This window comes from Lactuca sativa, chromosome 7, assembly GCF_002870075.4.
Source record: "Lactuca sativa cultivar Salinas chromosome 7, Lsat_Salinas_v11, whole genome shotgun sequence".
NCBI classification, from domain to species: domain Eukaryota; kingdom Viridiplantae; phylum Streptophyta; class Magnoliopsida; order Asterales; family Asteraceae; genus Lactuca; species Lactuca sativa.
The window spans coordinates 102,025,615-102,097,703 of NC_056629.2; the positions used below are offsets into that span (position 1 = coordinate 102,025,615).

The 72,089-nt window shown below is 39.4% G+C and overlaps 2 protein-coding genes and 1 long non-coding RNA gene across 8 annotated transcripts; 1 reads left to right on the forward strand and 2 right to left on the reverse strand.

Annotated features, from left to right (window-relative positions):
• Positions 1-22,396: 22,396 nt before the first annotated feature.
• On the forward strand, positions 22,397-24,285 carry LOC111889093 (F-box/LRR-repeat protein At5g02910). Its single transcript, XM_023885238.3, has 2 exons — positions 22,397-23,934; positions 24,017-24,285. Exons 1-2 carry the CDS (start codon positions 22,420-22,422, stop codon positions 24,074-24,076), a joined length of 1,575 nt encoding a protein of 524 aa, XP_023741006.1. The 5' UTR covers positions 22,397-22,419; the 3' UTR covers positions 24,077-24,285.
• Positions 24,286-25,959: 1,674 nt separating this feature from the next.
• LOC122194987 (uncharacterized) lies at positions 25,960-29,002 on the reverse strand. Of its 6 annotated transcripts, XR_008225214.1 has the most exons (4): positions 28,347-29,002; positions 27,475-27,562; positions 27,144-27,181; positions 25,960-26,942 (listed from the first exon to the last, which is right to left on the reverse strand). XR_008225214.1 is itself a non-coding variant. In XM_042896417.2 (3 exons), the coding sequence occupies exons 1-3, from the start codon at positions 28,355-28,357 to the stop codon at positions 26,506-26,508; spliced, it is 312 nt and encodes a 103-aa protein (XP_042752351.1). In that variant the 5' UTR covers positions 28,358-29,002; the 3' UTR covers positions 26,130-26,505. The 6 variants fall into 6 exon arrangements, 1 of the variants encoding a protein (XP_042752351.1); XR_006184883.2 differs by lacking the exon at positions 27,144-27,181 and having other exon boundaries at positions 25,960-26,741; XR_008225212.1 differs by having other exon boundaries at positions 25,960-27,330.
• A 12,077-nt stretch (positions 29,003-41,079) lies between these two features.
• On the reverse strand, positions 41,080-43,356 carry LOC122195045 (uncharacterized). The gene is made up of 3 exons (XR_006184973.2): positions 42,741-43,356; positions 41,927-42,014; positions 41,080-41,263 (listed from the first exon to the last, which is right to left on the reverse strand). It is a non-coding gene; the product is annotated as an uncharacterized LOC122195045 (long non-coding RNA).
• Between the last annotated feature and the right edge of the window lie 28,733 nt (positions 43,357-72,089).

Sequence of the window (72,089 nt, forward strand, 5' to 3'; positions counted from 1 at the left end):
TTTCGATCAAATGGTTTTCAAGTCTATTTATTAGATAATCCAAAATGAAAAGGTATTCTACCTACTCCAACCCTTCCAATGTCACTTTCAAAAACTCAAAAATGGAAAGGAATTTTGCCAAATCCGGCACTCAAAAGGTCATCTCAAGAGTTTAAGAAATCACATCACAAAAGGTCTGCACGTGTCTACACACCTGCAAGACCTGCACAAAACACCTTTTCAAAACACACAAAAAAAGGTCAAATCTCACAATCCTCGGACTAGACAAAAGCATACTTTCTCTTCAAAATCTCAGACTAAGTCAAATGTTAGGGGAAATGACAAAAAGTTCACGTGTCAATGTCAGTGTCAAAAGATCTTCTCTCATGACAAATCTCATCATTCTCAAAAAACTCATAACTATTCACAATCTCACAAAACTCAAAAGAATTTAAAACACCCAAGACTAGGCTTGAAAGTTGACTTGAAACCTGTCCCTGCCACCTCGCATCATGCATCAATTAATAAATTGTATGTGAGTCCGGGCTCCAAACTCGCTTGGGTGCCCAAATTAACCACTTAATTTCTGTAGGCTTTGTGCAAGGAGGATCAAGAAGAAGAATGGTTGATCGACAGTGCCTGCTCCTTGCACATGACCGGAAGGTTAGAATACCTTCGGGTTTTCAGTCCTATATGCAATGGTTGAAATGTTACATACGGCAACAATGCGAATGACATTATACGAGGTTATGGCGTACTCACTACGGGGAATTTCTCAATCCATAAGGTTGCCTATGTAAAAAGCCTTAAACACAATCTCATCAATGTTGGCCAACTATGTAAGGCATGCCATCGAGTGGAATTTGATGATCAATTATGTTACATCATGACGAGTGATAGAAGTTCTTGCTTAATCAAGTCACGATCCGAAGGCACCATGTATCCTCTGGATGTCTCTCTCATCATTGGTAAACCACAGTTGTGCTTTCTTTAAAAAACCGTATCCGAAGTTAGCTAGTTATAGCATCGCAAGCTCGCTTATCTCAACTTCAAATACATCAACACCTTATTCACTGAAGAATTGGTCATAGGTCTACCCATTCTCAACTTCAGCAATGACACTCTATTTCCTGCTTGTGAATGTGGTAAGCAGTCAAAAGCAAGTCACCCTATGGTGATTGACTCCTCCATATCCGAACCACTCGAACTTCTCCATATTGATCTCTGCGGTCCATCAACCGTAGCCAGTCTTCATCATAAAAAATATATACTGGTTATAGTTGATGACTTCACTCACTTCACTTGGGTATTCTTCCTCAGACTCAAATCCGAAACACCGTAGATTCTAATAAATTTCATCAAATAAATAGAACTTCAGATTAAGCTTCCTGTAAGACGCATCCGTAGCGACAATGATACTGAATTCACCAATCATCCTCTCAACAACTTCTTGGTGTCAAAAGGTATTTCACATAACTTTTCTACTATGTATACACCACAACAAAATGGTGTAGTAGAGCGAAGGAATCACACCCTTGTTGAAGCAGCCAGATCCATGCTTAACTTCGCCCATCTTCCTCTTTACTTCTGGGCTGAAGCTGTAGCCACTGCATGCTTTGTTCAGAACCGAAGCATCGTATGCAAACGCCTCAACAAGACACCATATGAGGGTCTCAACAACCGAAAGCCAAATGTTCGTTTCTTTCATATCTTTGGGTGTAGATGTTTTGTGATCAACAACCAAGATCAACTTAACAAATTTGCACCGAAGTCTGATGAAGGCATCTTTCTCGGTTACACCATAAATAAGGCTGCGTATCGGGTTCTCATCTGACGTACAAGGCTAATCATTGAAAGTTTTGATGTGAAGTTCGATGACTCTTACATCCGCAACACCCCTCCATCTAATGAAACCAGTGCCATCATGGAAAGCGACATTCCTGTTTCTTCAGGACCTCTAAATCTGGTTGAAGTAAATTATGATGATCTCTTCGACCCTATTGAAACGGCAAAACTATCCAAAGTTCTGGTATCACCAACTGCTCAACAACAACACACTGATGTTTCTGGTCCATCTCTATCCGAAGTAGCATCTCTCAATACTTTCATCTCTCCTGTAGAGGGGGAAAGCTATACTCCGGTTCATACTATAACCATCGAGGTTCCAGTACTTGATGATGCTCAAGCTCCCACTCTCAGACAATCGATTCCATCAAACGTATCTTCGGATTCGGATGATGAAATCATAGAGAATCTCGACACACGAACCAACTCTGGGATCATTCCTCTCCCATCAGCAATCCAGGAGGAACCTTCTTAGGTTCTAGTAGAACACCCTTCAACAGTCCAGAGGGAACCTCTCCAAACTACTCAAGAAAATGTCATTCTCGCTCCAACAAGTCAAGATGATTTAGCAGGTTGTTCACAAATCCAGGGGGAACTTCCTTCCCCATCCGAAGCAACTTCTGATATTGAAACATTCCTTCGACCGCAGCTGTTGATCATCTGTTGCCTCGTCTACATGCATGGACGAAGGATCACCCTCCAGGCCAAATTATTGGCAACCCATCTGCAGGTATCCAAACTCGATCTGCCAAAGATTTATCTGATCATTGTCACTATGCAGCATTTATGTCCGTAGTTGAGCCTCGATCTATTAACGAAGCATTATTGGAACCTTATTGGATTTCTGCAATGCAACAAGAACTGGAAGAATTTGAAAGAAACAAAGTGTGGCAACTTGTTCCCATTCTACAAGGCCATACTATTGTTGGTACAAGATGGGTATTCAAGAACAAGCTAGATGAATCTGGTGCGGTTATCAGAAATAAGGCAAGACTAGTTGCTAAAGGCTATAGTCAGCTAGAAGGTGTTGACTACGATGAAAAATATGCTCTGGTGGCTAGAATGGAAGCAATCCGAATCTTCTTAGCATATGCTTCCCACAAAAACATCAAAGTACACCAAATGGACGTTAAGAGCACTTTTCTCAATGGGGAATTGAAAGAAGAGGTTTATCTTCAACAACCTCCCGGCTTTGAAAGTATCGAGTTCCCTGATCACTGCTACAAGCTTCAAAAAGCAGTCTACGGTCTGAAGCAAGCCCCTAGAGCTTGGTATGAGACTCTTTCTGAATTCTTAGTCTCGTCAGGCTACAAAAGAGGAGTGATTGATCCCACACTATTTAGAAAAGCAAACGGGTCTCACCTTATGCTTGTACAAATATATGTGGATGATATCATCTTCGGATCGTCTGATCAAGAAATGGTGGATGAATTTGCTAAGCTCATGACAAACAAATTTCAAATGAGCATGAATAGAGAGATTAACTTCTTTCTAGGTCTTCAAGTCAAACAAATTCAGCAAGGGATATTTATTCATCAAGAGAAATACACAACTGAACTTCTGAAGAAATACTCTATAGACAACTATTCCTCGACTAAGGTTCCTATGGCCTTCGGATATAAGATCTCTGCTGATCCTTCTAGCGAATTTGTGGATCACAAGACTTATAGAGGTATCATTGGCTCTTTAATGTATCTCACCGCAAGCCGACCGGACATTGTCTTTGCAACGGGTGTGTTTACAAGGTATCAGGCTGACCCAAAAGTGTCACACATGACCGCAACCAAACAAATTCTTCGGTACCTAAAAGGAAACAAATCTCTTGGTCTATGGTACCCCGCAGGCAATGACTTCAGTCTTCAAGTGTTTACTGATGCGGATCATGCCGGATGCAAACTTGATCGAAAAAGTACATCTAGTGGATGTCAATTTTTAGGAGGTAGACTTGTCAGCTGGTCCTCAAGAAAACAAAGCTGTGTTTCATTATCTACCATAGAAGCAGAATACGTGGCCGCAACCAGCTGTTGTTCCCAAGTCCTTTGGATGAAGACACAACTGTTAGACTACGGATACAAAATGCTGCGGATACCAATCTATTGTGACTCTAAAAGTGCCATAGCAATTTCTCATAATCCTATTCAGCACTCCAAGACTAAACATATTGAACTACAGTATCACTTCATCAAAGACCACATTCTGGAAGGTAATATTGAACTCGTCTTTGTCCCTACTCGTGAAGAGATTGCTGATGTTTTTACAAAAGCACTTGACTCTACAAAAGTCAATGTGTTCCTACAAATGTTGGGAATGATGAATCCGGACCCAAAATTCTTCTCGAATTAACAGGCACCGTAGACCTTCCTGGTCTCCACTGCGGTTCTAACTGCAAGTTATTTATAATAGATGGTTTTGGAACATTCTGTGTACCACAGTCAATGTACCGCAACCATATATTATACCTATCTTTCATGGGTCCTTCTTGTTTGTTTCTTCTCAGTGTCTCTCATTGCTGTCATCCGCAATATCAAAGAAACCATCCGCAATGATGTGTTCATCCGCAGTCACATTAATTACTTTACAGACGATTCATTCTTTTTGAAAAACAACAAAAAAACATAGTGTGCTATTTAATGATCCTTCATTAAATAAAAAATTAAATAAAAACAATCCTTTGAGAAACTGTCACATTCTTCTCTCCCAAAACCTTGTGTCAGACCTATTTTAGGTATGATGAAAAAATAAAAGATTTGCCAAATCAAATCCTCCAAAATGTCTCTTCCTATTACCCAAACCATCCCATCTGTTACAACTTCTACTTTATCCAATGGATTTTTCTCACCCCCTCCACACGTTCTCAAGACGTGATCTGACATTTCATTAAATGCAACGTTCTTGTTGGTTAATCCCAATCTTAATCTATATCCCTTTTTGTCAATATGTGGTTAAGATTAAAGATACCTTTTTCACAGATAAACCATTTTGTTACCCAATTTCACCTAGGTCAAAAACCTTAACGTTTCCCACTCCTTCAATACACTATAAAACCCTTTTCCTCTCCACAAAGAAACCTTTACACTCTCAAAACCCTCAATCTTTCTCTGAATTCTACAAGCTCTTTCAAACTCAACAATGGTGAAATCTGGTTCAGACTCTCCCACGATTGCCTCGAGCAATTTCAGAGCTGTGTTCGATGATCAACCCACTTACACTGCACCAACCAAACTGATGATCAAGTTCTTGAATAATCATCCCCCTTTTGGACCTTTTGATGCATTTACAGACGTTGTTCCACTATCGACTCTCTACATGTATGCCTTTTCTGCATATCGCCCAATCGATAATCCTCAAGAAGTTCATCTCAAACTTGTTAATGATGCTTTGGTTATCTTGACCAAAGAAAAGTTCCTTTCTGCAATCAATCTACTGATTTATCCATCTGTGAAGTTCTTTACTCCATCAATGGCAGATGTCACCAATGCACTGTACCAAATGGGCTATCAGAAGAAGATCAAGGGTATTGGTGAATTCAAGAAAAATCAATTGCCTGCGGTATGGCAGTTTGCCTGTCACTTTATCATTTGCAGTCTGTTTGGCAGAACCAGAGGCACAGACAATATGGGATTAAAGCTTCTAGAACTAGTATGGAGCATCTTCACCGGCCATGATGTGAACTACAGTCAGATTCTATGGGACGATTTTCTTCAGTACATTCCCAAGGAGAGCCCAAAGTAGAACCCATCCGAGTTTACTTTTGCTTGATTCTAGTCCTTGTGCATATCAGATCTGCATGCGGATGCCAAGATTGACATGGGTGACGACATCAATTTCTTCGTCACCAAAGACTTAAAAAGGTACAACCGTTCCTCTAATCAAACTATTTTTTGTCCCATCCGCAGACTCCCCACCCACATTCTTAATTCTCTTGGTCTCGAGACTGCTGATGTCTCAGACCACGTTGAGGCTACGAAAGCTATTGACCCATACCTTCCTACCCCGCCTCTTCCATCCGCAGACTTAAACCATGAAGGTATCGCAATCCCTTCTTCTACCACTCTTTCTAATGTCTCTCAGAGACGTAAACATAAGGTTTCTTCCCTTCATGGTCCCCGCACCACAAACAAAGCCAGCACTCCCAAGAAGGATGCCACCAAACCATCCAAACCATCAAATAAGAGAAAATCACCACCAGTTATCATAACTGCTGAACCGAGTCACCATGACTCCGGTAGTGATTCTGAAGAAGATAACCAACCCATCTCTATCCTTAAGAAAAGGAAAGTTGAACCCACTAGCCAAATGCATGACCGGACCGATACCCCAGCTTCTCCACAGGCTCTGGTAGTCCTTGGGATGCCTGCACATCCATTTTTCAACACCATCCTTTTCCTTTCAGACTCAGAAAGTGAGTCTGAATCACAATAGAGAGGAGACTCCCCTCCAGTACATTCCCAAAGGGATATTACTGGTTATCGCCCTAAAGTCTCCAGGGCTTCCCGACTGCATATTTTTTCATCTGAGGAGTTGAACTCCATCCTCTTGAACGTCACCCATACACTCCAAATACAATCCCATCCACAAGGCACTTTTTCCGCCTTTGCCAAAACTGAGCCGAGGCCAAACTTGACCACGGGTCAAGGAGACCAAGGAAGCTCAGGAAATCTTATTCTGCTTACTTTACATTCAGGTGGTTTAGGCACGATGAGCACAAATGTGCAAGGATCCGTGAACCCAAGGGACACCTTGGTGTGTTTTTCAGGAATTGACGGAGAAGACTCTAATGATTCTTGGAGCAGATATCAACCCTCAAACGAGGCTGAAGCCAAGAAGTATGCCGCTTTTCGTAGGGCATTTCAAGTTCGCAAGGATCAGCAGATCAAGCAACAACAGCTAAAACAACATGAGATTCAAGCAGTGGCAAAGTATTGGGCAGATTCCATCAATAACGCCAATACCGTAGCCAATATCCTGAAGGTTCAAGAATGGATGTCCACAATGGCAACCAAAGCTCAACAAACTCAACAAACTGCTGCTGATCAGCATGTTCATCAAGCTCCCCCTTCTCTAACTACTGCAGGTTCTCAGGATGAAGAACCTGAAATCGAAGTGAGCTCTGCTCCAATCTTTGGTTTCGATGATGATGAACCACAAGAGGTAAACAAACCCTCTCCTTCAGATGATGACTTGATGATGTTCGATGAAGACGAAAAATCCAGTGGGTCTCCTCACTCCACAACTAAGCCAAAAGAGAAGAAGAAGAAGAAGAAGCACGCTATCACAAGAAAAGAATTCCTAAGTCTTCAAGCTAAAGTAGATCAAATTTTAGCTGCGGTCAATCCAAATCAACCGCAACCAAAGGACAGCCCGGGACCGCAGTCCCTGATGGAAAGAATCGAAAGACTGGAAACACGAGAGACACTGGCTGCAGATCGCATCTCTTTAAAAGTTGAAATGGGGATCAGATCAGTTGACAACAATCGTCAAGCTGATCATAAGGATTTCATGGCTGCTGCTGAACGCCTCATCTCTGAGGTTACTGCCATCAAAACCGACCTTCAAACAGCGATTGCGGATCAAGCTTCACACTCTGAGAAGTTGATTGCTGAAACTCTTACTGCTTATGAGTCAGCAATCTCCATTCTCCAAACAACTATCACAAGAATGCAAAGCTCACTCTCCACCAACTTCCATGGTCCGGAGATCCTACAGCTCACAAAGGAGATTCACCAACTACTCTTCAATCCCTCCATCCCCAATAACTAACAACTGACCGAAGAGCTCAAAGCTCAATTTCAAACCGTATTTGACAAGGTTGATGGCCTTCGTCAATGGCTTGAGGAGACTCTGGGTCTGAACTCCTCAAGAGGGGGAAGTGAAGAAGTCCATCACTCCAACCAATTACCTTCACATCATCAAACTCCCCCAGTCTCCACTGAAAAAATTCCCACATCGCAACCATCACTGCAACAGGAAACACAACTCTCACCGCAGCCATCTCATCATAACTCCCCTCTCCATAATACTCCTGAAAAACCAGAAACTCCCCCGCACTTCAAGAATCTGGAGGAGTATATGTCATATCCAAGCTCAAACGATTCTCCTGCAACTGCTTAGAGAAAAAGAGACTGGAAGGCAGCCAAACTGGCCAAAGATGTATGGAGACTCTATGGATTCGACACAATTATGGATGAATCCTTGATTAATTCTTGGATCAATCCTCACAGAAGACTTCTTGATGATGACTATGTCCCTCATCTCACTCTGAAAATGTTTAAAAAGCATAAATGAAACCGGTCGTTTTTGGCCGAGATTTTGGGGATGTCACAATTGACACTACACCGTAGGGTGAGGGTGTCATACCACGGGGGTGTGCGCCAGGTTCTGATGGAGGAGGCGCACAATTCCCGATTCTCCATTCATCCCGGGGCGACGAAGATTTATAGAGATCTTCATCTAGACTATTGGTGGCCCTGCCTGAAGCGGGATGTAGCATGGTACGTGGGGCAGTGCTTGACTTGCAGGAAGGTCAAGGCCGAGCACCAGAGGCCACACGGCAAGATGCAGCCGTTAGATATTCCCCTATGGAAGTGGGAAGATATTACTATGGACTTTATCACCAAACTTCCCAGGACGGCACGAGGAGTGGATTCTATATGGGTCATCATGGATCGGTTGACCAAGAGTGCCCACTTCATACCGATCCAGGAGAGTATCTCAGTCGAGAAGTTGGTCGACATCTACATTCGAGAGGTGGTGGCACGACACGGAGTGCCAGTCTTCGTGATTTCAGACAGAGACGTACGGTTCACTTCCAGATTTTGGAAGAAGTTTCATGACGAGTTGGGTACTCGTCTGCATTTTAGCACCGCCTTTCACCCACAGACGGATGGCCAGAGCGAACGGACCATCCAGACTCTAGAGGATATGTTGTGGGCATGCGTGCTAGACTTCGGTGGTAGTTGGGATACTTATCATCCATTGGCTAAGTTCTCGTACAATAACAACTATCACGCGAGTATTGACCGTCCTCCCTTCGAGATGTTATACGGGAGGAGGTGCAGGACCCCGATATGTTGGGGTGAGGTTGTCCAGAGGGTCATGGGGAGCACCGAAGTGGTGCTCAAGACAACCGAGAGGATTCAGCAGGTCTGGAGCAGGCTTCAGACTGCACAGAGTCGGCAGAAAAGTTATGTCGACAAGTGTCGATCAGACCTGGAGTTCCAGGTCGGGGATATGGTTCTCCTGAAGGTGTCGTCATGGAAGGGTGTCATTCGAATCAGGAAACGGGGCAAGTTGGGCCCTAGGTACATCGGACCCTTCAGGGTTCTAGCTCGGGTGGGCAAGGTGGCGTACAAGCTGGATCTACCGGCCAAACTCAGTCAGATCCACAGCACTTTCCACGTCTCCCAGCTGTGGAAGTGCCTAGTGGACAACTCATCAGTGGTACCCTTAGAGAATATTCAGGTCGATGACAACCTGAATTACATTGAGAGGCCTGTGGCGATCCTCGACCGAAAGTCGAAGCATCTGAGGAACAAGAGGGTTGAGCTAGTGAATGTGCAACGGCAGCACCAGAAGGGCTCGGAGTGGACTTGGGAGCCGGTGGAGGAGATGATGGAGCATTACCCAGAGCTTTTCCAAGAACAAGTAGCAGACTTCGAGGACGAAGTCTAAAATAAGTAGGGGAGATTTGTAGCACCTGGTTCCTAGTATGTAATTTAATTAACTAATTTGCACTTTTGGCATGTGTAACCCCCGTAGATTAGGGCTAGTCAATTTAGAGACGATAAGCGTCAAAAATGACTTTTTGATAGAAGATTATTTAGAATGAATAATCTTAACTAAGTTCTAGTCTATGTTACAAGGATTCCGTACATATAAAGAACACCGAAATCCGAGTTATAATGAAGAAGTTATGACCTGTCAAAGTTTCGCGACAGAACCAGCACGACACAGCGCAACGTAAAAAGTGAATTTACGTTAGAGCGATATTTCATCCAAATCTGACTTCGTATGAGGAAGTTATGATTTTTCTAAGTTTCAGCTTAGCAGTATGCAGCCCGAATACTCGTTTTGAGATCGAGTCATTTTTAGCCGAAACAATCTAAACGAGAATCGAAGATCTCGTCAATGGTAGTGCAACGGTAAAAAAACAAACGAAAATGGACGTCGGATGAAAAAGTTATGAATTTATAACAGAGTTTTTCTATCCCGACCTACTAAAAATAATATAATAAAAATAAATTCAAAATTAGCCGATGGAGTCTAAATGAAAGTTGTAGAGTATAATCTCACCTACGCGGGGATATAAAGAACGTCGAAAACAGAGCTCGTATACGAAACTTATGAAATTTTGAAAATCATGGCACACATATAAAAGCTTATCCGAAGAGATCCTGGGGATCCGAGGTACGCCCAACGTATGAGACGAGTACGTGCAGCGTACTGCTGCTTTCCTCGGTCTAGAAGAGGTCACGTTCCCCCACCTGAAGTTTGCCACGTGGAAACCTTATCCGGAGTACACCTAGCGTATGGCCTCGGTACGCCCAGCGTAGTCCGAGGTCTCGCTGCTATAAAAGGGCATGCGAGGCTGCCAATTTCTTTTGCCAAAATCCTTCCTTTCTCTCCCCAATTTTCCTTGTTTGCATGCAACTTATATCCCAAAGCACCGGTATCATTACCGAGCCCCGAACATCCTGAGAAGTGTGATTCCCGAGCCGAAGCTTTGCCCCCGAGGAGCCCGGTTTTTGTAAAGATCTTCCAGATCTACCGAAGAATACTACTTCTACAAGTCGTAGTGTTGTCCGATCATCTTCTGATCAAGTGAGTGTGTAGTCAATTTCTTCTAACACATAAATATTAAGTATTTGCTACGAAATACGTGTTATGTGTATAATAATATTGTTATTTATTTGAGATGATTGTGGAATGGATGAAGTATATAAGTTTTAATGAGTTAAACTATATATGTATTTTGTATCTAAAAATATGTTGGGTAGAACATGAGTAGATGAGGCTGTTGGTAGGTGATAAAAGGTGGGTTGGACCATGAGATAAAAGGATAAAGAGATAACCTTGTTTTAGATCCGAGAGTATGGATCAGAGCAGGAGGTTAGTTTTAGATCCAAGGGTATGAATCAGATCAAGAGGTTAGTTTTAGATCCGTGAATATGGATTAGGTAATGAGGCAAATTTAAGATCCGGGAGTACGGATTATGTATTTTAGAGCTACGTGTTCTTTCGATAAGGTATCATGTGTATATTCCCTTTTAGGAACGTGATTTTAATACGAGTATTGATTATAATATGAAATATACATATGTAAGTGAAGTATTTGTCATTGTCTGAAATACGTGGTAGATATATTTGATAATATACAACGTGCGAATCAAATATGGTTCAATATGTGTTAAGATGTTTATATATGATACTATTACTTAAAACCTTGTGTTAAGTATACACTAGTTAGCGTTTCCTAAACGGAGATAGTATCAAAAAATTAATTATAAACATTATAGGTTTGCCTAGTGATGGGTTAAGACTTAAATGGGATGTTTAGTTCAATTAAGATTGGAATTTGGGTAGTCTCTTTTTAAGAGTACGTGTGGGGTGAGATTGATGATCGGTGGATTACGTCCTACGTACAGAAGTACATTTTATGTACGAAGTATTTTTCAAAGTTCTTTGTCTTGGGTGCTGCTTGTGCCAGGGCACTATTATTTTCTCGGGTTCGAGCCTTTCGCATACCAGAGTACTATAATGTGCCAGAAGTACTACCATGTACAAAGTCTTTTTGACATTTTTGTGTATCGGCTACGGGAGCGTACGGGAGTACTCTAATAGTATTTCCCCATACTTTTGTTTTGAGAGAGCTTTAGAGTCAGCGTTTCTTTTATGAAGTGATCGACCGAGCTTCATATGTCAGCGTTTTCTTTCACGAAGTAATTAAGGGATATTCGTAGACTTCCTAATAAAGTTTGTCGGTAATAGACCACTGCTAGGTATGTCTCGTGTTATAATGTTGGATAGGGTGCGTCTGGGGGTGAGATACCTCATGTATTCAGACCACAACCTAGGCATTAGTCGGTGTTTCCATTTCCGATGTCGGATAGGGTGAGTCTGGGGGTTCAGACCACAGCCTAGGCATTAGTCAGCGTTTCCATTGTCGGATAGGGTGCGTCTGGGAGCTATATACCTCACGATATTCATACCACAGCCTAGGCATTGATAACTACCCTTGACTTAGTTGTCTTGTGGTTCTTCTTTTATGAACGAAGGTTCATGGTGAAATTTATTCCATTCCCCTCAATTGATGTCTTTATTGATCCTCGTTTGCTGCCAGGGAATTTCCTAAACAGCTTCGTCAGTTTGTGGTCAGTATGTGGGGATCGACGGGATGGGATATATTGTTTTAGAAATATAATTTGTATGTGTTTGTAATATTAGTGGTTTTGCAGGATCGAGATATACTTTATTATCACATTGTTTGAACTAAGAGCTTTCATACTCTGTGTTCCTTAGGTGGTTAGGTTCACCAGGGATATTTGAACTAATTGTACATTAGATATTTGAACATAGTGTTCATCAGGGATATTTGAACTAAGGGTTCATTAAGTGTTTGTGAACTAGGTGTTCATTGGGTAATATTGGCACTAAGTGTTCATTAGGTGTTCATTAATTATTGTGAATTGCGTGTTCACCAGAGGTAATCTAAGAACCTTGGCAGCACTAGACTTTATGCCAGTTCCTTAGGACAATCCTTTGGAATGAATGGGAGAAGGGTAATCGGTTCTTAGGATAAATCTTTAAGAAATAAATGGAGATAATGGGGGTGAGTATTTGAATTGATTGTTTGATAATTGAATATAATAATCATATTATTGTGGGTTGAAAACCCTATATGCTCACCAGGCTCCCAAGCCTGACCCACTCAGTTTTCTTTGCATTACAGGTAATGGCACAAGAGTATAAGTTGGTGGACTTGACGAGAGATTTTGGATTATAGGCCAGTAGTTATGAATAACTGTTGTAAGGTCTATTTTGTTATGTTTATGCTTTTGGTCTGTATTGAACATGATATCCCGAGATTTTGTTATATAATGAAAATAAATTTCTTTAAAGAAATGCTTTGATAATTTTTATCATATTTTGTTTTGGGAACAAATTCCGCAACTGTTTTCTTTAAAAGATTACTTTGATTTTAAAAACAAAGCATAAACAAATCGGTCTTTTATGACCGTGAAATTGGGGATGTCACAGTTGGTATCAGAGCATTAGTTTAAGCGAACTAGGAATTTGTAGGAAATTTCTAGACTTAAACTTAGAATGCTAAGTAATGATTGTGAGGAGTGTGTCTAAAATATGTTAGGTAGTACACCTAAATTGACACAAGCACTAGTTTATTTTAGGAATGATGCCTAAAATGCTTTTATGTGCTAAATGTTTTGTGTGATAGCTATATTGATGCTATTATTTGTTCAGTCTATGGTCTGTTGCCGACCGGATCTGGAAACTTTATGTGTTTAGGATTCTAAGCGTATGACTACGATATTAGAACTAGCATGTAAAAGTTTCGGGATGATAAGGAGATTTATACGTTTATCATAATTAAAGCTTTCTTATCTTAAATTCTCGCTTGGTACACCGAATGTCTGCTTGGATGTACAAGAGGTCATGGTGAAGACTCGTAGAGAAATTGAGTAAGTGGAGGAAATGAAGAAGGCTTATGATAGTGGATGACACCTATCAGAAGATATCGTAAGAGTAGTATCTTGCCTTTAGAGTATGTCTTATAAAATAACAGTACGTTTAGAGGAGTACGGTACGTCTGGAGTACACCTCCGATTGGCAGGATGATGTAACGATTAGTGTAATTCTTGAAGTTGTCTCATCATCTGGTATTTCCATCACCATCCGAGTTGAAGTAGAATTGATGATTGAAGATGTGCGATGAAGAAGTCCTAGTAGAGTCTTGGGAAACTGTTTATAATTATTTGGACACATTCGTATGTGTTAAATTGTTTTGTGATTTTCTTGTATGGTGACTTGGTCGACTGCGGGACAATACTTGGGACGAGTATGAGTAGGTGTGAAAGGTAGTAGATGCATATACTACCAGAAGCACAGGACTCGCACTTGGATCAGGGAAAGTCACAAGGTTACCAAGAAGCTGGTGATTGATTTCATTTTATTCGAGTATGTCATTACCCTTGTTTCGGTAATGACTAGTGAGATGGTTGTTATTCCGACCCTAGTGGTCATATAAATTTGAGTTCGACTGCGATTAGTATGTTACGTGGTCTAGAGGGCCAAGTTAGATGTAACATCTGACTTAATTCAGAAGGTTGAAATTAATGCGATCGATAGTATCGCGCTTGTTGTTAAAGAAGTTTGCAGGTAGAAGTGCTACATGCTGAAATGTGATTATATCACATTAGAATATGAAGGAAGACATATTCCATTTTGGAATTTAACTCTAAAAGACCGAGTCTAAGCGTCACATCATGCGATGAGAGGTCAATAGAGCACGACCCATCGGTCTGTTGCAATAGATAAATGAAAGTATTTATCATAAGAAGAAGGAGGAGTCCATAATAAGGACTTATTTGGTAACTCGAAGGTTGCGATTGAAAGTACAACATGGTACGAAAAGCACAAGCAAGATTTGGGCATCGTCTGCAGTCAAGAAAGCCATAAAGTTAAATACTCTTTCGAGGAAACATAGAAGTTACGGTTATTACCTAGGATGAAGAATTAACGTGTGGAATCATTATGCCAATCCTATTTTGTTGATGATTCGGGGACGTAATCATCCTAAGGGGAGATAATTGTAACGCCCGTAGATTAGGGCTAGTCAATTTAGAGATGATAAGCGGCAAAAATGACCTTTGGATAGAAGATTATTTAGAATGAATAATCTTAACTAAGTTTTAGTCTATGTCACAAGGATTTCGTACATATAAAGAACGCCGAGATCCGAGTTATAATGAAGAAGTTATGACCTGTCGAAGTTTCACGACAGAACCAACACGACACAGCGCGACGTAAAAAGTGAATTTACGTTAGAGCGATTTTTAGCCTTAACAATCTAAACGAAATTCATAGAGTTCGTTAAACCGAGAGCGTGTATAAAAAGATCGTCCAAATCTGACTTCGTATGAGAAAGTTATGATTTTTCTAAGTTTCAGCTTAGCAGTATGCAGCCCGAATACTCGTTTTGAGATCGAGCCGTTTTTAGCCGAAACAATCTAAACGAGAATCGAAGATCTCGTCAATGGTAGTGCAACGGTAAAAAGACAGACGAAAACGGACGTCGGATGAAGAAGTTATGAATTATAACAGAGTTTTCCTGTCTCGGCCTACTAAAAATAATATAATAAAAATAAATTCAAAATTAGCCAACGGAGTCTAAATGAAAGTTGTAGAGTATAATCTCACCTACGCATGGATATAAAGAACGTCGAAAACGGAGCTCGTATGCGAAAGTTATGAATTTTTGAAAATCATGGCACGCATACCAAAGCTTATCCGAAGAAAGCCTGGGGATACGAGGTACGCCCAATGTACGAGATGGGTACGCGCAGCGCACTGCTGTTTTCCTCGGTCTAGAAGAGGGCACGTTCCCTCACCCGAAGTTTTCCACGTGGAAGCCTTATCCGGAGTACGCCCAGCGTATGGCCTCGGTACGCCCAGCGTAGTCCGAGGTCTCGCTGCTATAAAAGGGCATGCGAGGCTGCCGATTTCTTTTGCCAAAATCCTTCCTTTCTCTCCCCAATTTTCCTCGTTTTGCATGCAAGTTATATCCCAAAGCCGCGGTATCATTACCGAGCCCTGAAGCAAGTCCCGAAGCCCCGAAGATCCCGAGAAGTGTGATTCCCGAGCCGAAGCTTTGCCCACGAGGAGCCCGGTTTTTGTAAAGATCTTCCAGATCTACCGAAGAATACTACTTCTACAAGTCGTAATGTTGTCCGATAATCTTCTGATCAAGTGAGTGTGTAGTCAATTTCTTCTAACACATAAATATTAAGTATTTGCTATGAAATACGTGTTATATGTATAATAATATTGTTATTTATTTGAGATGATTGTGGAATGGATGAATTATATAAGTTTTAATGAGTTAAACTATATATGTATTTTGTATCTAAAAATATGTTGGGTAGAACATGAGTAGATGAGGCTGTTGGTAGGTGATAAAAGGTGGGTTGGACCATGAGATAAAAGGATAAAGAGATAAACATGTTTTAGATTCGAGAGTATGGATCAGAGCAGGAGGTTAGTTTTAGATCCAAGGGTATGGATCAGATCAAGAGGTTAGTTTTAGATCCGTGAATATGGATTAGCTAATGAGGCAAATTTAAGATACGGGAGTACGGATTATGTATTTTAGAGCTACGTGTTCATTCGATAAGGTATCATGTGTATAGTCCCTCTTAGGAACGTGATTTTAATACGAGTATTGATTATAATATGAAATATACATATGTAAGTGAAGTATTTGTCATTGTCCGAAATACGTGTTAGATATATTTGATAATATACAACGTGCGAATCATCTATGGTTCAATATGTGTTAAGATGTGTATATATGATACTATTACATAAAACCTTGTGTTAAGTATACACTAGTTAGCGTTTCCTAAACGGAGATAGTATTAAAAAATTGATTATAAACATTGTAGGTTTGCCTAGTGATGGGTTAAGACTTAAATGGGATGTTTAGTTCAATTAAGATTGGAATTTGGGTAGTCTCTTTTTAAGAGTACGTGTGGGGTGAGATTGATGATCGGTGGAGTACGTCCTACGTACAGAAGTACATTTTATGTACGAAGTATTTTTCAAAGCTCTGTGTCTTGGGTGCTGCTTGTGCCAGGGTACTATTATTTTCTCGGGTTCGAGCCTTTCGCATACCAGGGTACTATAATGTGCCAGAAGTACTATCATGTACAAAGTCTTTTTGACATTTTTGTGTATCGGCTACAGGAGCGTACGGGAGTACTCTAATAGTATTTCCCCATACTTTTATTTTGAGAGAGCTTTGGAGTCAGCGTTTCTTTTATGAAGTGATCGACCAAGCTTCATATGTCAGCGTTTTCTTTCACAAAGTAATTAATGGATATTCGTAGACTGCCTAATAAAGTGTGTCGGTAATAGACCACTGCTAGGTATGTCTCGTGTTATAATGTTGGATAGGGTGCGTCTGGGGGTGAGATACCTCATGTATTCAGACCACAGCCTAGGCATTAGTCGGTGTTTCCATTTTCGATGCCGGATAGGGTGAGTCTGGGGGTTCAGACTACAGCCTAGGCATTAGTCAACGTTTCCATTGTCGGATAGGGTGCATCTGGGGGCTATATACCTCACGATATTCAGACCACAGCCTAGGCATTGATAACTACCCTTGACTTAATTGTCTTGTGGTTCTTCTTTTACGAACGAAGGTTCATGGTGAAACTTATTCCATTCCCCTCAATTGATGTCTTTATTGATCCTCGTTTGTTGCCAGGGAATTTCCTAAACAGCTTCATCGGTTTGTGGTTCATATCGGTTCCGTAGGCTAGATCTCGTAAGATCATTGTATACGGTCAGTATGTGGGGATCGACGGGATGGGATATATTGTTTTAGAAATATAATTTGTATGTGTTTATTAGTGGTTTTCAAGGATCAAGATATACTTTATTATCACATTGTTTGAACTAAGAGCTTTCATACTCTGTGTTCCTTAGGTGGTTAGGTTCACCAGGGATATTTGAACTAATTGTACATTAGATATTTGAACATAGTGTTCATCAGGGATATTTGAACTAAGGGTTCATTAAGTGTTTGTGAACTAGGTGTTCATTGGGTAATATTGGCACTAAGTGTTCATTAGGTGTTCTTGAACTAGGTATTCATTAATTATTGTGAATTGCGTGTTCACCAAAGGTAATCTAAGAACCTTGGCAGCACTAGACTTTGTGCCAGTTCTTTAGGGAAATCCTTAGGAATGAATGGGAGAAGGGTAATCAATTCTTAGGATAAATCTTTAAGAAATCAAGGGAGATAATGGGGGTGGGTATTTGAATTGATTGTTTGATAATTGAATATAACAGTCATATTATTGTGGGTTGAAAACCCTATATGATCACCAGGCTCCCAAGTCTGACCCACTCAGTTTCTTTGCATTACAGGTAATGGCACAAGAGTATAAGTTGGTGGACTTGACGAGATATTTTGGATTATAGGCCAGTAGTTATGAATAACTGTTGTAAGGTCTATTTTGTTATGTTTATGCTTTTGGTCTGTATTGAACATGACATCCCGAGATTGTGTTATATAATGAAAATAAATTTCTTTAAAGAAATGCTTTGATGATTTTTATCATATTTTGTTTTGGGAACAAATTACGTAACTGTTTTCTTTAAAAGATTACTATGATTTTAAAAACAAAGCATAAACACATCAGTCTTTTTCTGGCCATAAAATTAGGGATGTCACAGCATGGGACTCGGCGAGTTGAAGGCCCAACTCGTCGAGTAGGAGCAGGATTGGACACGGGATTTAAATGATGCACTCGTCGAGTCGGCGACCAGACTCGACGAGTAGACCCTGACTGGACAAAACCCTAATATGAGGGTTTGCACCCTATATAATCACTCTAACTCAACCTCCCTTGTCCCTAACATTCCCCTAGAGCTACATAACGAAACCCTAGCCGTTTGTGTGTGTGTGTGTTAAGGCAATTTTGGTGCTTTTATTGACTTGAGAAGCTTAAAAGGAAGGAAAGGAGCTTCGAAATTCGACTTGGGGCTTGTGGATTCAGAAGTCTTATTCCATTTTCTGCATAATCAAGGTAAAATTCCTCTGCATTGGTCTTCCATTTGGTTATTCATCTTAGAATGTAGATCTTGGGTCCATTTGGGGCCTTTCAAACCATTTTCGGATTTAAGGAGGGTTATATGGAGTCTAGCTTTCGGATCTGGGTTATTGGAGGGGTCTCATGGCATAAAGGTGGCAACTTTATGGCCATGAGAGCTCCATGCATGTTGTAAAGGTCATTTCATGGATTTTTGATCCAAAGACCACATGCATGTGCATCAAGTTCAGGACTTTACGTATAAAATGGACATTAGGAGTCCAGATCTATGGTTTTGATGAGTTGAGACCCGTCTTAATCGGCTGTATAGTAATGGACATGGATGGACTCGGTGAGTCGCTCTTGGGACTCAGCGAGTCGGCATGCATTAGTCACCAAATCCTTTCTGTGAATGGACCGGACAATAAAAAGGATGTCCCATAGTCGTAAAGACGTGTTGGGAGACCTGGAGTTCATGGGACTCGACGAGTGTTAGAACAGACTCGGAGAGTCCAAGGCAATCTCCCAACATATGAAGATGAACTCGACGAGTTGTTCATACAACTCGGCGAGTCAAGGACAAGAATTGTTCATCAGATGTAGATGAACTCGACGAGTTGTTCATACAACTCGGCGAGTCGGATGAAGGATCAACGAATGTTCGTATAGAAGGAGAACTCGTCGAGTCGTTGCCTAACTCGACTAGTAAGGACGGGAATAAGGACAATCGAATAGATATGGACTCGACGAGTTGACGGCCCAACTCGGCGAGTCAGGTCAATTGGAAGTTAACTTTGATTTTGACTTGACTTGATCAGGGGTAAAATGGTCATTTTACCCAAAGGGTAGATATCAGATTATGATTAAGCTTTTTGTGGGAATTATAGTTGGAGGATTTCTGGAGCAGCAGCAACAGACAGAGGTGAGTTGCCTTCCAGTAGCGGTGGGTCTACGGCCACAATGCCGGCCCACCAGTAGGAGTCGTATGTAGATGATTGTCTTTATGATATTCATCTAGGTTTGCTACTATGTGCCATGTTATGTGCAAGTATGACATGTTGTTATATGCTAGTAGCAGTAGGGGAGGTAACCCCAAGGTTACCGGTCGATAGGGCCGAAGGGGTAGTCATACCCAGACATGCCAGATAGAATGTGATATGTTATGTGCAAGTATGATAAGTTGTTATATGCTAGTAGCAGTAGGGGAAGTAGTCCCCAAGGTTACCGGTCGATAGGGCCAAAGGGGTAGTTATACCCAGTCATGCTAGATAGAATGTGATTATGTGATACATGTTATGTAGTAGCGGTAGATGGGTGAAATAGTCCCCAGTATCCGGTTGAGAGTACCGAAGGGGAGACCAGCACCCAGATATGTTAGGCAATATCTAGTCGAGAGGACCGAAGGGGAGGCCAACTCCCAGATATGCTAGCCAGTACCTGGTCGAGAGGACCGAAGGGGTAGGTCGGGCATCCATATATGCCTGACAGTATATGTATGTTATGTGATTGTATCGTATGTGGTACAATGGGGGAACTCACTAAGCTTCGTGCTTACAGTTTACAGTTTTGTTTCAGGTACCTCTTCAGCGAAGGGGAAGGAGCCGGCACGGTAGCTGCACATGATGCACACACGTTGGATTTCCGCATTATATGATCTTCTGGGATTATACTCTGACATTGTTTCTATTTTTATAGTTTGGTTTTTCAGACATGAGATATTGGGTTACAAGTTATATGATTTCACGATGTTTTCTTACGAGTGTTTTATAAATCAATTAATTAAAATTAAAATTTTGGACTTGAAAATTTGGGTCGTTACATCATGAGTAGGGGTGCAAACGAGCCAAGCTACTCGCGAGCTACTCGAGATCGGATCGTTAAAAGCTCGACTCGAAACCGATTTTAAACGAGCCCGAGTTGAGCTCGAGCTTAATATTAAGCTTGTTTATTAAACGAGCTCGAGCTCAAGCCTATGTCACAAAGCTCGATTAGGCTTGCGAGCATAAACGAGCCTTTATATAATATTATTTATTGTTATATATATATATATATATATATATATATATATATATATATATATATATATATATATATATATATATATATAAATATATTAGGGGAATTATGAATTTCGGGTATTAGTAAACGAGCTTTTTAACGAGCTCGATCCGAGCTTAAGTTTATTTAGGCACGCCTGATAAAAATCAGTCGAGCCCGAGCCCGAACCGAGCTTGTATAACTCTTTACGAGCTCGAGCCGAGCTCAGTAAAAGAAAGCTCGAATCGAGCCGAGCTCGAGCTCGAGCCTCATATAACTTAAACGAGCCCGAGCTGAGCCTGGCCATGCTCGGGCTCGGCTCGGCTCGTTTGCACCCCTAATCATGAGCATAACCTACCATCTAGAAGTGACAGATGGAATAGGAGAACGATTCAACCATTAGGGATTTTGCCGAAAAGGCATTATATTGAATTTGGTAAAGTTTGGGATACCCAATTGCCAACTAGTTAAGTCCTTTACCGTCCGGACATTTGAAGTTGCTCCAGTCGAAAACCCTCATTTACCCATTGCACCTTTAATTAATTCTAATTAATCCCGATTAATTCAAGATTAATTCTGATTAATAATTAATCAATTATGACTATCTTTAATTAATTCATAATTAATTATTAACTATTTCTAATTAATATATTAATCACATAATATATTAATAAATCATTTATCTATCTCTTTTGGTTAATCCAAGTCATTTCTTGGTTATAAGGACAACCCAAAAATGACATAACTTTTATTCACCACCACTATATCAATTTCAAATGGACCTTAGACACTTTAGTCCAAGAGTTCGTGATTCACATATCTCTTAACTAGATTTTGTTTGTTTACTAAAAAAAGAGGCCAATTTTATTAGCTTGTGGTTCGTGAGTTACAAATATGATTTCATTAAGAGTTTTTGTAGTTCGTGCTTCACATCTTGTGTGTTGTTTTTCGACTGGTCGTGCTTCAACCGCTATCTTTGTAGTTCGTGCTTCACATCTTGTGTGTTGTTTTTCGACTGGCCGTGCTTCAACCGCTATCTTCCTTGGATGATGTCTATTTGCTCGATCTCTTTTTATATTGTTAATTTGTAATTGATGTCGATATAAATTTCGCCAAAATTTAAAAGTCAATCTAATTGCTTATATATCCATATAAAATATTAAAAGACTTTACAGAAATAAAAATAATAATATTAGACCCATAATCTTGCATCCACTCAATGTTTTAATCAATGTTCTAAATAATGTGAGGTGTGAGCTTGGTGGCGATGTCAAAGTTAATTCATGACAAGCCTTGGAGAGTCATAATATTTTTCAAAACGTGACTATTTTATATATATTAAAAATGATAAATCATATAATTATTGAATTTTATAAAATATATTAAGTTTTCAGAAGTGTTATATTAATATTTAAAATAAAAAAGTTAACAAAAACTTAATTATTTTAGAACAAATCAGAAAAAAAGGACCCGCGCTTTGAAAAAAACAGCAGGCCATAACGTGATAAGGCGCGTCTTGACACGTTATTTGGACGTCACGTTTAATAAACCCGTCTCGGACGTTTTTGTAACGGCTTGGTCACGGCTCGCTGTTCGCTATGATATGTCTTGAGGCGAGTCACCACACTTCTTAGAACCGTGATTATAATTCATATTAATGATAAATAAAATTGTTATTTGTTTTATTTAAATAATATAATAGGTTTGTATAAAAATTGATTTGAATATGAAAAGGTATACGGCGATTGAGATCTGTGCAGTTTTTGACGAAGGAAAACAGGAGGGCTTTCTGTTGAAGATGTTGAAGGAAGGACCAAATCAAGCTAAAATTCCCCGGAAACGGATTAAGTTTCAAGAAGTCATGGAGAAGGAGGAAGAGGATGGAATCAGTGCGTTGCCTGATTGCTTGATTCTTGAAATCCTCTGTCGTTTACCCTCCACAAAAGATGCCATAAGAACAGGTACACTCTCCAAACGATGGGCAAATCTTTGGACTTGGGTACCGACTCTGCTTTTTAGACATTTTGATATTCCCCTGTCTCAATGTCTAAAAAACCCTAACTCAAGGTCCAATTTCCCTCTATTGGTGGAGAAAACCCTAACTCAATGTCGCCAGTTGAAGCTCAAGAAATTCCAAATGCATACCAAATATGATATTCGTTTTGAAGCGCAGTTCAACAATTGTATTCGTCATGCTGTAAGGTGTAACGTTGAAAAGCTTAGCTTGGAGTTTCTGTATACGAGAAGGGAAGCTGAGTTTCAGTTAGATCAGTTTTTTTTCGTCAATTCTTGTTTTACAGATTTGAGATTAGTAGGCTGCACGTTGAATCCAAGTGGGGCAGTTAGTTGGAAAAATCTTAAGAGTTTGTGTATTTCCACTAAGAATTTAGATGTAGACGTTATGGTAAATATATTATCTGGGAGTCCTCTTGTGGAAACTTTGGTGTTGAAAGATTGCTATGGTGATACGGGTCTGAATATTACTTCAGATGATGAATCTGAATCTGAATCTGAAGCCCATATCATCGGCATCAATGCTCCAAATAGTTCATCACTAAGTCAATGTCGCCAACTGCAGCTCAAGAAATTCACAGTGGTTTCCGATTTTGATAATGAGTTCCAATCGCAACTTAATAGTTGGATTCGTTATGCTATAAGATGTAACGTTAAAGAGATTGTTTTAATCTTATGGAATACGGGATTCGAATCTGAGTTAACCTTAGATCAAACTCTTGTCACCAATTCATGTTTAACTGAGCTGAGATTAGATGGGTGCATGGTTAATCCAATTGGGGCGATTAGTTGGAGAAGTCTTAGGAGTTTGTATATATCCTATCGGAGTTTAGATGAAGATTTGATTGAAAATATATTATCTGGGAGTCCTGTATTGGTAACTTTGGAGTTGAATGATTGCTATGGTCATAGGCGGCTTGATATTACTTCAAAGAGTGTTAAAAACTTGGTGTTATCTGGATTCAGTGATTTTTATGATGAATCTGTGGCCAATATCATTGAAATCAATGCTCCTAATATTTTATCACTAACAATCAAACATGTACTTTTGTCGAAGCTTTTGTTGGTAAATGTGTCTTCTTTAGTCAAAGCTAACTTAAATTATGTTTTTCCAAGTCCAAGGCATCACCCGACAATGACTAAGGAAGCAGAACAAGATACGCTTAAAGGGTTTATAATGAATCTTGGCCATGTCAAGGAGCTTCAAATTGGGTATTTATGTTCCGAGGTAAAATTTGTTTTAATTTTCCATTTTGGATAAAACTTTTTCAATAATATTTAATCACTTTTGTTGTCTTCTCACTTGGTAGGTTTTTTCTTCTTTGCAAGCTGGAGGTTTCATTTTTCCATCAAATGTGAAGCGACTGTGATTAACTGATTAATGATGCCTTGAGTTCATGTTTAGGCATTTAAGTTATCGTGAATTATTTATTTATTTATTTTTTTCGTTTTGGTTTTGTAAAGTAGACTTTCTTCCATTGGGTTGTGGACTATTTCTTATGTCAGAATATTTCATTGGTTGACCGTTTCATATTATGGTGACATGGATTTTAATTGCATTAAACAAAAATTAGTTTTATTTTCTATTTTTATTTATTGAATTTTATTCTAAACCTGTGACAGATTATGATTCCTCAATATCCGATTCCTTTGACAGATTCCATTCCTTCCAAAAACAGCTACGAACCAAACACCCCCTCAGTTTCTTTAATGAAGGGTGTTGAGGTAGAAGACTACAGTAAGAAGCCCTTGGCCAAGAAATCGGAATTGAATAACACTTCTATCCAGAATAGCGATTTCGAATCCGATTCCAATGTTGTAAAAGGTGGGAATAAGACTGGTTCCAAGGTTGAAATAACTGATTTGCGGAATGGCAATGAAACTGCCCCTGGAATTACTGATTCCGATTCCAATGTAATATGTGAACCTCAACTTCAAGTCACGGAAAAGGACTCTATTTCCACTGGTACACATTCCGATTCCGTTGTTCTGCAGAATGGCAATGTGACTAATACTCTATTGGAATCAGACCTCCAATTCCTGGGAAAGGAATCTGGTTGTGTGTCAATGGCAAAAGAAAATGATGTGATGGATGGAAAGGATGCTACCAATTGGAATGTCTGATTACGTTAAGAAAATTGAGAATCATCTTACAAAGGACATCAAGCTCTCGTTCTTGACCCAGAGTGTGTATGGCAATAATTTCACACCCATTTGGATGAGCATGAAATACTCATGCATTAAATAATCAAACAATAGTTTCATATTATAATCATCGATAAGTATGCATAGTTTTAAATTGATCAGGTCAAAGAAATTTGAACATTTGTTATTAAAAATTGATTCACCCAAGACATTATCAGTGAGAAATTACAGAAACCAATAAACTCTAGCAGAATTTATGGTTCAAGGTCCAAAGAACCCCTGTTATCAAGCCAAGAACACCAATGAACTCTGAGGATTTTCATCAAACATCTTGTCTGCGTCACAATAAAATCTCCTGGTCTTGCACTATCATTGTTACAATCCATGAAATATCCATTGAATGGTTGGTTTAGTATATGAAAAAAACACCAGAACGATAAAAAAGAAAAACAAAAATGAAGTAAAACGAAAAGAACGCCATATTTGAAAGTTATTTAAAAAATTCAACATATAATCAAATTCAAAAAGATAGGTCGTGGACTGATCAAATTCAAAAGCTCAAATAAACGATATAAGAATTACGAAAGACAATAAAATAAAGATGTGAAATTCGTACTTCAGGGTTAGCAGTTTCAACATTTAAGAAGAATAATGTTAGGGTTAATAAGCATATCGAAAAACGATGAAAGGCCTCGTACAAAGTAATAAATGGAAAATCTTATAATAATGGGATATAGTCCGGAAATACTTAGGCTTCGTTTGATACGCATCTTTCCAAATTCAAACAGATCTTTCTGGCTAAATGGACTGAAAAGACTGTTTGACTTACACAAAAAAAGAATCTTTCCCGGTAAGATATGTCATTCCAGAAAGCCTCAAAATCATATCTTTCTGGCTAATGGTCTGGAAAGACAATTATCCACTAAATCCTGCCTATTTCTTTTCTTTCTTGGATTATTATTTTTTTAAATAACTTTTTTTAACTTTATTTTTTATTGAATTATTACTTTTTAATGTATTATTTTATATTAAGAAATATTATTTTAATATATAATATTTATGTATTAATAAATATTATTTTATTGGATTATTAGTTTCTTTTAAATAATTCTTTTTTTTTAAATTTCTTTTTTATGGATTAATTTTTCATTGGGTTATTATATATTCATAAATATTATTTATAATATATAATATTTATATATTAATAAATACAACTTTAATTCATTTTTATTGGTTTAATTCTTTTTTTGGACAACACCACCATCCTAATTTATTTAAAAAAAATCTCATCCATTTCATCACTATTGGACATAAACCGGGTCATTTTTCATCATTCAGCACAGTCAATCAGATGTACAATCACACAACATGGTTTTTTTCACACTTAGAAAACTTTCCCAAACAACACTTTACCAGACAACACTTTCCCAAACAGAAACTATCAAATGAGACCTTATATCCTTCCCAAATATACCAAATATACCGAACTGCCAAGTCGCCTGCCCCATATGTCTCGAAGTTGCCCACTTATATACTAAACTAGCACGAAGGCTCGAAAGGAATAGAAAGGCCGACGAAAAGTACAAAGTGACGTCGCAACAGTAGCAATTGTACATCCAAACCATGAGAATACAGCCTGTACGAGGATACGTGGCTAGCAGATCCTGACACAGCCATATGACAGTTGTGTAACGCCATACAAAGTAAAGAAAGTCCTACCTTCGAGTAAGGGTGAGCATCGGAACAGGGTATCCAGTACCAGTACCGGAATTGGAACCGCCGGTTCTAGAACCGGAACCACGTTAAGCAGTTTCGGTTTCAGTTTTTTATTTTTCGGAAGCGCTACCCGTTGGGTACCCGTCGGAACCTGTAACATCCCAAAAACACAGTCTGAAAAATTCGTTAATTTAAAAATAAAAACCATAGTCGATAAACCTCATATAAAAATCATAAGCAATGTATCTCAAAATATTATAACAACTGTAAAGTATATCAGAGTATAAACATCCCAGGTTGAACAATTGGTGTGTGCACTGCAATCTTCCCGAGCTCCTCTTTTGAAAACTGAGTACCTTAAACCAAAACTGAAACCTGTAATCACGAAGCTTAGTGACTCTCCCCAAACCACCACATACCATACAATAACATATAAAGCATATACTGGGCCTTGCCCACTGCATCGGACCGAAGTCCAGAAACTGCATCGGACTGAAGTCCGGAACTAACCAGGGCCTTGCCCTCTGCATTGGACCGAAGTCCGGAACTGCATCTGACCGAAGTTCGGAAACTAACCAGGGCCTTGCCCTCTGCATCGGACTGAATTCCGGAAACTGCATCGGACCGAAGTCCGGAAACTGCATCAGACCGAAGTCCGGAACTAACTGCATCGGACCGAAGTCCGGAACTGACTGAACATAACATAGCATAAACATATCAACTAGCATGAACACGTATACTGCATACTGCATTGGACCAGGGTCTGGAACACATAACACAAAACATGCTTGAATCACAAAGACATCAAGCAATCTAACTACTGCATCGGACCGAGGTCCGGAACTACTGCTAACTAAACGGGCCGGCATTGTGGCCGTAGACCCGTTCCTACTGGAAGGAAACTCACCTCACACTGCTGAAGTCCTGCAGACTCAATCCCACACTGCTGAAGTCCCACAGACGCGACCCCAGCTGCTAGATGACAGATTCCCGATCTGTCAACATCAAAATAACACCCAATTAATAATTGGGTTCCACTACATAACAATATATAAATAACTTGGATAATTACTACATTACCCTAAGCTTGGCTTACCTAAGCCCAAGGTCCAATCCATAGGCCCAAAGTCAACTAGGGATCAAAGCCCAACAAATGGCCCAATTTTCCAAATTGGGCCCAAACCTCTATATGGGCTTCCCTTAAGGCCCAATTGTCCAGTCCAGTCCAACATGCCTCATTCTAAGGGCCCAATATCATACAACCCTCTAGGCCCAAACTATGGCCCAATTTTCCAAATTGGGCCCAATCCTTCATATGGGCCTTACCCTAAAGCCTAACTAATTATTCTAGTCCATTTGATTATTCTTGGATGACCCATTAATAAACCAATTACCAAAGCTCAATCGCAAGGCCCAATTCCAAATCAAGTTTTTAATCTCTTTAGACCAAGGCTCGTAATCCTTTTTATATTTAATTGAAACAAACCATATTTTTTTTAAGTATTTTCCATCACATTTAATCATGCATTAATATTTATTTAGTCGAATATTTAATCTATGAATATATATATATATATATATATATATATATATATATATATATATATATATATATATATATATATATATAAGCCTACCAATTTCCTTGAAGCCCATATGATTTAAAACTCAATTCATCAGCCTATTTATTTATTTCTGTTAAAGTTGAAGTCTAAACCCAAATCTTCAAGCCCAAAAATTAGATCTAACCTAAAGGTAAAAATCGGTCAAGGCATGTACCTCTTCTTCATCTCATATAATCAAGAACAATCACCAATTCACCAGGGAGCTCCAGCCGAGGGTACTCCACCAGAACTGGTTTACAGATCGCTAGCAACTCCTTCTTCGACCTCCTCTGCCAATGAAATTCACCTGAGGCTTTGCCAAACTCAGCCCTTTCCTTTCTCATCTAAACATCTCGGGAACTAGTCTTCAATCACGAAGTGTACATGATTCCTCAAACATATATACACGAGAATGAGAATAGACGAGAATGAGAATGCTATTGAATAAATTAAAACCTCAGATAGAGACATGCCTTGAAGTAGTGATTGGAAATCGCCTTCTTCAGCACATCGGAAGCCTTCTGAAACTTCACCGGAGATCCTTCACTCTTCCGACGGTAACTTCGACAACTGGCAGCAGCTCCGGTGATTGGCAACTCCATCCCCTTTCTCTTTTTCAATCCCAATCCCAATTTCGTCAAGTCTCTATTTCTATTTCGTCGTGCTTCTAACCAGGGGTCTGACGATGAGGAAGTCGGGGATGACACCCTTCTCACATCTGAGTTCTTCTTTCTCGCCCCTCATTTGAGCTCTCTACCTTTCTATCGCCGCCAAATGCACACACCCCTCCTATCTATAGCTAGGGTTAAATTCATACATATAGTTGGCTGATGCAGGTGTAAGGTGTTTTAATCCAAACAAGAGGAGCACATCCCTACCCGCTATGTCGCGTACAGGGAACCGGAGATCAAATTTTCCATTAATGGGAGAAGTAGCCCCTGCATTTTAGTCACTTGGATAATATAACCCCTCAAACTTAGTTTCTATACAAAATAAGTTCGAATTTTACTAAACAGCCACCATCTTCTAAAATCTTTACAATTAACCCTCGAAACTAGCGTTTTCCTCAATTATTATTGACTTTAGGACTTCTATGCATTTATTTATTTATTTTATAAACGGGGTGTTACAATTCTCCCCCAGTTAAATTAGATTTCATCCTCTAAATCTCTAACAGACCACTCATACTGAATCATTATAGATGAACCCCACGGTGGGTAACTTAGCATTACTCGGCAATCTGTTACGCTTATCATACATGAGATCCTCAAATACCATTACTGTTGGAGACTAAAAACTGTCTGAATCCCTGATCTGCCTGAAAACACTGAACTGCCTGAAACACTGACTGTCTGAAACATTGAACTATTTGAACAGTAAATTGCCCGACCACTAAATTGCCTGAAACACGGAACTGCCTGAAATACTGAACTGCCTAAAACACGGAACTGCCTGAAATACTGAACTGCCTGAAACACGGAACTGCCTGAAACACATGTTCCTATATGGCTGCTTTCCAACATCTATCGAGACCTTCCTAGTGTCAATTCATTCATCAGTCATCTGAAATACCGGTTTCTGGCCTGACTGCGGAGCCAAAGGACTCCCTACTTAGTCGCCTCACACAACTCCTAAACGAAATCCTTTTCTGAAAGTAACAGTTACTAGTTATCTTGTCACTGTGGCCCTAACAGCCTTCTGATCTAACTGATTGGTTCCAAGCGTTGAATCCTGACGTCACCAATTCCCAAGCTAAAGGTGATTGCTACATGACCATTGGTAACCTTATGTCATAAATGAATTTAAGTAGTCCACTGCTTCCTTGCTCTCATCTCTGTAGTGGCGCTTCTACAATCTTATCACTGGCTTAACCAGGTCTACTCCGTCTGGGAAATTCTGAAATCCAATCTGTGGATTTCCATTTCCTCACTGTTACACCCGAACTGGTGGGTACTACTGTTCTTTCCGCATTCTAACAACGCACTCACGCTATCTACCAACCTAGTGAATGCTACGGCTACACCCACAGACTTACAACACTCTATCACTATCTGGCTGCTAGTGAACGCTACGGCTACACCCGCAGACTTACAACACTCTATCACTATCTGGCTGCTAGTGAATGCTACGGCTACACCGGTAGACTTACAACACTCTATTACTATCTGGCTGCTAGTGAACGCTACGGCTACACCCGCAGACTTACAACACTCTATCACTATTTGGCTACTAGTGAATGCTACGGCTACACCCGCAGACTTACAACACTCTGACACTATCTCATTCGCTGGTTACTGATCCGAACACATCTAACGTCGAGCATACACACAACCTAGCATCCAAAAATAAACCCATGTCCTGACTGGAATCCCCAAACTGGTTCCCTAAGGCTTGCTAGCAACATTCTGAGAACGCGATCTTCATAACCGCTCTTGCTTCGGAATCCTTGGTTGATTCTGTTGGGTTTTGAGCAATCTAACACTTCCTAAGTGTGCATGCAACCCTAATAAACCTTGGCTCTATGTTTGTCTAATACATGCAAAATAATAATTTTTCCAAGGTTCATAACCTATCTAACATAGCATGGGGAACTTTTAAACATAAAAGAGTTAGATGAGATTACATACCTTTTGATGAGATTGATTCTTTGGAGTTTGAGAGCCAAGCACCAATAATGTGAATGCCTTAAATGGAATCACAAGTCACCACAAACACTTGGAAAACTTTGAGAGAGTGTACACACACTTGTAATTTTTCGGCCACACACAAGCACACACACTAGTTCACTAGTTGCCATTTCATGCAATATAAGCATGCTTATATAGTGTGCATGGTTAGGGTGAAACCCTAATAACCCATGACCTTTCCTTTTCCTAGGATCCATGGGTTAAAAGCTCCATGGATCATCCATGGACTTCCATATAAGCCTAGCCCATTAACAAATGAGTATTAGCCCACACCATATAAAACCAATAGCCCACAATCTAATTACTTTTCCTTTTAATCTCTAAATTAATTCATAATTAATTTAAGACTAAGACTAACTAAATAACACGACTTCATATTAATATATTATAACTTATAATATATTAATAAACATATGTGTATAACTCTCATAAAATTATCCATAAATAGTTCGGGTGAAGTGCAACCCAAATGGACCATGCCGGGTCGGGTCAAGTATATACCAAATAAGTTATGGACTTAGACACCTTATCCAATAGACTCCCACTTGGATAAGTCTAATGACTGTATTTGCCTATATTACTTCAGGAACCAACCAGCAATCGTAGCTCTCGAAAACTCTGTTGAACTATGAAGCGCCATTTTAAGACAAGTGATCACATAATCCTCTGTTCTCATGATATCAGCCGGACAAACACATGGAACTATGTCTTGCTTATTGTCTGGCAGTTGTTTCTCGATTTCCGATTTGTTTGACAAAGAACTTAACTGAACACATCAATTTAGTTTTGACCAGGCCCGGTACATGGGTCAACACAAAATCATCGAGGGGCCCAGATATCGCTTCTATTTCTAGAAGGAACAGATAAACTTCGACTCATATGCTTGTTCTACTACTTGTTGAATTGTACACAAATGCACGTTTTATAACATCAAGTTACTGATGCGTTTACGTGCAATCAATTCACAACCAACTCATAGGTAACAACTCATATCTCTAGGTTTGAAGACTTATATGATATTATCGTTTCACGATCACTCGAGATAAATTCCATGAAGTGATACAAGTGAGCGTGGGTTTATTCCAATACTCATAACTTATGAGTACTCATGAACGTTGTAGCAACCATTGCCATATCTAAACACTTTTAGCCATCTACAAACCCAATTCATACAATTTTGATTCATACCTACTTCCGACGTATGACCGACCGTGGAGGTTCGAATAAATTAATTATTCTGGAAGTCAAAACATGCAAAACTGAAACAATAGTAAATAATTGACAATGACAGTAACACTTTACTCATAAATAAATCACAAACTTTATTCATCATCAAACGTCGATTACATTTTACAAGTTTTAGGAAAACTATCTAATCTGTAAAACTAATATCATCCCTCAGCCCGATGCGCCTCGCATGCTGAAAATTCTTAACCCTCGTCAGTCCCTTCGTAAGGGGATCTGCAGGATTCTCATCCGACGATACCCTCTTTGCCACGAGGAGTCCTTCTTCAATCTTGTGTCTTATGAAGTGATATTTTCTGTCAATGTGTTGGGATCTGCCACGATCTCTTGGTTCCTTGGCTAAGGTAACCGCACTATTGCTGTCACAGAAAATCTCTATAGGCTCCTTAATAGCCGGTACAACTCTAAGGTCTCCGATGAAGTTCTTCAGCCATATCGCCTCCTTCGCTACTTCACTCGCTGCTATATACTCTGATTCACAAGTCGAATCAGCCACCGTCTCCTGCTTGGAACTCTTCCAAGAGATTGCCCCTCCATTTAAGGTAAAGACCCAGCCCGACTGAGAGCGGAAGTTATCCTTATCAGTCTGAAAACTAACATCACTATACCCTAATACTCTCAAGTCATCACTCCCACCAAGGGTAAGGATCCAATCCTTAGTCCTCCACAGGTACTTGAGAATGTTCTTTACTGCGGTCCAATGAGCCTTGCCAGGGTTCCCCTGATACATGCTGACCATGCTCAAAGCAAAGGCCACATCAGGGCGGGTACAAGTCATAGCATACATGATCGAGCCAACAGCGGAAACATACGGTAATTGGCTCATCTCAGCTATCTCTGCCTCTATACTCGGACTCTGAGTCTTACTCAGTTTGGCATTGCTTTGGATCGGTAAATCTCCTTTCTTGGAATTCTGCATGTTGAACCTTTTCAACACCTTATCCAAGTAGATACTCTGACTAAGTCCAATTAGTCTTTTACTCCTTTCTCTTAATATCCTTATCCCTAGGATATAGGCAGCCTCCCCTAGGTCCTTCATAGCAAAGCACTTCCCAAGCCAGGACTTAACCTCCTGCAAGGTTGGGATGTCATTTCCTATAAGTAGTATGTCATCCACATACAGTACCAAGAAGCTAACTATACTCCCACTAGCTCTGACATACACGCAAGACTCATCTTCACTTCTCGAGAAGCCAAACTCTTTGACCTTCTCATCGAAACAAAGATTCCAGCTACAAGATGCTTGTTTTAATCCATAAATGGATTTCTCAAGCTTGCATACTCTATTAGGGTACTCTGCACTGACAAAACCCTCTGGCTGATTCATGTACACATCCTCAGCCAACTTTCCATTAAGAAAAGCGGTTTTGACATCCATTTGCCATATTTCATAATCATGAAATGCAACAATGGCTAGCATAACCCTAATAGACTTAATCTTTGCTACCGGCGAGAAGGTTTCATCATAATCAATACCCTGAGTCTGAGTAAAACCCTTCGCAACCAGTCGAGCCTTATAAGTATGCACCTTTCCTTCCATGTCGGTCTTCTTCTTGAAGATCCATTTGCACCCGACTGTTTTACGGCCTGGTACATTGTCAACCAAGTTCCAAACTTGATTGTCATACATGGACTATATCTCGCTGTCCATAGCCTCCTTCCATTTAGCAGACTCCGGGCCTGCCATGGCTTCCTTAACACTGCTAGGTTCATCCAAATTTAGCAGTGTACTATCACTGATAAATGTATCACCTTCCGTAGTAATATGAAATCCATAATAAAACGAAGGTGTGTTCCTAACCCGTGTGGAACGCCTCGGAGGTACAGACTTGTCAGCTTGCTCAACAGGAGTTTCCTCCTCAGGTTGATTGCTAGTGTCTGAGGTTCCTTCACCAATTGCTTCTTGAATTTCTTCAAGATCAATTTGCCTCCCACTGTCTCCTTGGCTTATAAATTCTCTTTCATGAAAGACCCCTCTTCTTGCTACAAATACCACATTCTCACTGGGTCTGTAGAAGAGGTAACCGAAGGATTTCTGTGGGTAGCCGATGAAAATACACCTTTCGCTTCGGGGTTCGAGCTTATCATGAGTCTCACGCCTCACGAAAGCTTTGCAACCCCAAATCTTGATGTGGTCTAAATTGGGAACCTTCTCAGTCCACATCTCATGAGGTGTTTTGGTAACCTTCTTTGTAGGGACTAGATTAAGGATATGGGTAGCAGTCTCTAAGGCATACCCCCAAAAAGAGATTGGTAGCGAAGCTTGACTCATCATAGAGCGAACCATGTCTAACAAGGTTCGATTACGCCTCTCAGCTACACCATTTAACTATGGTGTCCTGGGAGGAGTCAATTGTGAGACAATCCCACACTCCTTAAGATAGTCAAGGAACTCGGTACTAAGATACTCACCACCTCGATCGGATTGAAGCATCTTAATGTTCCTGCCCAATTGATTTTCTACTTCCTGTTTGAATTCCTTAAACCTTTCAAAGGTTTCTGACTTATGTTTGATCAAGTAGACATGACCATATCTACTAAAATCATCAATAAAAGTCACATAATACCGATTAGCATCCCTTGTGGCGGTTTTGAATGGCCCACATACATCAGTATGTATTAGGTCCAACAAACCCTCACCCTTTTCACAAGTTCCAGTGAAGGGTGATTTTGTCATCTTTCCAAGTAGATAAGATTCACAACTATCATCCAATTTAAGGTCGCATGACTCCAAGACTCCACTCTTTTGGAGTTGGCCTATGCATTTCTTGTTTACATGTCCAAGACAACAATGCCACAATGATGCTTTATCTAGGCTAGTAGAAGAATCAATATACAACACATTATTTCCTAAGTTGTCTATAATTGACACAGTTTCATACACACCATCACAAGGTAATGCTTTAAAATAAAACACATTTTTAAAGAAAGCATTAATACCACCACATTCATTATCAAACGAAAAGGTAAAACCTTGTTTGTACAAAGCATGAAAAGAAATAATGTTCCTCGCCATTTCAGACGAGTACACACATTTATTCAAATCTAATTTCAACCCATTATTAAGCAACAAAGTATAAACTCCAATCTTGGAAACAAGTGAAGCCTTCCTATTCCCCATGATCAAGTTTATCTTCCCGTGCTCCACATCCTCACTTCTTCTTAGGCCCTGCAAATCAGAACATATGTGAATACCACATCCTGTATCAAGCACCCAAGAGTTAGAATATGATGAGTAATTAGACAATATAGTGTAAATACCTGCGTGGGTGGGTTTCACTTTCCCATCCTTTAGATCCTGCAAGTACTTAGGGCAGTTTCGCTTCTAGTGCCCCTTGTCCAGGCAATAGTAGCAATCAGCATCCTTGGGAATGGCAGAAGGAGTGACAGAACCGCTCTTGGTCTTCGATGAGGAGCCTTCAAGAGACTTTCCCTTGGTACCCTTCGAAGGGTGCTTCCTCTTCTTCCCTTTGCCTTGCCCCATAGCCAAAACAGGGGTAGATGTTGGAGTAGGAGTAGTAGAGGTAACAACCGCCTTGCCCTTAAGACCGGATTCAGCGGTCTTCAAGAGTCCTTGAAGCTTGCTGAGGGTAACTTCCTCCTTTCTCATATGATATGTCATACGAAAATGGTCATAAAAAGAAGGTAAGGAGTGCAAAATGATGTCAATTGCCAACTCCTCAGGGAAGTTCACATTCAGCTTCAGCAAACGATCCACATACCTTTGCATCTTTTGCATGTGGGCCGTGACGGATTCACCGTCCTTCATGCGGGTAGTTATTATGGAGGAGATTATTTCATACCGCTCCTGACGAGCACTCTGATGGTACCTTTCCATCAGGTCTAGGTGCATCTCAAAAGGGTAGAAATCTTCATATGACTTTTGGAGCTCGGCTGTCATCGTGGCCAACATGATGCATGCCACCTTAGTAGCATCTCTCTCATGTGTCCTGAATTCAGTGATCTCCTCAGGAGTAGCAGTAGACTCATCAAGCTCTTTTAACTCCTTATCGAGGACATATTCCTTGTCCTCATAACGAGTAACCATCCTGATGTTCCTAATCCAATCCATGAAGTTGGAACCATCAAAGATGACCCTCCCACAAAGATTCATGAGAGAGAAAGAACCAGTTGGGTTAGAGCCCGAAGCATTAGTGTTGGAAGACATCTGAAAGAAGAAAGCAAGTTTAGATTAGATATATAGAATCCTTAATAAGACACCCAAATGTAATATTAAGGCTAGGACCCAATCACAATATACTATACTTAGAAGAGGGATGTCGTAATCTAAGTAATAATATATTTGAAAGGTAGGTGAATGACGATTCACCAATTTCCACCATGAAAACAAAATGAATTATTAGGTTTTAATTGGATTTGAAATTCCTAGATTCTTTTGAGATTCATTGAACTTTTCAATGGCATGTTTCAATCTCGATTATGCCCTTCAAGTTTTGTGACTGGGATGCCGAGGATCACAAAACAAGGTGTGAATAACCATGTTAGTTCACTTGGTACCCTTAATATTATCACCTAATCAATGTGTCGGTTAACCACACACGCTCCATTGATCTATGACAAACATTAAGTCACCCTTCGTGATCCTTACTAGTCCAAGTTAGTGTGCCGGTTAGCCACACACGCTCCACCAACGACCTGGTAAGGTACAAAGTGTGAATTCCATGGACTAGCACCATGTTCACATTTTTCCTAAAGTAACTAAGATTGGGAATTAAAAAGAGTTTAGTTACTTTATAATAATCATTATACTTTTAATGAGGATTTAAAGTCATTGCCCTACCCGTTCGGCTAACGACCCTCCACCGATCAAGGAAGCGGTGGGTGAGAGTGGACACCCATTAAGCTGCCATTTTATAGGCAACAACCTTATACCCCCCTTATAGACCGGCTTCGTGAATGAGGCCTACTAACGGTAGAACGACTTATTCTTATACATATATATAATAATTAACCATTAATGTTATAAATAGTATAAGGGTTGAATTTTAACTATTAAAACTCTAAGGGTTGGAATTAAAGTTTATTAAAGTGTGTGAAACTTTACAAATTCCAAAACTTGAGGGCAAGTTTTGTAACTATGCAAAACTTTTCATTTCATAACTTATGAATTAAAGGTTCATAAAAATGAAGACTCTTCATTTTCATATAACTTATGTGTTTTAAGTGTGTGTTAAAGAAAAGTGACATTTGGATATCCATAACTTGAGGACAAATTATGGACTCCATTAAAATACATAAATGATCAAGAATTAATTCTAAACAATTCAGCAAATAATTCCTCTCATCTTCTAAATTCATAAGGACATGAACATGATCATAAAAATTTCAAGAATTATATGAACACATAAAATCATGGAATTTTGATATATGCTATTGTAAATGGATTAGAACCACCATTACACCAACTAAAACAAGTTTTAAAACACCAAAACAGTTTAGGGTAATGTTTCTAGTCCATTTCCAGCAGAAAAAGTCGAAATTCTGCATTTTGATCATTCTATTCGACGAGTGCACGAACGTACTTGCCGAGTAGGATGAATTTTGCCTTGTACTCGGCGAGTCCCCCCATGGACTCAGCGAGTCCATCAGCCAGACAGCAACAATTTCAACATTTTTTACTATTTTGCATCAAGTATCAAACAAGCAAGCCTAGGCTCTAATACCACTGTTGGGTTTTGAGCAATCTAACACTTCCTAAGTGTGCATGCAACCCTAATAAACCTTGGATCTATTTTTGTCTAATACATGCAAAATAATAATTTTTCCAAGGTTCATAACCTATCTAACATAGCATGGGGAACTTTTAAACATAAAAGAGTTAGATAAGATTACATACCTTTTGATGAGATTGATTCTTTGGAGTTTGAGAGCCAAGCACCAATAATGTGAATGCCTCAAATGGAATCACAAATCACCACAAACACTTGGAAAACTTTGAGAGAGTGTACACACACTTGTAATTTTTCGGCCACACACAAGCACACACACTAGTTCACTAGTTGCCATTTCATGCAACATAAGCATGCTTATATAGTGTGCATGGTTAGGGTGAAACCCTAATAACCCATGACCTTTCCTTTTCCTAGGATCCATGGGTTAAAAGCTCCATGGATCATCCATGGACTTCCATATAAGCCTAGCCCATTAACAAATGAGTATTAGCCCACACCATATAAAACCAATAGCCTACAATCTAATTACTCTTCCTTTTAATCTCTAAATTAACTCATAATTAATTTAAGACTAAGACTAACTAAATAACATGACTTCATATTAATATATTATAACTTATAATATATTAATAAACATATGTGTATAACTCTCATAAAATTATCCATAAATAGTTCGGGTGAAGTGCAACCCAAATGGACCATGCCGGGTCGGGTCAAGTATATACCAAATAAGTTATGGACTTAGACACCTTATCCAATAGATTCTCCCCCATTTTGATTCAGCTAATGCCCTACAACACCCAAAACTAGAAAAATTCACAATTCTTCCTACCCTCCCATGACCAATCTGCTAGAACTCACGCTTATCCTTGCTAGGGTTTCAACACCAGCTAATCCAAAAGATCACACAACTTCTTAAAAAAATCCAAATAAATCTCCGGTAATAACACGCTAAACCCAGGAAGCTCTGAATCTCAATTGGAGACCCCAAAATATCCCATTGCATCAAGGCCTCTATATTGACCGGATCGACTAGAATATCCTTTTGATTAACATGGTGCCCAAGAAATTGCACCCTGCGCAACCAGAACTCACAATTGAAGGACCTTGCGAAAATTCTCTCCCTCCTCAAAGTCTCTGGCACCTCCCTCAGGTGCTTCTCGTGCTGCTCCTCAGTCTTGGAATAAACGAAGATGATGTTGTACTTTCCCAATCCCGAATCTGGGGAATTGCTCTATCAGTATTCGCTAATGCTTTTCGGCATGCAATTGGCATATGACATATCTTGAAAATATAATTTAGACACAAACCGAGGATAACTTAGGGTTACACTTACTCAACCCTTGGAACAAAAAGCTCCCTTGTGCAGTTTCCCGCAAGTGCTGCACCGAATCCGACCCTGCTGGCCTCTCAGAAGCTGATCTGAAATCTACGATCTCCTCCCAAGACCCCTCACTATAAGCAACCGATCTGGTTCCCTCTTCCCAGTGTGCTCTACGTCAATATCCCACTCTCGAGCTCTATAAGTCATATCATTCAGGGTCTTGCACCCCGAGATACTCATAATCTCCCTGCTATCATTCTACTATATGTTTTGATAACTTACCTTCTATATTTCCTCATCCGATGCATATTGTGGTACCATATAAACTCTTTCTCGAGACTTGGCAGTGAGCCCTGCCACAGTCTCAGTCGTCTGGTGGAGATCTAACACTCTTGCGCCAACTACTGTGCCTCAATCACCTGGGCACACTTCGCCCATAATCTGGTCTAAAAGTCATCCCATGACATAGCATCAACCACATCATCACTCAACCCACTACCAACCTCTTCCTATCAATCTCGTGCTCTATCCCTTAAGAAACAGGAAGTAAGTCAGATCTTGTCTCCTTTCGAGACAACGTCTGGTACTAAAAGTGTTGGTGACATCTGCTGCTAACAATGGGGTCCCTAATCCCCATGAAAATATGAAGTCTCGCAACTTCTGAATTCCTGAAACATCAACGTACGGGTCTTTTCATGACTGCTATCTCAGTTCATAATGCACTCGGCCTCTCATCAGAAATCTCTATAATGCCCTCCTTGATCACACTGAGGATCACAGGAGTCTGGTCAATGATATTGTGCGTAATTCTCAGATGGAATGAACTCCCTCATCTAATCATCAATCTGCCCGGCTCCAGAGTCCGATCCTGATCCCTCGTCGACACCAGAACGACCATCCGGTCCATCACGTAGCGTCACTATACTCGGCAACATATCATCACTAACATCATAATACTCATCCAGGCTCGAGGGATCTCACACACTACTAGTTCCCTGGTCTTATCTCAGCCTTCCTTGATTCGAGTACGGATCCTCTGCTTTCAGTAGTACGGGCCCATACTACCTTCCACATCTATCCGTACTTTCCTCGAGAACTGCCTCAACTCCACCAAGTCACTACTACTGCTACCGATCTCTGCTACTACCATCCTAGGCTTACCCTAGGGAAATCTCTGACCCAAACTAGTCCTCAGCTGTTGAAGGCCTCCTTGTAATGCCAATTAGCAATCACCTGAATACCATCACATGTGACGAGGCTCAGATAATCCTTCGAGTAAAAGACTCGTCCCTACAACGGTTGGACTCAAACAAGAGCTGCACAATAGGGCCAAATCCAGCACTCTTAGATTATTCAACCCTGATCACATGTGACGTGGCGTATTCACCTAATGGCTAACTCCCATCACTCAGAGTCCCATAAGGCACAAATCAAGCAGCATTCAGACACAAGAAACTACTCAGGCAAATCTATCCTCATAACAAGAAACTGTACTAGCATACAATGCTAAACTCATACTATCAGGCATAACCTAAACAATCTATCCTACTACTGTCTACTCAATACTAGCATGCAATTCTTATAATGCTGAAACACATAAAGCAGGCACATAAGGAGTCATTCCTAGATCCTTAGTCCTATTCTAGCATGCTGTTCTACTGAAACTGAAACTGATAATCATAACATAAAATTGTATGGGTAATTTGGGAGTACTTACTTGAGCTCGGCTGATTACATGCACACCACCCTTTTCTCTTTTCAAAGTTCTTTTCTTTCTAAAAATTCTTTTCGCTTCTCTAGAACTCTTTTCTTTTCTCAAACTCCCTTTTTACAAAAACTGATTTTCCTTTTGAAAATTTCTATACCAATTCCTTAGTTTGAGTTTAGACACACCCGAAAGTGTGCCTGAATCACTCAAACCAAGGCTCTGATACCAACTTGTAACATCCCAAAAACACAGTCTGAAAATTTCGTTAATTTAATAATAAAAACCATAGTCGATAAACCTCATATAAAAATCATAAGCAATGTATCTCAAAATATTATAACAACTGTCAAGTATATCAGAGTATAAACATCCCAGGTTGAACAATTGGTGTGTGCACTTCAATCTTCCTGAGCTCCTCTTTTGAAAACTGAGTACCTGAAACCAAAACTGAAAATTGTAAGCACGAAGCTTAGTGAGTCTCCCCAAACTACCACATACCATACAATAACATATAAAGCACATACTGGGCCTTGCCCACTGCATCGGACTGAAGTCCAGAAACTGCATCGGACTGAAGTCCGGAACTAACCAGGGCCTTGCCCTCTGCATCGGACCGACGTCCGGAACTGCATCTGACCGAAGTCCGGAAACTAACCAGGGCCTTGCCCTCTGCATCGGACCGAAGTCCGGAAACTGCATCGGACCAAAGTCCGGAAACTAACCAGGGCCTTGCCCTCTGCATCGGACCGAAGTCCGGAAACTGCATCAGACCGAAGTCTGGAACTAACTGCATTGGACCGAATTCCGGAACTGACTGCATCAGACCGAAGTCTGGAACTGACCGGGACCTTGTCCCCTGCATCGGACCGAAGTCCGGCACTGACTGAACATAACATAGCATAAACATATCAACTAGCATGAACACGTATACTGCATACTGCATTGGACCAGGGTCTGGAACACATAACACAAATCATGCTTGAATCAAAAAGACATCAAGCAATCTAACTACTGCATCGGACCGAGGTCCGGAACTACTGCTAACTAAACGGGCCGGCATTGTGGCCGTAGACCCGTTCCTACTGGAAGGAAACTCACCTCACACTGCTGAAGTCCTGCAGACTCAATCCCACACTGCTGAAGTCCCACAGACGCGACCCCAGCTGCTAGATGACAGATTCCCGATCTGTCAACATCAAAATAACACCCAATTAATAATTGGGTTCCACTACATAACTATAATTAAATAACTTGGATAATTACTACATTACCCTAAGCTTGGCTTACCTAAGCCCAAGGTCCAATCCATAGGCCCAAAGTCAACTAGGGATCAAAGCCCAACAAATGGCCCAATTTTCCAAATTGGGCCCAAACCTCTATATGGGCTTCCCTTAAGGCCCAATTGTCCAGTCCAGTCCAACATGCCTCATTCTAAGGGCCCAATATCATACAACCCTCTAGGCCCAAACTATGGCCTAATTTTCCAAATTGGGCCTAATCCTTCATATGGGCCTTACCCTAAAGCCTAACTAATTATTCTAGTCCATTTGATTATTCTTGGATGGCCCATTAATAAACCAATAACCAAAGCTCAATCGAAAGGCCCAATTCCAAATCAAGTTTTTAATCTCTTTAGACCAAGGCTCGTAATCCTTTTTATATCTAATTGAAACAAACCATATTTTTTTAAGTATTTTCCATCTTATTTAATCATGCATTAATATTTATTTAGTCGAATATTTAATTTATGAATATATATAATAAGCCCACCAATTTCCTTGAAGCCCATATGATTTAAAACTCAATTCATCAGCCCATTTATTTATTTCTGTTAAAGTTGAAGTCTAAGCCCAAATCTTCAAGCCCAAAAATTAGATCTAACCTAAAGGTAAAAATCGGTCAAGGCATGTACCTCTTCTTCATCTCATGTAATCGAGAACAATCACCAATTCACCAGGGAGCTCCAGCCGAGGGTACTCCACCAGAACTGGTTTACAAATCGCTAGCAACTCCTTCTTCGACCTCCTCTGCCAATGAAATTCACCTGAGGCTTTACCAAACTCAGCCCTTTCCTTGCTCATCTAAACATCTCGAGAACTAGTCTTCAATCACGAAGTGTACATGATTCCTCAAACATATATACACGAGAATGAGAATGCTATTGAATAAATTAAAACCTCAGATCGAGACATGCCTTGAAGTAGTGATTGGAAATCACCTTCTTCAGCACACCGGAAGCCTTCTGAAACTTCACCGGAGATCCTTTAACTTTGACAACTAGCAGTAGCTCCGGTGATTGGCAAATCCATCCCCTTTCTCTTTTTCAATCCCACTCCCAATTTCGTCAAGTCTCTATTTCTCTTTCGTCATGCTTCTAACCAGGGGTCCAACGATGTGGAAGTCGGGGATGACACCCTTCTCACATCTGAGTTCTTCTTTCTCGCCCCTCATTTGAGCTCTCTACCTTTCTATCACCGCCAAATGCACACACCCCCTATCTATAGCTAGGGTTAAATTCATACATATAGTTGGCCGATGCAGGTGTAAGGTGCTGCAATCCAAACAAGAGGAGCACATCCCTACCCGCTATGTCGCGTACAGGGGAACCAGAGATCAAATTTTCCATTAATGGGAGAAGTAGCCCATGCATTTTAGTCACTTGGATAATATAACCCCTCAAACTTAGTTTCTATACAAAATAAGTTCGAATTTTACTAAACAGCCCCCATCTTCTAAAATCTTTACAATTAACCCTCGAAACTAGCGTTTTCCTCAATTATTATTGACTTTAGGACTTCTATGCATTTATTTATTTATTTTATAAACGGGGTGTTACAGAACTGATTATAGCTTGGTAAATATGTGTTGTTTTGTATAAAACCATTGAAATTGTGTCGTTTTAATTGAAATTATATGAACTAAATATCAATTTCACCCAATATTTTCTTTTGCTTCATGATTTATGCAATATAAACTCTTGCATCTAATCTCTTCCCACAATCTAAATAGAAGCAATTAAAACACTGGAATTGATGCTTGGAATGTAACAACTCATTTTTCACGTCCAAAAATTTCATTTATCAAACAATTATATATAGGTATGGCGGATACAACAATCTAGACCATTAATCCATGCACCCTCAAATTAGACGTCGAATCCTTATGTAGTAGATCTCGATCTAATCCTTAAACAAACTAACAAAACTAGACTACTGATACGTAAATCTACAAGCATTTAGATATTCAACTACCATATCAAGGTTTAGGCGTATGTGTCATCCCCATTTTCACGGCCATAAAAGATCGATTTGTTTGTGCTTATATAAAAATCAGAGTATCCTTTTTGAAGAGTAATATTTTGGAATTTGTTCCCAAAAACATGATAATGATATTATCAAATCATTTCAGAGGAAATTTACTTTATTTATATTAAAACGTTGGGATGTCATTGTCAATACAAAAAGATAAGCATAACGAAATATTACAAGCCTTACAGTAATTAAACTAGTGGCCTGATACTCCTTGAATCTCTCAGCATAATGTATCTTTAATATCGGTACTTCTGATACAATAAACTAAGTGGGTCAGGTTAGGAAACCTGGTGAGTACATAGGGATTTTAATCCCACATTGTTATACCATGTATATATTTTATAACTCGCAATATAAAATTCCATATAAGCAATTTACCCTGCCCCATCAATCCTCATAAAGACACAATCCATACTTTTGGATCTAAAATTAATGGCTTTACCTAATCCATACTCACATATCAGATATGAATGACTTTGTATAATCCATGCTCTCGGATCAATGACAAATGACTATGCCCACTCCATAATCTTGAGATACGTAAGAACGACTGTGTCTAATCCATGCTCTTGGATTATCGACAAATGTCTATGCCCACACCGTACTCTTGGACTATGGACGAATTACTATGTCTAATCCATGCTCATAGATCAAAGACAAAATTTTGAGTTCTACCCTCCGTGTATATCTCACCCGTACTCATAAGGAGATACTACCTGATATTCATCTTAATTAATATCCGTTTATTATGTAAGTCCTAAATCATCATATATTATCAGATATGCTCGTAACACATATTTCAGGGAATATCAAATATCTCACATATAAGCATACATTTAACACTTTAAATCAATGTTTGTATTAAAATCATGTTCATGAAAGGGACTATGCACTCACTTGTTAAAGTCATGACTCGAAGCTTGGAGATTTCAGTTGGAACTAAATAAAGAACAAACTTCATTTTCTCCGTAAAACTTGCAGCATACTCGTTGACGCTCATCCTTCCCAGGCCCAATAAACATGTAAGTGACCCACTAAGGCCCACTATACGTGTCTGTTATTTTCAGGCTCAAAAGGAATGTGAATGTCCATCCTAAGCCCAATATACATGTAAAAGGACACTAAGCCCACTAAACATGTATATTATTTCCAGGCCCAATAAGGATATGAATACATATCCCGAGCCCAATATACATGTAAAAGGACACTAAGGCCCACTAAACATGTATATTATTTCCAGGCCCAATAAGGATATGAATATTGTTTTAAACCCGTTTTTTATTGTTTTGTTTATTTTAGCTTGATTATTTACAATATATATATATATATATATATATATATATATATATATATATATATATATATATAAAGCCCACTTTTTGTAAAAATGACGTTCTTGGCCCAATAAGCCAAAAATTTAGGATTAAGGTCCAATTTTTGTAAGAATGACACTTTAGTCTCCATTTTTTTCAAAACTTGTTTTGATAACTATTTTGTAGTAAAAATAACATTTTAAAACCCCTTTTTGTCAAAAATAACATTGTTGGCTTGATTTTTGTGAAAATACACATTTTCTGGTTTTTGAGCTTTTCCGACCTAGTTGTTTGAAAATTTGTAGAAAAATCATCGTAAATCAAAATTTGGATCCGTAAACTCTCAAAGTTTAAAAATTTTGTCTAATTTGTTCACAAATTTTCTCATAATTTTTAATGGCTTCTAATAAGTGTGAAATTGCTCATCTTCACAGGTTGGTCCGAAATTATTTCAAATATGATAGGCAATTTTGTAAAATTCACCAAAAATTGTAGAAAAGTCGTATGAAAACGTGCGAGTAGTAATTTTAAAGGTATAAACCTGAACTTTATCCATGTAAAACAGTTTTGAAAAATACTTCCATTTGGATGGTCAAAACAGTCCGAGATTGGACCAAAACTTTTCTGTCAAGAGCTGTTTTGTGAGTTTAGTTTATAAATCTTTGAACACAACACTTATTTTTGCTATATAAATTATACAAATCCCAGATCTACATGTTTACATGTAATACTTGTGATAAAACATACTTTTCTCAAGATGCATATGAAGATCCTAGTGATAAACTTCAAGTTTCTTAACATATTTTTAGATTAGTGAAGTAATCAACACATAATCACCAAATGTTTCAAGAAAACACACATAATCATGCATATACACATAGATCTACACAAATAAACTTGTATTCTCCCCCAAAAACAAGTAAAAACCAAAAACAAGGGGGTATGAACTCACTTGGCTTTGAAGTTTCGGTTTTGATGAAGAATAAGGTGAAGATCTCGGCTTTAGCAAGCCTCTTGAAGAAGTTTTCGAACTTGGATGGTTCTAAGAATCATGATCCATGAAAATATGGTGTAAGAGGAGTGATTTAGGTTTAAAGATGTAGTATAAAACTTGGGTTTGTAAGATCTTACCACAATGGATGAGTTCTTGATAAATTTTTGCTTGAAACACCCCACCAAAGTCACAAAATTTTGAAGAGAGAAGAGTAGTTCTTGAGAAGGTTTATGAGAGTGTTTGAAAGAAGGAATGAAAGTGGTGGGGTGGTGGTCTCGGCCAAGAGGATAAGGAAGGAGAGGAAAGATTGATTTTTGGGTTATTGCATGATGGTCATTAGTTTCTAGCCTAGATTACCATTAAACAATAATTAGGTGTCATGCCTACAATTTAACTTGATTTCTCCCCTTTTTTCTTTTTGTTTAGTAAATGGGCCGAAATGGGCTTAGAAGATATGAAGATGAATTGGTTTTGGACTCATTCTTGGCTTGTTCGGACTTTTATGGAGCCCAAAAATTATTTTTCGGCCCAATGGGCTCTTAAGGAGGCTCACGGCCCAAAATGGTAAAAGAAATTGGTTTATGGTCCATTAGGGCTAATTAATTTATTTATGGCCCAATAAGGCCAATTAGGGTTAGAATGAATCATTCTAAGCCCAAATGGTCCAAAATGTTATAGATTCGTGAATTGGGTCCAATAAGAGAGTCCTAGTCCATAAAGAACTTGAGTCGGGATTTCTAAGGTTCCCAGCCCTTAGTTGAACATTTGAGATGTATTTGGATGAGCATAGAGTATGATATTCCCTTAGAGTAAAAGTTATTACACTAGGTGAATGATTGCATGAGAGTAGAATTTCCTAGCAAAAATGCTAGTTGTGATAGTGGATCACATTTATGTTAACGTATTCATGTATATGTAATGTATTGTTACTCGTTCTAGTATCGTTGTATATGTTCTCTTTCTAGTATAGTTGTAAATGTTCTCTTTCTATTATAGTTGTATATGTTCTTCTTCTAGTATAGTTGTATATGTTCTTCTTCTAATATAGTTGTATATGTTCTCATAGTAATGTAATGTATATGTTCTCTATCTATCTAGCAAGTATTGACTCATGAATGAACTGACTCATTGTATGATATTGCGTTCTAGTAATAGTTCTAGTATCTTCCTAAACTACCCATATGGTAGCTTACTAGTAATGTAACTGGTACGTATGAACATGGAAGTATACCCTTGCTACCCAAGGGTACTAAATGGACTGGAAGAACCTTTATGACTATATGTTGGAATAGTGTCTAAGGCTGCAACTATATTTGGCAAGTATTTGATCCGATTGTGCATGGTCCTTTTGGGTTGCCTTCACCATAGCAACTTGACAGGATGATTTATAATGAGAGAATAAATATTATTAATATATTATGAGAATAATATAAGGAATAATAATATTGTTATTTGATTAATATAAGTCATAAATGAATTAGGAATGTAACAGCCCGGAATTCCAGGTATTGTTATATTTATGATTTTGGGTATTTTAAGAGGGGACTCAGCGAGTTAGAGCTCAGACTCGCCGAGTAGGATCGCGGATCTGGTCGCGGGTTCGCGACTGGACTCGGCGAGTCCGGATATGGACTCGGCGAGTCCGCGCTGTTTAGCGAAACCCTAACTTCCTAGGTTTGGGACATATATAAGGGGCCTTATGGCCGTCATTGTTCACCCTAGTCCTTTGAGTGAAACCCTAATTCGATTGTGAGCATCTGGAGCAAGGTAGAAGACCATTATTGATCTTGGAAGTATTATTTTGCAAGGAGGAGGAGGCTTGGTTAAGGGAACAACAGGAGAAGCCATATTCTGAGGGTTGGGGACACAGAGCAACGTTCTTCAGGTAATATTTTCGAGTTGTTCCCTTCTATGTTGATGTGTATATGGATTTAGGGTTTATGGAACCCTTTTGTGGCTAGATTGAGTGTTTCCTTAGTCCCCCAAGCGATTGGAACCCTATATTGGGACCCTTGGAAGTCCAGAGTGTCCCATGCCTGAGCTTTTCGGGAATCAATGGAGGTTTTGGATTGGAATCCTTATGCCTTAGGTCAAAACGTCAATTATGAGTCATGGGGTGTATTATGAGCACCGAAATAAGGACTTTACGTGATGAACCAATCTAGGTAGGCCAGACCTATGAATTGTCGGAGCAGATCTGACCTTAGAAAGCAGTTTGAGCGGTTGCATGGCATAGACTCGCCGAGTCCGATGAACAGACTCGGCGAGTAGCTTGAAGATTGCCTTAGAATGGTCCTGTCCGGGTTATGGGTTGGATCGGTGAGTCAGGGCGAGTTAGAGAGGGTTAACAGGTGGTCTGAGTCAAACTGGGACTCGCCGAGTTGTTCTTCAGACTCGGCGAGTTGAGTCGGGATGGCCCCGCGATTCTTCCAGGAGGAACTCGTAGAGTCAGGGGGGATACTCGACGTGTAGAAAAGGGAATCTTAGAGAATTGGTGAGAACGTCTAGACTCGCCGAGTCGCCCTAGCGCTCGCCGAGTCCGGTCAAAGTTGACCGTTGACCGTTGACCGTTGACCAGAGTGGACCTGTGTTGACTTCTTAGGGATAGTCAACATTAGAGATATAAAGTGTTAACTAGGGACGTATGATGTTATAGGAGGATTAGAGCTCGGAGAATCGGGCACGAGGGATTCCCAGGATTGTGAGATATCAAGACACGCGAGGTGAGTCTTCTCACTATACTTTACCTTGAGTAGGTAACCAGAGTTATATGATAGAGTATTTGTATGCTATGTATGTTATGTGTTGCACTGCATTCTTCTATGTGATTTATGCTATGCTTGTTTACAGAGTTAGAACCTGAGGGTTCACAGAGTATGGGTGCACGGACCCACAGAGTTATAGCCTCGAGTGGCTAATATGTGTTATGTGGTATTTTGGGGAACTCACTAAGCTTTATGCTTACAGTGTTGGTGTTAATTGTTTCAGGTACTAGTGAGGATCGCGGGAAGGCGCCGGCCTGATCAGTGCACACACGCGGGATTCTATATTGTGTGATCTTGGGGTTTTTATATGTTATGAAATGAATTACAAACAATGATGTTTTTATGAATATTAAATGAATTTTGTCTTTATAAAATGCGAAAAAATATTTTTAAATTCTTGGTGTTACAAGGAATTAATTTGGTGACTTAAAGAGATTAATTGAATAAAGGGGCATAAATTGTCAATTGTATGATAGTTGTATTTTGAGCAGTAATCCTTAATGGATAAGGGGTGGACGGTTTTAGGGTTTAGAAGGACCTAGAAATCGTCCAAGGCTTATAATAAGGAGATTGGATTGCTTAGGGCCTAAGTTATCCAATTAGGGTTTAAGGGTGAAAGCCTAGGAGGCTCACTAGTATAAATAAACCCATGGGGTCAAGGAAATCGGCACTCTTGCAATAGAAGAAACCCTGACCGATTTCTTACCCTCACCTCTCTCTCTCTAATCATCATCTTGCTAAGTTGGTGTTTGTAAGCCATTAGAGGAGTGACATTTGTGACTCTAAGCTCCAAGGAAAAGAAGATTCAAGCAAGAAACTTAAGGTAATCCTTTAGATCTATTTTTCTTGTGTTATTATACTAGATCTATCATCAAAGTCTTGGATACATTGCATGTTCAATTAGAGAAACCTAGATCCAAGCATTAGGGTTTGTATGTGCACATAGGAATGTTCTTATGGCTCAAACCCATCAGTGGTATCAGAGCCTTGATTGGTTTCTATTGAATTGATGCATTGGTTGCTTGATTGTTGATTGCAAAATACGTTTTTGTCCTTCTGCCTGATGAACTCGGCGAGTACCACTGTGTACTTGGCGAGTAGGCCTCAACTCGGCGAGTACATTGTGGTACTCGGCGAGTTCGAGCGTCAGAAGGAGCTAGTTTCGGGATTTCTTGCTATTTATCTTATGGAAACTTGCCTTTATCTTAATGGGTCAATATAAATCCGATTTTAACATATATTTGAGTATATCTTTGACCTAATTGAAGATATTTACCAATAAATTGAATAATAATTTCCTTATGTGATAATTGATTGATTATTTTAATTAAATTGGTAAATTGTTTTGCAAGAAACATTTAAATAAATCAAATATGAATAATTATGAGATTAAATGGTTAATTTGATGATTTGTTATTTGATCCCTTATGTTTTGAAAAGTTTAAAACTTGTCCTCAAGTTTTGAAATTTATGTTTTGTGATTAAAAGTTTAATTTAGACAATTTAAATTTCAAACCCTAGAATTTTACAAGTTTAAAATTCAACCCTATACTAATACAATATTACAAGATTAATATATATATATATATATATATATATATATATATATATATATATATATATATATATGTATAATTAAAATGCTAGTCTTACTGTTAGTAGACCTCATTCACGAAGCCGGTCTATAAGGTGGGTATAAGGTTGCGGCCTATAAAATGGCGCTTAATGAGTGTACACTCACACCCACCGCTTGCTTGATCGGTGGAGGGTCGTTAGCCGAACGGGTAGGATAGGGCAACTCTATCTCCTCATTAAAAGTATAATATTAAATACAAAGTAACTACATGTTTTTCAAATTCCCAATCCTAGTTACTTTAGGAAAAGTGAATTGATGCAATCCCATGAAATTACACTTTGCACCCTTGCTAAGAAGTTAGTGGAGCGTGTGTGGTTTACCGACACACTAATTGGTTCTAAGCAAAGGTGGCAAAGGGTGATTCATTGTTTATCATAGTTCGGTGGAGCGTGTGTGGTTTACCGGCACATCAAATAGGTGATTGTTACAATGAAGGCACCGTGTAGATTTGCATGGTTATTCACACCTACTTTGTGATCCTCGGCATCCCAGTCACAAACGAGAGGGGCATATCGAGATTTAAACATGCCATTGAAAAGTTCAATGAATCTCATCGAAACCTAGGAATTCTCAATACATTTAGAACTTAAAGTTAGGTTTTCATGGTGGAGAATTAGTGAATCGTCATTCACTTACCTTCAAATTGTTTGCATGTTGGATTACGGCATCCCTTTTCTAATATGTAAATATTGTTGTTGGATCCTAGCCCTAATTTTTCATATTGGGTGGTAATTAGGGATTTTAAATTCTAATCAATCTTTGTCCTTTCTATTTGTAGATGTCGAACGCGAACAACGCTACTGCTAGTTCGTTCACATTGATGAGCCTTTGCCAAAAGGTGACGTTCGATGGAACAAACTTTAGCGAATGGATAAGATACATTCACATGATTGCTCGCTACGAGGACAAGGAGTATGTCCTTGACGAGAAGCTCGAGAAGATCAACCCAAAATCGCTACTCCGGCTGAAATGACTGCTTTTGAGACTCATGAACGTGATGCGACGAAGGTTCATTGCATCATGATAGCCACAATGAACGCCGAGTTCCAAAAGTCCTATGAGGACATGTATCCATACGAAATGCACCAAGACTTATTAGAGAGATACCATCAAAACGCGAGGCAGGAACGTTACGAGATCTTCACTAACATGATCTCCGCTAAAATGGGACATGGAGAATCTCTTACCGTACACTTGCAAAAGATGCAAAGGTATGTCGATCGTCTTCGCAAGTTGAATGTCGACTTTGGGGAAGATTTGGCTATCGACATGGTGCTTCATTCCTTGCCTCCGTGTTACAATCAATTTAGGATGACCTACCACATGAAAAAGGAAGAGGTCACCCTAAGTAAGCTCCAAGGTCTCCTTAGGGTTGCTGAGAGCAACCTCAAGGACAAGTCTGTTGCACCTACTCCCAATCCACCCGCTGCTCCTGTTTTGGCCATTGGGTAGGGAAGAGGCAAGAAGAGGAAGGCTCCGTCTAAGAGCCACCGCAAGGGAAAGTCCCGAGAAGGCTCCTCTTCTAGTGGGACCAAAGTTGATCCCGCTAAGCCTAACCCTAACCCAAAGGAGGCAGAGTGCCACCACTGACACAAAATAGGGCATTGGAAGAGAAGCTGCCCAAAGTACCTGCAAGCTATAAGGGAAGGAAAGATCAAGCCGTCTTTCGCAGGTATTTGTACAATTAAATCTAACGATTCATCTCATGCTATTTCTTGTGTCCTTGATACCGGTTGTGGTTACCATATTTGTTCTAAATTGCAGGGACTAAGAAGAAATAGGGATATGGAGCGAGGAAGAATAAATCTAATCATGGGGAACAGAAGATCGTCGCCTGTGACCAAGATTGGAGTGTATTCTTTAGTGCTTAGTAATGGATTATGTTTAGATTTGAATAATTGTTGCTATTCGCCAGAAATGGAAAGAAACATCATTTCGTTTCATGGTTTGTTTAGACAAGGATTTAGATTTTATTTTTATAATGAGAATAGTTCAATTTATGCTTATCTAAATGGTGTCTTATATTTTGAAGCAATGCCATGTAATGGAATTTATGAAACTGTTATGATTGTAGATAACCTAGGAAATGATGTTTTATGCATGGATTCTTCCAATAGTATGGATAGAGCATCCTTGTGGCATTGTCGTCTTGGACATGTCAACAAGAAGCGCATGGCCCAACTCCAAAAGGATGGAGTGTTGGAGTCATTCGACCATAGGGAAGCTGACACATGCGAATCTTGTTTACTTGGAAAGATGACCAAGTCACCCTTCACTAGCACATGTGAAAAGGGTGAGGGTTTATTGGACCTCATACATACCGATGTATGTGGACCCTTTAGATCAACCACAAAGGATGGGAACCGCTTTTATGTGACTTTTACCGATGACTATAGTAGATATGGGTATATCTACTTAATCAAACAAAAGTCAGAAAAGTTTGAAAAGTTCAAAGAGTTCAAGAATGAAGTGGAGAATCAATTGGGCAGGAAAATCAAGATGCTTCGATCTGATCGAGGAGGAGAGTACCTAAGTCTTGAATTCCACGACTATCTCAAAGAATGTGGAATAGTTTCACAATTGACGCCACCTAGGACACCGCAGTTGAATGGTGTGGCAGAAAGGCGTAATCGAACCTTGTTAGATATGGTCCGTTCTATGATGAGTTGTGCTTCACTACCTATCTCATTCTGGGGGTATGCCTTAGAGACTGCCGCCCATATCCTTAACTGAGTCCCTACTAAGAAGGTTGCCAAAACATCTCACAAGATGTGGACAGGGAAAGCTCCCTCGTTAGCACATATCAAGGTTTGGGGTTGCGAGGCTTTCGTAAGACGAGATACTCACAACAAGCTCGAACCTCGTAGTGAGCGATGTATTTTCATCGGCTACCCGCTGAAATTCTTTGGATATCTCTTCTATAGACCGAAGGACAATGTTGTCTTCGTTGCGAGGAGAGGAGTTTTCCGAGAGCGAGAACTCATAAGCCAAGGAGACAATGGGAGGCAAATCGATCTTGAAGAGATTCAAGAATCGATTGATGAAGGAACCTCTACCGCTGGCGCTCAACCCGAGGAGGAAACTCCGGTTGAACCAATTGACGAGTCCTTACCTCTTAGACGTTCTGAAAGAGTTAGAGTTCAACTCCAGTTTTATGGTTTTCATATTACTACCGAAGGGGACACGTATATTAGTGATGGTACACTAATAATTCTAGATGAACCTAATAGCTATAAGGAAGCCATGGCAGGCCCGGAGTCTGCAAAATGGAAGGAGGCAATGGACAGCGAGATCCAATCCATGTATGACAACCAAGTTTGGAATTTGGTTGATAATGTGCCCGAACATAAGACCGTTGGGTGCAAATGGGTCTTCAAGAAGAAGACCGACGTGGATGGAAACGTATACACATATAAGGCGCGATTGGTTGCGAAGGGCTTTACTCAAACTCCCGGAGTTGACTATGATGAGACCTTCTCACCAGTTGCGAAGATAAAGTCTATAAGAGTGATGCTAGCTATTGCCACATTTCATGATTATGAGATTTGGCAAATGAATGTCAAGACTGCTTTCCTTAATGGAAAGTTGGTTGAGGATGTTTACATGGCTCAGCCAGAGGGTTTTGTTGATCCGAAGCATCCAAATAGAATGTGTAAGCTTGAGAAGTCCATTTATGGACTTAAGCTAGCGTCTCGCAGATGGAATCTTTGCTTTGATGAGATCGTCAAAGAGTTTGGATTTGTAGGAAGCGAAGATGAATCATTTGTATATGTCAAAGCCATTGGGAGTATAGTCAGCTTCCTCGTTCTGTATGTCGATGACATACTACTCATAGGAAACGACGTCCCGACACTGCAGGAGGTTAAGTCTTGGCTCGGGAAGTGCTTCGCTATGAAGGACCTCGGAGAGGCTTCCTATATTTTGGGAATAAGGATAGTGAGAGAACGAAGTAAGAGACTAATAGGACTTAGTCAAAACACTTACTTAGATAAAGTACTGAAACGTTTTAGTATGGAAAATTCAAAGAAGGGAGAATTACCGATACAAAGTAATGCCAAGTTGAGTAAGACTCAAAGTCCGAGTACCAAAGCTGAAATAGCAGAAATGAGCCGAGTACCATACGCTTCTGCAGTTGGCTCAATCATGTACGTTATGACTTGTACTCTCCCTGATGTAGCCTTTGCTTTGAGCATGGTTAGTAGATATCAAGGGAACCCTGGCAAAGCCCATTGGATTACGGTTAAGAATATCCTTAAGTACCTTCGGAGGACCAAGGAATGGTTTTTAGTCCTCGGAGGGAGTGATGACTTGAAGGTGCTAGGGTATAGTGATGCTAGCTTTCAGACCGACAGGGACAACTAACGTTCGCAGTCGGGCTGGGTCTTTACCCTGAATGGAGGAGTAGTAACTTGGAAAAGTTTCAAGCAGGAAACCGTAGCTGATTCAACGTGCGAATCAGAGTACATTGCAGCGAGCGAAGCGTCGAAGGAGGCAATATGGTTAAAGAACTTCATTGGTGATCTTGGATTTGTGCCTGCCATAAAGGAGCCTATGGAAATTTTTTGTGATAATGAAGGAGCGGTTGCCTTGACCAAGGAACCAAGGGATCATGGCAGATCTCGTCATATCGATAAAAAATATCATTTCATTAGACATCGAGTAGAAGAAGGACACCTCGTGGTTAGGAGGATATCATCATAAGATAACCCAGCAGATCCGCTTACAAAGGGACTGAGTAGGGTTAAGCATTTGCAACATGCTAGGAGTATTGGGCTGAGAGATGATATTAGATTAGATTAGATAATTTTAGAAACTTGTAATAGATAAATGTAATTTAACATTTGATGAATAAATAAAGGAGTATTATTTATAAGTAAAGTTATTGTCTTATGTTAAATGTTTAACTATTGTTTCACTTTGCATGTTTTGACTTCCAGAATAATTGAGTTTATTTAGAATAATCGAATTGTTCAAACAATCCACAATCGTTCATATGTTGGAAGTAGGTATGAATGAAGATTGTCATGAATTGGTGTGTAGATTGTCTAAATGGTATTAGACATAGCAAAAGTTTGCTGCAACGTTCATGAGTGCTTATGAACTAGTTTTGAGCATTGGAACAAACCCGCACTTGCTGGAATCACCTTATGGAATGTGATGAAAAGGTTGATCGCAAGATGATAATATCATATGGTCTTAAAACCTAGATATATGGTTTGTTATTTGTTAATTGCTTGTACATTGATAATGCGAAACCGCATCAGTAATTTGATGTTATAAAACACATTGTTGTGTATAATTTATTAATGAATAAGTAAATGCATATAAGTCGAAGTTTATCTATTACTTTTATCCTAAGAGGGTAAAAGCGATATCTCGGCCGCTCGATGATTTGATTTGACTTATGTGTCGGGCCCGGTCAGAACTAAATTGATGTGTTCAATTAAGTTCTACGTCGAATAAATCTGAGATCGAGAAACCAACTGCTGGACAATTGGTTCCATATAATTGTCTGCATGATATCTAAACAGAGGACTGTACGATCCCTTATCTAAAGGACAAGATTGATAAGATAAGAGTTTGACAGCGTCTTTGAGAGCTACGATTGCTAATCGGATTATGCTTGTATAGTTACTAGACTTATCCAAGTGGGAGACTGTTGGAATAGTGTCTAAGGCTGCAACTATATTTGGCAAGTATTTGATCCGATTGTGCATGGTCCTTTTGGGTTGCCTTCACCATAGCAACTTGACAGGATGATTTACAATGAGAGAATAAATATTATTAATATATTATGAGAATAATATAAGGAATAATAATATTGTTATTTGATTAATATAATTCATAAATTAATTAGGAATTAATTTGGTGACTTAAAGAGATTAATTGAATAAAGGGGCATAAACTGTCAATTATATGATAGTTGTATTTTGAGCAGTAATCCTTAATGGATAAGGGGTGGACGGTTTTAGGGTTTAGAAGGACCTAGAAATCGTCCAAGGCTTATCAATAAGGAGATTGGATTGCTTAGGGCCTAAGTTATCCAATTAGGGTTTAAGGGTGAAACCCTAGGAGGCTCACTAGTATAAATAGACCCATGGGGTCAAGGAAATCGGCACTCTTGCAATAGAAGAAACCCTGGCCGATTTCTTGCCCTCCCCTCTCTCTCTCTCTAATCATCCTCTTGCTAAGTTGGTGTTTGTAAGCCATTAGAGGAGTGACATTTGTGACTCTAAGCTCCAAGGAAAAGAAGATTCAAGCAAGAAACTTAAGGTAATCCTTTACATATGTTTTTCTTGTGTTATTATACTAGATCTATCATCAAAGTCTTGGATACATTGCATGTTCAATTAGAGAAACCTAGATCCAAGCATTAGGTTTTGTATGTGCACATAGGAATGTTCTTATAGCTCAAATCCATCACTTGCAGCATCTATCAGATTATGATTGTGCCGTTCAGCAACACCATATTGTTGAGGTGTCCGAACAGCACTGTACTGACGCAGTATTCCCTTTTCAGCACAAAAGTGATCCAGAACAACATTTTTAAATTTCGTGCCATTATCAGTTCTAAGCGCCTTCATCTTTTCATTTGTTTGATTCTCAATCATCACAACAAACTTCTTGATCAGATCAACAATCCCACTCTTGTTGGATAGAAAGAAAACCCAAGTAAACCACGAGTAGTCATCTATCATAACCAGGCAATACGAACTCTTGTTGATACTGAGAACGTTGACCGGACCAAATAAATCCATGTGCAGCAATTGAAGAACCTTGCTGATTGAATTGAATGTCTTTGGAAAATAGGGCTTGCAATGATGTTTTCCTTGAGCACACACCATGCATTTTTCAAAGGTGATAAAGTACTTGACAGGGAGACCACACACTATCTCGTTTTTAGCAAGACAATTCAGGTTCTTGGCATTTGCATGGCCGAGTCGACGGTGCCAAAGCATGGAATTATGTTCAAAGACTTTAGGGAATAGACAAGTGACTTGCTCGGGATGTTATAATTCATGTCTATGATGTAAGAATTTCCATCTCTCTTCGATCTCACAAAGATCCATTCTTCAGGAATGATAATTACAGGCTTCAAGATGAGGCACTCTTTGTCTGTGAAGTGAGTTGAATAGCCTTTGTCACAAATTTGTGAGTCACTCAACAGACTGTGCTTCAGCTCCGGAGCATAGTTAACGTTCTCAAAGGTAAGCACTCTATTTGTAACGTTCCTTTCTGTGTGATCTTCCCTCCATCTCCTCCAGCAAAGGAAAAAAATTTCCCATTAAAATTTTGAATGTCATGAAGCTGGGAGATGTCTCCTGTCATGTGCCTGGAACAACCATTGTCGAAATATCAGGATCTGACGACATTCCTCCGTAGCTGTTCCTGCACGATGCGCGGGATTAATTAGATTTTAGGAACCATGTCATAGAAACACTGGGTTTTCCCTTGTTAGCAACAAAAATTTATTTTTCACATTTTGAATTTGATTGACTACCAAACGCATATTGAGAAGACTGAGGTGATTGGACGTTTAAAGTTTTAGGCACCCATTGCTATTTAGGTTTTGAAACAATATAGGTGTTTTTGAAACACTTTTCTTTGGATTTGATCGTTTGGGTTTCCATCTATGACTAGTCGAAGACCTAGACGAGGACTTTGACGAGACTGATCTTGGCTTAGCCTCGTTCGGTCTCGTTAAAGTACCTGTTGCTTTTTCATGTAAAACTTGTTTATTCTTTTCAAGATCAGCCCATTTTCTGTTTTTATTGACATTCCAATCACCATCATGAGAGCGAGGTCTCGAGAACTTTCTTGTAAGAGATCTTCCTTGTGACTCGTTCTTTCTTCTTTGTGCATAAAAAGGAACAAATGCCCGATTTGGACAATTACGTGCAATATAACCAGCAGTTCCACAGTTGAAACATGTCTGTTTCTTAGTATAAAAACTGTTACCGCTTTTTTCTGGTCTAGTGTTCTTATTGACTCCCTTACTTTTCCCACAAGTGCATGTGCAAGATTCATGTTATGTGACAGGTGTAGGTGGAGTGGATGTGCTTGGGACAAATACATCAAATTTATCAAAAACATCACCACTCTTATCAAAAATATTTGAATCATCGGATTTTGACACATAATCATTAAAAACCAAGACATCAATTTTAGAGTTAGAAACAAAAGTGACATTGTTTGAAACAATAACATCAGATTTTGAAAGAGTATTATTATCAGACACACTCTCTCCAGTTGCTTGCTTCCCATGAATTAATGGTGAATCTGCATAGGAAGTAGAAATGTTAGTATCCTTTTCCCTAGCACTACTCTTTGTCACAGGTATAGCAGGTTTTCCATACACAAGATATTGCTCTCTGTCTATCTCTTCCTGGGTCAAAGGGAAAGCAGTATAATTGTGATTAAATGGAGGAGCGACTCTCTCATATCCTAGACCTACCTATTTTTGGTCTTTCCATCTCATTTGTTTCTTTATTATGGTCACAACTCTCTCACTTGACACATCAAATTTCTTGAAATTAAAATTCAGCATTTTCAAAATGAATTTTTAATGTGTCAAGTTCGTCAGTTACAGTGGAAAGTTGTTTCTTAATGAAGTTATAGTTCTCACACTTGTTGCTGTACTCTTCTTGTAGTTTCCTAAAATCCTTAATTTTGGCCTCTAATTGTTCTTTTAGTGGTCTTTGGCCCTTCCTAAGGTTGTATCCCTCATACTTAAGGTCCTCGTTCTCTCTACACAATAATTCAATTTGTTCATGCAAAAAATTAACAGTATCAATGCACTTTTGAGAACACAAAATTTCACTGGCCTCTTTTTTTTTTCAGGTTCAGCAGTGGTGGATCCCATGAACGCAAACTGCAACTCCATCATCTCTTCTTCATGATCCTCTTCAACTTTCTCCTCAAGGACTTCACTTATCTTGGCCAAATAAGCATTTTCAGGTTCTGAAATGTTCAGGGCCTAAATTTGGTCCTCCCAATCAAATGATTGAGCTATCACCGCCAGATTTGTAGTCTCGGTGTTAGCAGCAGCTCCTCTGTTGTTTCCAACTCGCACTATTATCCTTTCATTATTCACTCTCCTATCAGGCTTCAGACAATTACGAGCAAAGTGACCAGGCTCGTGACAGTTAAGGCATATCAACTTTCCTTTGTTGAATCCAACCTTCTTCTCTACATTCATCCCCCAATTATTCTTTCTAGTTTTCTTTGCAAATTGCTTGGCCCTAAATACTGCCATTGCAATCTGCCAGGTAATGTCCATTTCTTTGACATCCTCTGGGTGAATTCGATCAAGATCAGCGAATGAAATCTGAGGAGGAAATTCTCCAGCTACAAAAGCATTGTAGCAATTCACTAGGCCAGCGACTAGGGCGATATTCTCTTCAGCTTCTTTGGGAGCAGAGGTGGTAACAGGAGCTTTTGAGGAGTAGGTTGCATGTGAATAAGGCATGGGTGGTGGAACAACATGGGATGGAGGTTATAGAGCAGAAAAAGTTTGATTTTATGGAGAGGTAAAGGATGAAAAAGCACTGTTTGATGAAATTCCCATATTAGCAATCAAATAGGAGTTCACATGATTGATTTCCCTTTGCTTGTCATCAAGATCACATGCTTTAATGATTGCTATTGTTTCCGCAAGACTGAGTCGGTTAAGATCTTTAGTCTTCTTGATAACTGAGAAATTCATATCCCATGACTTGGGGAGAGAGTTCAACAGTTTCTTGTTAATCTCTGATTGTGAAACAGAAATTCCCGCAGAACTCATTTCAATGGTAAGAGTGATAAACCTCTATAACTGAGCCTCCAATGATTCTCCAAGAATATGATTAAACATGTTGAACTTTTGTATGAGCATTTCTTGGCGGCCTTTCTTCATGTCTTCATTTCCCGCATACACTTTAATCAATGCTTCCCACATTGCTTTGGTTGAGTCATACTCCCTGAATCCTTGTGCAATTTCCGGAGATAGGGCCATTGTCAGTGTTGCAAGAGCCTTCTCTTGTTCCTTGATTTTCTCGAAATCTTCATCTGTGTAGTTTGCAAAATTCTTGTCGACAATGTTTCCGTTTTCAAGAGTGGTAGTGATTCGAACTGGACCCTTCAGAATGCAACGACAAATTTTCAAATCCTTCATCTTGATGTATATCTCGATTCTATATTTCCATTCTGGAAATCCTTCAGCTGACAGGAGACGTGGGATTCTGGTAGTAGTTCCCATGATTGAGTCAAACTCGTTATGAACTGCCATGTTTTGTGGTTCCATTTTTTTTAATTTTCTTAATTGATTGAAAACAAAACGTGTAAAGAAAGCACAACCAAAAATGGAAAGTTGACAACTAAGAGGGGTTTACAGCAAAAAAGGGTTTACGGCCGTACACAGGTTTGCAGCTGAAAACAGTTCACGGTTAAAGAAATTTACAGTTAAGGAGCAGTTTACAGTAAAAAACAAAGGTTTACAGTCGAAAACGAGAAGTTTTTTGTCGAAAATAGTTTACAGCCGAAAACACAAAAGGGTTTACGGCCGAAAATACGTTTACAGACGTAAACTGATGAGCAGTTTACAACCGAAACACCCAGAAATTGATGAAAACAACTGATTTCGAGCAAATCTTCAATCCCTTTGGCTTTGAATTCACGAACAAAAGTAAAACCCAACAATCAAGCTTGAATAATCCCGAAAATCAAGAACAACTCTAACTGAAAACACAAGTTGAACAGTTTTGACACAAGTACGGCTCTGATACCAATTGTAAGTACCTAAACTTGGAACCAACTAATGGTCAAACACAAGAACAAGCTTAAATCAATGAGAACAAGAAGGAGTAGAAGCAAGAATGATCCAAATTGCACACGTCTTTATATAACCGAAAACATCTGGTACAATGGATACGCACACATCAACTGTATGCTCAATCTGATAGGACTAACACTATTTATAGGGAACAGGGAGCGCAAACGTGTTTACAGTCGTAAACAAGTTCATGACCGCAAACGAGATTACAACCGCAAACACCTCCTAAACCGAAAACCCAATACATACATGAATAAACACTAACAAGACCTATACAGATGAATGCCTTTCCCAAACCAACAAAATATGACCAAACACTTTTTCCTAGATGTGTTGTGAAACATTTGAGGCATTCTTACTTTTGGTGCTAAGCTCTTAAAGGCCAAAGTCTTTCCAACAACAAGTTCTACAAGCTACATAAAGAGGTAAACTCCTAACTAGTATTTTATGTTGTTTATATCATTTGTATGCTAGTTGTAGGCCTAAAGCTTTGGAAACAATATTGCATGTATAGTTAGAGAAAACATAGACCCAAAGATTTTACGGTTATATGTGCACCATAGGATGTTGTAGTATACAAAACCCAACAGTAAGGGTGTTTGAGATGACTCACCTACCTCATAAACACCAATGATATCCTCCTTAATCCACTCGTCAATCTGAGGAGTTCTTTTATGGGTGGGGCAAGGCCTTTTTGAGGATCTAGGTGATACTGGAGGTGATGTTGCTCACTTGTGAGGGTAAAGAAGTCGATTTCCTAGGATTATTCTTTCTGTATGGACCTAGGATGCGGAGTCCGAACGATTGGTGAGAAGGTTATGGTGTGGATGAGTAGGATCGTCACTGGATGATGAATCCAGATATGGGGAACTATTCATTGGACCCTCTTCATTTTCTCCATCAGGTGACTCCTCTTCCTCAAGGGTTTCCTCCTCCTCGAGTGGATCCACCTCCTCAAATGTCTATTATGGCGATTTAGGTGAAGGTGGCACTAGCTTCCATGGATCATAATGCGAGGTATTACCTAATCCTCCTCGTGTAGGGAAATTATCTTCCAAATACCCATATCATCCATTTATCTCCTGCGAAGCTGTGTAAGACATCAAACGGGTTAGATGTTTATCAGAGGTAGCATAGGAATATGTATAATATTTTTAGTATATAATAGATAGTACCAGGTCTCTCTTGTGACTCTTTATATATAGGTATGTCGGATACAACGATCCAGACCATTAATCCATGCACCCTCAAACTAGACGTCGAATCCTTATGTAGTAGATCTCGATCTAATCCTTAAACAAACTAACAAAACTAGATATTCAGCATTTAGATATTCAACTGCCATATCAAGGTTTAGGCGTATGTGTCATCCCCATTTTCACGGCCAGAAAAGACCGATATGTTTGTGCTTATATAAAAATCAGAGTATCCTTTTTGAAGAGTAATATTGTGGAATTTGTTCCCAAAAACATGATAATTATATTATCAAATCATTTCAGAGGAAATTTATTTTATTTATATTAAAACGTTGGGATGTCATTGTCAATACAAAAACATAAGCATAACGAAATATTACAAGCCTTACAGTAATTAAACTAGTGGCCTGATACTCCTTGAATTTCTCAGCATAATGTATCTTTAATATCGGTACTTCTGATACAATAAACTGAGTGGTTCAGGTTAGGAAACCTGGTGAGTACATAGGGATTTCAATCCCACATTGTTATACCTTGTATATATTTTATAACTCGCAATATAAAATTTCATATAAGCAATTTACCCCGCCCCGTCGATCCTCATAAAGACACGATCCATACTTTTGAATCTAAAATTAATGGCTTTACCTAATCTATACTCATAGATCAGATATGAATGACTTTGTATAATCCATGCTCTCGGATCAATGATAAATGACTATGCCCACTCCATAATCTTGAGATACGTAAGAACGACTGTGTCTAATCCATGCTCTTAGATTATCGACAAATGTCTATGCCCACTCCGTACTCTTGGACTATGGAGGAATTACTATGTCTAATCCATGCTCACAGATCAAAGACAAAATTTTGAGTTCTACCCTCCGTGTATATCTCACCGGTACTCATAAGGAGATACTACCTGATATTCATCTTAATTAATATAGATTTATTTTGTAAGTCCTAAATCATCATATATTATCAGATATTCTCGTAACACATATTTCAGGGAATATCAAATATCTCACATATAAACATACATTTAACACTTTAAATCAATGTTTGTATTAAAATCATGTTCATGAAAGGGACTATGCACTCACTTGTTAAAGTCATGACTCGAAGCTTGGAGAGTTCAGTTGGAACTAAATAAAGAACAAACTTCATTTTCTCCATAAAACTTGCAGCATACTTGTTGACGCTCATCCTTCCCTTCTTCAGATTCTGGAACTCATTGTTGATCTCCAGAAGATCCTGCTCAGATCAATACTGCATTTTCAGTTGCACCAAAATGTCTTCCCAAGATATCTTACTAGCTTCTAGTTTGGGCATGGTATCAGCTAGTAGCTTCCACTAGCTTAATACCCCAGTCTTCAATTATGTAACTATGAGAATGGTCTTCAGCTTCTTGCTGCAGTCGCAACTTTCAAACATCATCTCCACCTCGGAGATCCAATCCATGACTTCCACTGGTGTTGGGCTTCTAGAAATACTTGGTGGCTTGGATGTCATGAAATCCTTCTACTTGCATCCACATCCATCGTTTCCTCCATTGGGTTGGTTTTTTCTAACTACTTTTGGCTCAGTTTGGCTAACAGTCTGACTATAGTTTCCTTCCTCAGACTGTCCTTCATTCAGTTCAGGCTGCACAATAGGCATAGTAGGATCATCCCTGTAATTACGCAACATTTGTCTCATCTCCTCCATTTGTCTGGCCATCATAGCCCAAATCATTTCTTGGACTCTTGTCGTTGTCATTGGCTCGGGTGTATCTGCTACCTCTGGTGTACGCTTAATCACTCGTGGCAGAGGCTGCTGATTACCGTTTCCCAATCCGCTTTGAGTTCTCATTATGTCGATCTATATGCCAAAGCAGATGTTTAGAGTATAGTGAAGAGAACTAAGATAGGAAAGATTTATTTACGATAGACGTATAAATCTCCTTATCACTCTGAAAGGTTACATGCCAGTTCTAATACCGTAAGTAAACTTTTACAAACCTGAGCACACAAAATTTCCAGATCCGGTCAGAAATGGGACATAATTCCGATCAAACGACAGCATCATAAAGCATATAAGGCATATCATAGCATAAATGATTTAGCACATAAAAGCAATTTACTCGTCTCCCTTAAATAAGCTAGTGCTCGTGTCTATTCATGCATACTTCCTAAATATAGCAGACACTCGTCTCACAATCATTGCTTAGCATTATAAGTTTAAGTCTAGGAATTTCCTAAGTTCCCTTGTTCGCTTAAACTAATGCTCTGATACCAACTGTGGCATCCCCATTTTCATGGGCAGAAAAGACTGATTTGTTTATGCTTATTTAAAAATTAGAGTATCCTTTTTGAAGAATAATATTGCGGAATTTGTTCCCAAAAACATGATAATGATATTATCAAAGCATTTATGAGGAAATGTATTTGATTTATATTAAAACATTGTGATGTCATCGTCAATACAGAAACATAACCATAACGAAATTTTACAAGCCTTGTAGTAATTAAACTACTCGCCTAATACTCCTTGATACTCTTAGAAGAACGTATCTTTAATATCGCTACCTGTGATACAATAAGCTGAGTGGTTCAGGTTGGGAAACCTGGTGAGTACATAGGGATTTCAATCCCACATTGTTATAACCTGTATATATTTTATAACTCGCAAGATACAGTTTCATATAAGCAATTTACCCTACTCTGTCGATCCTCACAATGAAACTGAAAGACTCTGTAAAATGGTTTGGTCTAGGCATAGTCGTAGATAGCAGTAGAAATGTAATTGTTCGTGTTTTGTTTTGAGTTTACGGTGTTTATGGTCAAAATGGGTTTACGGCTGTAAACTCTTTACGGCCGTAAACACCTTACGGTCTCTAGTCAGGTCTTTAAATAGCGAATTGTGTCAGTCATTATGAGTTGTTGATGCTCTCGTATACTTCCAAGTTGTATCAGACGTTTTACAGTATTAAAGCGTATGCAAGCTTGGTCTCTTGCTCTTTATTGGTTTATTGATTCGTGTTTGCATCTGTTATTGTCTTTGATCATTGGTATATCTATTTTTCGGGACTTTACAATTGGTATCAAAGCCATACCAGTGTCAAAGGCGTTCAACAGCTGCGTTTTCAACTAAATCGACATCTACTGCAGTTTAGAGAGATTTATTTCAGTCGAAATCAAGGTTTCTAGAAGTTTACGGCCTTAGTTTACGGCCGTAAACTCCTGTTCACGGCCTCATCTGCACTCTTCGAAATCGATAGTTTTTCACGACATTCAAGCCTTCGTAATCACATATTAGTTCTGGGATTTAATTGAGTTGTGTTTTAAAATTAAAATCGAACTTTTTATTTGAATTTCATTGACCGTAAACTAAAGCATCAACGAAAAATTGATTTTCTGTTAATCGAAATTTGCACTATTATCTTTCAGAGTTTAAATCAACAAGTTTTCTCGGACCGTAAACTCAAGTTTACGGCCTAAGGTTTACGGTCTAGAGTTTACGGCTTAAGAGTTTACGGCTAAGTCAGTTAATTTTATAAAATTGAAATTAATCTTTGAGTTAGTTTTAAAACAAAATAATTTTTGACCGTAAACTCCAGTTTACGGCCGGGAGTTTACGGCCTATTGTTTTCTGCCTTAGCTTACACGACAAGATCAATTTTTCTATAGCCTTAAAATTTTTTGGTAATAATTTTTAAAATAAAAATTATGGATACACAAAATTCAACTCAATACCAAGAGCTTGATGTTGTGATGGGTACAACCACGCAAATTCCAAGACTTATGTCAGCTGATGGTTTCCCCGAGTGGAAATATAGAATTGAGAAGTATATAAAAATGAAAGACTTTAAGATATGGAAATGTGTTTTGAAGGATCCAGTCAGAATCACCACTACAGTTGGGGGAAAGTTGGTCGACAAGACAATCGAAAACTACACTGATGAAGACTTTGAGAGTGTGGAAGAACAAGAAAAGGCATTGGCCATTTTAACTATGGCTTTATCTCCAGACATTGCTCAAGGATTCAGAGAGTATACTTCTACCAAAGCTCTGTGGGAAGCTCTCATTGAAGTATATGAGGGAAATGAAGACATGCGGGAAAGTCGCCAAGATATGCTGAGACAACGCTTCAATATGTTTAATTATGTTCCTGTAGAGACTCTCGAAGCTCAACTGCAGAGATTCACCACTCTCAACACTGAGATGACTGTGGCAGGGATTTTCTATACAAAGTCAGAGATTAATAAGAAGCTACTAAATGCTCTCCCAAAATCTTGGGACATGAATGTAACAATAATCAAGAAGACTAAGGATCTTAATCGTCGTTCCCTAGCTGAAGTGATGGCTGTCATCAAAGCGTGTGATATTGATGACAAACAGCGAGAGATCAATCATGTGAACTCATACTCATCTGCCAATCTTGGCATTTCATCTAATAATGCTCTTTCTTCGTTCTCCTATACTTCTGCAGGTTCATCTTCCTCTGCACCGGTCATTCCTTACCCACAAGGACAGCCAAATACATCTACCCAAAATGTTTCATCCTCTAATGTGGCTTCTTCACCAAAGGGAAAGGAGGGTGATGAAAACCTTGTCTTTGCAGCAGGGCTTGTGAATTGCTACAATGCTCTTGTAGCTGGGGAACTTCCTCCTCAATTTTCATTTGCAGATCTTGATCAAATCCATCCAGAGGATGTTGAGGAAATGGACATCACATGGCAAATTGCCATGGCTGTATTTAGGGCAAAACAGTTTGCCAAAAAGACAGGGAAGAACAATTGGGGAATGAGTGCTGACAAGAAGGTTGGATTCAACAAAGGAAAGCTTCGATGTTTCAATTGCCACGAGCCAGGGCATTTTGCTCGTGATTGCCCACACCCTGATAGGAGGGTTAATAATGATAGAACAATGGTTGCAGTTGGGAATAATCGAACCAGTGGTCAAGCAAACAATGAAAAGGCTATGGTTGCACAATCATTTGACTGGGATGATCAAATACAAGCTCTAAATTTGTCTGGACCAGAAAATGCTCATCTAGCACAAGTGAGGGATGACGCTCAAGCAAGGACTGCAGCAGCTGAAGACAACATGATGAAACTACAATTTGGCTTGATGGTATCCTCCTCCCATGAACCTAATCCATACAAGGTAAGTCTTCCATCATGTTCTAAGGCTTGTATAGATTATGTGAAAACTTTACAGGATAAAAGTGAGACATTAGGTGATGCAGTAGAAAATCTTAGGATTCTTCGTGAACTCAATGATAAATTAATAAGAGACGTAGAAGACCTTAGATATGAAGGGTATCGACTTCGAAAAGGACAAAAACCACTTAAAGCTCAACTAGAATAAAAAATTAAAGACTTTAGGAGACTCCAGGAAGACTACAGCAACAAATGTGAAAATTACAATTATGTAGTCAAACAAAATGCTGAGCTTGTAGCTGAAGTTGAATCCTTGAAAGGAAACTTTGAGACCGCCAAACTTGATGTCAGAAAATATGATTTCTCAAGTAAGGTGGTTGCAAATATGATAGACCAAAGTATGCAGTTTAAAAGAAATCAATCAAAAGGTCTAGGGTATAAATTTGTACCTCCTCCTTTCAATCATTCATACGTGCCCAAGCCCTTGTCCAAAGAAGAGATTGCCAATGAATCATTTATGATTTATGGCAAGCCCTCTGGTTTTGTTTCAGGAGGATTTATTAATGTTGAAAGTACTAACATTTCTACTTCTCCTGTAGATCAATCCTTGAATCAGTCAAAGCACAAAGTTGAAGGATGTGTTTCTGAAAATAAAATCGAGTCCAAACCTGAAGCTTTTATTTTAAATAAAGACAATTCTTTGTTAAATGTTTTGAGTGACAATTTTTCTTGTGGTGTTTTAAATTATTCTGATACAGTAGCTGCTATCTCTGATACAGTTTTGAATGTTTCTAATATGTCTGATAAATCTTTGAACATTTTGGTTGACAATTTAAACGTTTGTGATAAAAATGTTGACATACCATTAGTCTCACAACCCTCAATAAATATAGCACCCTCACTTGCCTCACAACTTGATAATACTGCATGTTTTTGTGAGACAAGCAAGGGTGTTTGTAGGGAAAACAAATCTGACAAATGCAGCACAAGTTCTAACAATAACTATCAGATTTGTTTTAATTGTGGCACTAAGGGTCATATTGCTAGAAATTGTCTTAATCGAATGTTTGTGAGTTATAATCTTCCAAGAGGAGAGAACGAATTCAGAGGAAGATCATTAAATAGAAATTCCTCTACGAGTCGCTCTCGAAATGATTATTGGGTAGATAAAAGAAATAGAAAAAGGGGTATATTTCACAGTCATAAAAGGTTTTTTAATCACCTTGTCCTGAACAGTCTGCCAAAAGGGAGCATAGCCATGCAAAGGTCAAGCTCATCCCAAAGCAATAATGGATCTTCAACCAATTCTAGTAGAAGTAACTCATGCTTTAAGCAGATCGTCAGACATAAAATGACAAAGTTGACTGAATTTTTCAAAAAACCTAATTATATATGGAAACCCAAATATACTCCCAATACATCATCTGTATCCTCAGAGAAGCTCATGTGCAATAAATCTGAAAAAGCATCGGGATCACCCAGGAAGATCATGACCTGGGTGCCCAAATCTAATTAAACCCACCCATTTTGCAGGGGCAGTTGCGGGGAAATGTCGTCAGACCATGGTTCGTCGACAGCGGCTGTTCCCGGCACATGACAGGAGACATCACCCAATTGAACGACATTCAATCATTTAATGGGGGATACGTCTCTTTTGCGGGTGGAGATGGAGGAAAAATTACACAAAAGGGCACGGTATCAAATGGAGTTTTGAGTTTTGAAAATGTGAATTTCGCTCCAGAGCTAAAACACAGCCTGCTAAGTGTTTCGCAAATCTGTGACAAAGGCTATTCTATGCATTTCACTGACAAGGAATGCATGATCTTAAAGCCAGGTTTTGTCATCCCTGAAGAATGGATTCTCGTAAAGTCAAAAAGGGATGGAAATGCTTATATTATCGATATGAATAGCAATCTTCCAAAGCAGGTTACTTGTCTGTTCTCCAAGATCTCTGAGCAAACCGCAATGTTATGGCACCGAAGATTAGGTCACGCCAACGCCAAAAATCTCAATCGTCTTGCAAAGAATGAGATGGTCCGTGGATTACCTGTCAAAGACTTTATCACGTTTGAGAAATGTGTGTCCTGTGCTCAAGGAAAGCATCATCGAAAGCCACATTTACCGAAGCAAGTTAACTCAATAAGCCAGGTTCTACAACTTCTTCACATGGACCTATTTGGTCCAGTGAATGTGCTAAGCATCAATAGGAGTTCCTACTGTCTAGTGGTCATTGATGATTTTTCTCGTTTTACGTGGGTTTTCTTTCTATCCAACAAAGCTGGCGTCGCTGAATTGATCAAGAGGTTCATCATACTTATTGAGAATCAGACCAATCATAGGGTGAAGGCTATTCGCACCGATAATGGTACGGAATTTAAGAATTCTGTTCTCAATCACTTCTGTTCTGAGAAGGGGATCCTACATCAATTTAGTTCCGCTCACACACCTCAACAAAATGGTGTTGCTGAGAGGAGAAACAGAACACTTAAGGATGCAGCAAGGACGATGTTGTGTGACTCCAAGCTCCGTGTTTTCTTTTGGGCAGAGGCAATAAACACTGCCTGTTATGTTCAAAATTGAGTACTCATCAACAAAGCTCAAATGAAAACTCCATATGAAATTTACTATGGTCACAAACCGTCAGTTAGTCATTTTCGAGTATTTGGCTGTCCTTGCACCCTTCTTCACCTAGATGCCAATCCGAAGTTTAATGCCAAAGCTGATGACTGCTATTTTGTTGGGTATGCTGCACGTACCGCTTATCGAGTCTACAACAAGAAAACCAAACAGATTGTGGAATCCTATGACGTGCGTTGGTTGGAAGAGAATGAGACAGACGCGAGAGTGGGTCCGGACTGGTTATTTGATTACACGTCACTTTTCAAATCCTTAAACGTATATTCAAATGATGTCTCAAGAACTGATTCGCATTTGAAGAGTATCTCTGAAGATGAAGTCGAAGAAGTTGTATACAAACCTGTATCTAAAACTTCCAATTCACTGAAAGGAAAGTCTAAAGCTTCAACTGAATGGGGGTCCTCCGACTCGCACAAAGGAGAATCTTCTGCTCCAGTTGAGGGGGAGTCTTCTGCTGCATCTGAGAGGGAGCCGTCTGCTGAAATTGAAGAGGAGTCTTCTGCAACATCTTTCAATAAGTCTTCTGCTACTTCTCAAGGGAGGCCGTTATTGGAACATGTCACTCCTCAATCATACCACATTGATTCTTCGAATGTTGAATCAAGACCTTCCACATTATTAGAGAAAGAGTTCATTCCAAATGATGCTTCCGCTGTCTCTTCAACCCTGATGGAATTACTCTTTCCTGACCTTATTGCGGATGAGTATGTTGCAGAACCATCTAGTTCTACTCAACAAGCAAATGAAGGAGGTCTTAACATTCACACTCTACCTGTCTCCATCAATGACATCAGCCAAGAAATACCCTCTAGGATTCAACGAGATCATCTGCTCGAGAACGTTATCGGCCAGCTAGACAGTGGTGTTAAAACCAGAAGTCAAAGTGGAGACGTGAATACATGTCTGTATTCTTGTTTCATTTCTCAAATTGAGCCCAAGAATGTAGAGATGGCTCTAAATGAACCTAGCTGGGTGGATACAATGCATGAAGAATTGCATCAATTTGAAAAACTAGGTGTTTGGAAGTTAGTTGAGTTACCAAAGGGCAAAAAGTCTCTTGACACACGGTGGGTTTATCGTAACAAGCAGGACGATTCAGGGGTCATTGTGCGAAACAAGGCCAGATTGGTAGTTCGCGGATTTCGACAAGTCGAGGGTCTTGACTATACTGAGGTTTATGCTCCTGTAGCTCGCTTGGAGGCCATTCGTATCTTCTTGGCGTACGCTTCGTATATGAACTTCACTGTTTTTCAAATGGATGTCAAGACTGCCTTCTTGTATGGCAAGGTGAAGGAAGAAATCTACGTTGATCAACCTCAAGGGTTTGTCGACCCGAAGTTTCCTAATCATGTCTACAAGTTGGATAAAGCGTTGTATGGGCTGCATCAGGCTCCTAGAGCATGGTATGCAACTCTAACAAAGCATTTGCTCGAACATGGATATACACGTGGTACTA

Bases quoted from the DNA above. Each gene is read 5' to 3' on its own strand.
- LOC111889093 (XM_023885238.3), top strand. From the start codon at position 22,420: ATGAAAAGGTATACGGCGATTGAGATCTGTGCAGTTTTTGACGAAGGA. The intron at 23,935-24,016 runs GTAAAATTTGTT...CTCACTTGGTAG, and splicing joins TTGGGTATTTATGTTCCGAG to GTTTTTTCTTCTTTGCAAGC.
- LOC122194987 (XM_042896417.2), bottom strand. The intron at 26,719-27,474 runs GTGAGTTTCCTT...GGGATGTTACAG, and splicing joins CAGGACTTCAGCAGTGTGAG to GTTCCGACGGGTACCCAACG.